Source organism: Anabas testudineus, chromosome 1 (genome assembly GCF_900324465.2).
Source record: "Anabas testudineus chromosome 1, fAnaTes1.2, whole genome shotgun sequence".
Classification (NCBI taxonomy): domain Eukaryota; kingdom Metazoa; phylum Chordata; class Actinopteri; order Anabantiformes; family Anabantidae; genus Anabas; species Anabas testudineus.
Genome location: NC_046610.1, coordinates 23483726 through 23555078, shown reverse-complemented (window position 1 = coordinate 23555078; position 71353 = coordinate 23483726). Strand labels below are relative to the sequence as shown.

Here is a 71353-nt window from a genome sequence, read left to right as displayed (position 1 = left end):
ACTAACCAGAATAATCCAGGTTTTTAGTGTATTTTTTATTGCTACATGGCAAACAAGTTACCAGTTGGTGCAGTAGATTCTCAGAAAACAAACAAGACCCAGCATTCATGATATGTACACTCTTAAGGCTGTAAAATTGGGCAATTAGTTGAAAGGGAGGGTGGGGGAGGTGTTCAAAAAATAGCAGTGTGGCATTCAATCAGTGAGGTCATCAATTTTGTGAAAATCAGGGTGAATCAGGTGGTCCCTATTTAACAATGAAGCCAGCACTTGTTGAACATGCATTTAAAAGCCTGGAAAGTGGGTCTGTTCAGAAGAACAGTGTACTTTGATTAAAAAGTTGATTGTAGAGGGGAAAACCTATAAAGAGGTGCAAAAAAATCATATGTTATGCTAAAATGATCTCCAATGCCTTAAAATGGAGCGCAAAACCGTGGAAGACGTGGAAGAAAACGGAAGACAACAATCAAAATGGATTGAAGAATAACCAGAATGGCAAAGGCTCAGCCAAAGATCAGATCCAGGATGATCAAAGACAGTCTGGAGTTACCTGTAAGTACTGTGACAGTTAGAAGACGTCTGTGTGAAGCTAATCTATTTTCAAGAACCCCCATAAAGTCCCTGTGTTAAAAAAAAGGCATATGCAGAAGAGGTTCCAATTTGCCAAAGAACACATCAACTGGCCTAAAGAGAAATGGAGGAACATTTTGTGGACTGATGAGAGTAAAATTGTTCTTTTTGTGTCAAATAGCCACAGAGAGTTTGTGAGACGACCCCCAAACTCTGAATTCAAGCCACAGTGAAGACAGTGAAGCATGGTGGTGCAAGCATCATGATATGGCCATGTTTCAACACTATGGTGTTGGGTCTATTTATCGCATACCAGGGATCATGGATCTTGGATCATGGAGAACTTAATATTTTTATCTCATAATTACAAAAACCAGATCTCATGTTATGACAGTATGAGATGTGAGTTATATTTTTATTTTATTACATTTAATTACTGGAAACTATGTATAAAAACATGAATGACATACAAAAAGAAAAATTGTAAAGCACACAATTTAGCTGCCAACTGATTTTCCATTTGGAGTTCCTGGACAGATGTGTTCTTAAATAACCCAAGTAATCGTCAAAGTACAGTTTCAAGGCGATGACACATGGATTGCTAGAAGACCTTTGGACATGCTCACAACATGCTGGGGTAATTACAGAACTCATCAGATCCCACCTAAAAGCCCCTGTGCAGAGTGGGAGATCATTGCAGCAGTCAGAGCAGAACAAAATCTGGACTATTAGCCTGCTGCTGCTGTGACTCCGGTCAGCACTGGAAAAAAGGCAGATTGATCAAAACGCCGGATTCCAAGTTGTTGTCTTTTAAATCTCACACAATGTATGAGGCACGCTGATGATGTCATTATTTTATGGAAGGAGATTGTAGTATTTTGAAGTTTGTGTTAATGTCAGAAACTATTGTGTTAACTTAGTTACATTTATTTTAGATAGCATACATCATTGCAGGTAAACTTAAAATGCTTTCCAACCACAATCCCTCCAAAAGGTGTTAACAACATGAATTATTTATAAGTGGTGTGAGAATGACATAGGTAGACAAGACTCCACCTTCACATCAGAAAGATTATTTAGCTCAGTTGTTGGAAGCCACTGAACAAAGCATGCTGTAAGTAAGCACAGTAAGGTAAGACCCTTGAGTTCTTCTCTTTTTAACAGTTTCAGCTTTATTCTAATTCTCACTCATCCTTATTAATCATTCAATTCAGGCAGAAATAAACATTGAATATTTGCTTTGTTTAACAGATTCTTCATGCTATTCTATCTTTACAGTTTAACTAGGACTGCTTCACATTAGCAATAGTCTGCACAATTATGTCAATTAAAGAAAAGATTTTTTTATGATGACCTACTCATCAGCCAATTAGTTTATTTGCTTGCTGCCCTATGTTTCATGTTTAACAGCCACGGGTTTAGGTAAAGTATACTTTTTAGGGCAGTTGTTTTGTTTTTGTTGTTTTTGCACCTTACCGCCAGTCTATATGCTGAGATGTTATTGTTATTAAAACCTTGAAACTTACATTACTGTTTTCACCTCTGACTTTCGTTACAAACTTTTAACTGGTTTTATAGAGCCAGTTATAGAGCTTTCATTACACTTCATTATAAATCAGTTAAGGGAAATAATTTACATATTTACAATCAATTTTGTAAGAGTGAAAAGTCCAAACGCATTACAAACATGATTAAGCCTGACTGAAAAACACAGCTGCTTGAAGTTTCTATACTAAGAAAGACTTATAACATGCTTATTTTAGGCCTCAAAGACTGTGCATGTCACACTACAAGCGTCTATATAGCTTTGTCTCTTTCCATTCTGCATAGGTTATTTATTAATCCCAAGGAGAAATTATTTTGTCTTGTTACAGCTGTTCTCAACTCAGACAAAAAGAAAATGAACCACAACCAATAAAAGATGCACACCAACACAAATATCAATACAGAAAACTCAGAATATATACACAATATTTAAAGATGGATGAAAATAGGTCAATAATTATAAAGATTGATGACCACAGGTAGAAAGGATCTCCTGTGACGTTCTGTAGAGCACTTAATTTTCGTTAAATGTTTATTACTTTTGTATTTTTGCACACCCTTTCATTCTTTTTGCACATTACTGTTGTTCTGTTGTTCTTTTTGCACTGACCTGCTGTAGCAATTGAATTTCCCCAATGTGGGATCAATAAAGAATATCTTATCTTATCTTATCTTATCTTATGTTAATCCGTCTCTGGCTGAACGTGCTCCTCTGTCCACAAGCACACTGTGTAGTGGGTGGGAAGGATTGTACAGGATTGAGAGGTGTTTGGACAGCATCCTCCTCTCTGGCTACAGTACTGCCCCCTGTGGAGCACCTGTGCTACAGACCACAGTGTCAGACTTTGGGCCGTTAGTGAGGTAGTCCATGATCCAGGAAATCAGGGGAGTGTCAACTGTCATGTTTTTAAATTTCTCTCTCCGTAGCGCAGGCCGGATGGTGTTGAATGCACTGAAAAAAATCCAAAAACATGATCCTCACTATGCCCCCACACTTTGATTGGGTTAGGTGTAGGTGCAATGGAGTAGATGTATGATGGCGTCATCCACTGGAAAATGGGGTTGATAAGCAAACTGGGGGATCATTCCATCTGGCCCTGCAGCCTTTGTGGGGTAAAGCCTGTTCAGCTATCTACTCGACTGATCTGCTGAGATGGACATTATGTGGTTAGTGGCTGAGTCGTGTGAGGGAGGGATTGAGAAGCCTGTAGTGAACTGCAGGGGGCTCAGAGGATCCGCCTGGAATATATAGAAAAAAATATTAAATTCGTTGGTCTGGGCCATAGTTCCCTCAGTCGCCTGGCTGCTGGACTTGTAGCCAGTGATGGCCATCATGCCCCTCTACACCTCCCTTGTGTTATGTGAAGGCTTTGTTCCAGTTTCCTCCTGTAAGCCTCCTTCCCCTCCCTGAGCAGTCTCTGGACCATCCTCGCTGCCTCCCTGTCTCCTGAAATGATAGAATTGAACGCATTTTGTGTTGTGGACTGATAACAACAATTTCTGTTTTGTTAGAATTCAGCTGCAAGAAATTTTGAGCCAACCAATTTTTTTTAAACTCATTTAGAAATCAGGAAGGGACAGTTGAGCAGTCTGAGAGTCATCAGCATAGCAACTGTCCTCCTTCTGATCTCAGGCCGTCGTCAGTTATATCAGCTGATACTGAGTGTAAACAAATGGTGCCACAGTGATGGACCAGCTGCTGCGCTCCTTTCGAATGAGTGAAAGTATCAATCCAAAGACAAAAACTCTTTCAAACGACATGATCTGAGAGGGTATAACTTAATTTTCAAAACTAGTTACTTATCCAATACTAAATAAAATAAAAGGAAGACATCACAAGGAAGAGAACAACTACAACCAGCTGCTGCACAGTTCGCAGCTGCGCACTTAACCTATTTAGGTTAAATCTTATCTCAACTGGGTTTGAAGGAAGTACAAATGTCACACATTTCTAATGCATGTCTAAAATACTGATTTAATGCACACGGTTGATTATAAAATGTGTGAAAATTTGCTAATAAGACCCCAGCTCCTACCATAAGTGAACACTGCTCACATGTTGTAAGCAGCTGATCAGACCTGGCTGTTGACAGTCACAGTGTGGTAAGACCCTAAGTCTGATCTTAATAATCTAGTTCTTTCTAATCCTTTCTAATTTTCTTAATTTCATCCATTTGATATTGAAATTAAACATTCAATATTTGCTTTGTTTTCTCACTGTTTCTCATACAGATGATTAAGCTGTGGCAACTGATGCTCCTGTGGTGGGCATGGAGTCCTCTGTGCCTGTCCTCCAATGTAAGCTTAACTGGTACACCACAGGAGTGTGAAAATGCTCACTTTGTCCCTGGTTACAATCTGGGTGGAGAAGGTTTCGACATCGTCACAATGGAGCGGAAAGGCGCCTATGTCATCGACACTGAAACATGGAATCTTGGCAACGGCACTTGCAAAATGTACAGAAACAGTTACATGAACAGGGAAAACCAGAAAGTCCCCGTTGGTGTGGTAGACTGGAGAACCCTCCCCAAGTGCAGCTTAAAGGTCTCCAGTACAGTCTATGATTCTGTTGAATCTCTTGTCAATGACTCCACATCATCTGTGTCAAATGATTGGAAAGTCGGCCTTGAAATTCCTGTAGATCCCAGTGTCACTGTTGGGGTTGGTTTTGGAGGGTCCCACTCCAGAGATGCTACCTTTGGCATGCAAAAGTCAAAACAAGACCGCTACAACTTCTTTCGTCACGCTGTTTTCTGCAGCTTCTACAGGTGAGTATGAGGAAAGATACTAGTCTTCTGATCATTAACTATGAACTTCCACTATTTGTAATACAATATTTAAACTGTAATATGTTTTAATTCTTTTAGAAGTACTCTAAATTCTCTCAAAAACTCTTAAATTATTTTGAGTTTTTGGCAGTGATCAACAGAAAAATACTCCTTCATGTCAAAGTGAATGGATCTCTACAAAGTTATTAACCATTACTCTCTGTGCTTCACAGCTATAGACTGGCAACAAATCCTCCACTGAGTCATGAATTTAAATCAGCCATCAACTCTCTTCCTACTTATTCAAGTAAAACTGAAGAATTCTATCGTAATCTGATCGACACATATGGTACACATTACATCATACAAGTGTCTCTTGGAGGGGAAATAAAAGCCATCACTTCTGTCAGGACCTGTCAGGCTACAATGAACGGACTGTCAGCAACAGCGATCAGTGACTGTTTGTCAGTGGAAGCCTCAGCTAGTTTTGCTAATTCTGCCAGTATTAACGCCATGTACAAACACTGTCAAGCAGAGAAGAAGAAGTTGGGCTCTCACCAAAGTTTTAGCAGCACATATAATGAGCGTAACACAGAGGTCATTGGTGGACACATAAACGGTGCTGATATCTTGTTTCAAGGCCAATCAGACCCGTCTGTGTATGGCAGCTGGCTCAGCTCACTGAAACACACACCTGATGTGGTGCAATACAGCATAAAGCCCCTGCACACCATACTGCCAAGAGGTCATCCTGCCAGTGCTGGACTGAAGCAAGAGGTGGAAAAGTACATCAAGAAAAATGCAGTGTTGAAGAAATGTTCTGAATCTTGTCAAATTGGGCACAGATCCAGCAAAAGGGATCCTTGTGATTGTGTTTGCAACAGTAATCAGAACATCAAGTCAAACTGCTGTCCTGCTGGGAAAGGTCTTGCAACATTAAAGGTATTCAACCTTTATGCTCAAGGTCTGTATGGTGATGTGGGGTCAGATACAGATGGTTCAGTGGAGGTTAGTTATGGTGAGCAGAATAAGCGTACTATCATTATAAGTAACAATGATAATCCTAAATGGCCAGAGACCTTTGAATTTGGACCAATCAGCATCAACATGAAAGACAGACTTAAATTTAGAGTTTATGATGAGGATACTTACTGGAACAGTGATCTGCTTGGTGAATGTTCAATTGAACTGCATCAGGGAGAAGTGTCAGACAGCTGCATGTTAAATCATGGCACCTTGTTCTTCTCCTACATAGTAGAGTGTGCACCAAGTCTTAGTGGGGACCAGTGTCAAGAGTACACACCCTCCCCCATGAGTCCCTCTCTGGCCAAGGTGTTCTACACCAGAAATGGGGTCCTGCTTGGAGAGTCAGAGGAGCAGGTTGCTAAATCAGTCATACAGTCAGACTGAGGTCAGCTGCTGAGAAGATGTTGATGAGAGAATAAGCATTTGGTTTATAACCAGTGTCTTGCGAGTAGTTAATAATACTGTTACATTTGTTGCTTTTCTTTAGTGCTGAACTATTACATATATTCTCCGTCTTTATGCTTTTTTCTTGTTACAAAATCTGCCAATAAAGCATCACTTAAGAATAAACATGTCTGCCTGATACATCTTAATAAATACTTTGCAATTTTGTGGTTAATGTGTTTCATTGAAATCGCTATTCCTAATTACTTTTTACTTATTATTTCTAATTATTAAAAGGTGAAGTGCAGTATCTTAAAAAGCGCACCTGGGCTGAGACAGAGGCAGACTGCTCAGAAGCCTTGCTAACAGTTTACCTTTAAACATTAGCTGATGTTTGTCCATATATTAACACGAGTTACCATGTTTTTTTCCATGTTGTACAATTGTTCATATGGCATGGAATTCATTTTTGGTATAGAGCTTGAATATATATATATATATATATATATGAATATATATATATATATGAATATATATATATATATATATATATATACACACATATACACACACACACAAGCTCCCAAACCGGGAGAGTGGCTCCAGCAGATCTCAGGAACAACATCCGAGATCTCTGTCCAGAAGAGTGCAGTCCTATGAACAGTTACCGTGCAGGATCCTTAAGCTCCCAGGCCCCTGGTAGAGGACCCGAGCTTGAAGGAATAAGACCGCTCCAAGGAAGGGGCGAGTGGGGAATTATTTTATATACAAATTTGTGTGTGTGATGAATGAAGCTGGCCTGGACTAAAATGATGGCACAGTTAACTTAATATTTTGTTGAACGGCTTTTCACTGCATTCAAGCTATTTGTCAAGCTCTATCCACAGATGTTCAATATGATTTATATCAGGACTCATAGAAGGACACTTCAGAATTCTCCTTGGAGTCTAGTCGGGATGGGATGTAAGAGACATGTTGATGGTTCAGAGGAATTAATTACTAAAATTAATTCAGAATGATCTACGGGGAGGAAGCAGTCTAAGTACGAGCGAGATCTTGCAGATGAATCTAGAGTTGTTGTACAGTCCATGCTGCATGCAGGGAGGATCTGATACATTTTTTCTCTAATAGTTATGATTTTATTTGTAAAGAAATTCATGAAATCATTGCTGCTGAGAGTTGAGGGAATACTAGGCTCAACAGAGCTATGACTCTTTGTCAACCTGGCTACAGTGCTGAAAAGAAACCTAGGGTTGTTCTTATTTGCCTCTATTAAACACCTTTATTTGTCATTTGTCACATTTACATGTTACAGATGAAATTTGTCCTCTTCTTTTAACATTTAAGCAGTGGGCAGCTACCCGAGGAGCTAGCGTGGAGTGGAGTGTCTTGCTCAAGGACACACCTGGTGTCTGTGACGGGCTTTCAACCCTGAACCTTCTGTATCTCAGGCCAATGATCTACTCATTGAGCCACCAGGCCGCCTATAATAAGGAGTAATATAAAGTTCTAACTTTACGGAGAGCTTTTTTATATATTATTAAACTATCTTTCCAGACTAGGCAATATTCATCTAAATTGGTGGAACACCACCTCCTTTCCAGCTTGCGTGATTTCTGCTTTAAGCTACGGATTTGTGAATTGTACCATGGAGCTAACTTCCTCTGACTCACTAGTTTCTTTTTCAGAGGAGCAACAGTATCAGGTATTGTCCTGATTGAAGCACCAGTACTATTAACAAGATAGTCCACTTGTGCTGGAGTAACGTTGAAATAACTGCCTTCCTCTGTGTTGGTACATGGCTCTGAAATAAAAGATGGAATCAGTTCCTTAAATTTGTCAACAGCATTTTCACATAAACATCTTCTCTAGTGAATCTTATCAGTAGGTGTATTAAAGTCTGGTACTGTAAATTCAAATGTAATTAAGAAATAGTCAGATAAAAGAGGGTTTTGGAGAAAAACTATTAACTGATCAACTGATGTATGGGATGTATGTCAGAATAAGATCAAGGGTGTGATTAAAACAGTGAGTGGGTTTATTTACATTTTGGGTAAAACCAATGGAGTCTAATAGTGAATTAAATGCAGTGTTGAGGCAGTTATCATCAACATCTACATGGATATTAAAGTCACCCACTATAATGACTTTATCTGCACTAAGAACTAATTCAGTTAAAAACTCAGAGTAAGGGACAGGAGGACGGTACACAATAACAAACAGGACTGGTTTTTGATTTTTCCAGTTAGGATCAGAGAGGCTAAGAGTGAGGCTCTCAAATGAATTAAAACTATGTTTAGGTCTGGGGTTGATTAACAAACTTGAGTGGAAGATTGCTGCTACTCCTCCACCCCGACCTGTGTTTCTAGGAACATGATAATTAACATGACTTCAGGGGGTCGACTCATTCAGAGAGACACATTCATCCTGCTGCAGCCAGGTTTCAGTAAGACAGAATAAGTCTATTTGATGGTCAATTATCAAATCATTTACTAACAGGGATTTAGACGAGAGAGATCTGATATTTAAAAGTCCACATTTGATTGCTCCCAGTCAACATATGCTTCACTCTACTGTCGGCCATTTTGGAATCTACAACTCTTCAGTCTTCTCTCTGGTTCACTCCCCCCTGCTTCTCAGCCACAGCTCATCAGGACTTCAGTGAGTACTCAAAGATTCACATTACCCAGGATCCAGCCAGACTCAATTTAACTCTGTTTCCTCTCTTAGACCACCATACTCACCTGACGACAGCTCTGTTTGGCCGCAAGTTTCCGACTTTCATCCACTGCATTATTATTGTCAATAAAACATTTCTTATCTCAGATCTCTGGTCCTGTGTGATCTCTGGCTATGGAGTCGGATCCTAGGCGCATGACAAATTGTCTATGTAGCCCACATTGTTAGCGGGACACCACTTAGACAGCCAGCGGTTTAATGACGACATGTGGCAAAACATGTCATCACTGGTCAGATTGGGAAGGGGCCCAGAGAAAACTACGGAGTCCGACATCGTTTTAGCAAAGTTACACACCGATTCCACAATAATTTTGGTGACTTCTTTGGTGACTTTGGCGTAATCGGGCATCATTAACTCCTGTGTGAATTATAATTTTACTATATTTACGTTTACCCTTAGACAGGAGTTTAATAGTTAGCAAAACAAACAGAGCAACTGAATAGCGAGTCAGCGTCAACAACAGGAAGTGATACGATACGCCTACCATAGGAGGAGCAGCAGTTCTTAAGCTCTTAAGCAGTCGGATGAAGGTTTTGTCCTGGAAAACCCATAGTATACAGATACAAGGTGAAGAGTTCTGAATGGTCCACTCAAGAAGAGGATTCTACAAAACAGGAAGATGTAAAAAAAAAGGAGTGCACTTACACTAACATACTTGGTGTGTGTCTACATGCAGCCCGGAGCCAAAGATGTGTTGTGGCAGAAATGTGGCAGGGGCAGCAAAGGGAGACTAAGATAATATTAGACAGGGGGTCATAATGTTATGCCTGATCAGTGTACATACATACAAACACATTATTTGCATTTTCCGTGCATTTTGAATTTGTAGGAGACATTTTATGATTCAATTCTCTTGACAGCAGAAGTCTAGATATACCGTTGGGAAGACAAGCAGAAGGTTAACAATACTGGTTGCTGACTGGTTATTCACTCACATGAATTGTTATGTGAAACAAAAGTGTAAATGGCAGTTGCACGAATAAGTATGTGAACCCTTTGGGATTACGTGGGGTTTTGCATGAATTGGTCATAAAATGTGCTCTGATCTTCATCTAAGTCACAACAATAGAAAAACACAGTCTGCTAAAAATAATAGTACACAAACATTATATGTTTTAAAGTTTTTTTATTGAACATGACATGTAAACATTCACAGTGCAGGGTGGAAAAATTATGTGAACCTTTGGACTTAATAACTGGTTGACCCTTCTTTGGCAGCAATAACCTCAACTAAACGTTTCCTGTAGTTGCAGATCAGACCTGCACAACGATCTGGAGTAATTTTGGACCACTCCTCTTCACAAAACTGTTTCAGTGTAGCAATATTCTTGGGATGTCTGGTGTGAATGACTCTCTTAAGGTCGTGCCAAAGCATTTAGGGTTGAGGTCAGGACTCTGACTGGGCCACTCCAGAAGGTGTATTTTGTTCTGTTGAAGCTACTGTATTCTTTTGTTGAATTACTTGTGTGCTTTGGATCATTGTCCTGTTGCATCACCCATCCTCTGCGGAGCTTCAGTTGGTGACAGGTGATCTTACATTTTCCTGCAAAATGTCTTGACAAACTCTGGAATTCATTTTTCCATCTATGACAACAATCCAATCCGTCCAGGACCATGATGCTCCCTCTGCCATGTTTTACAGTGGGGATGAGGTTTTAAAGTTGGTGTGCTGTGCCTTTTCTTCTCCACACATAATGTTGTGTGTGTTATCCAAACAACTCCATTTTGGTTTCATCTGTCCACAGAATATTTTGCCAGTAGTGCTGTGGAACATCCAGGTGCACTTTTGCAAACTTCAAACGTGCTGCAATATTTTTTTTTTTGGACAGCAATGGCTTCCTCCGTGGTGTCCTCCCATGTACTCCATTCTTGTTTAATGTTTCCTTATTGTAGATGTGTCAACAAAAATGTTAGCATGTGCCAGATATTTCTGTAAGTCTTTAGCTGACACTCTAGGATGCTTCTTTACCTCATTCAGCATTCTGCACTGTGCTCTTGCAGTCATCTTTACAGTACGACCAGGCCTAGGGAGAGTAGCAACAGTGCTGCAACAGTAAACCCAAAACTGGTGTGTGTTTTTAAAGGGCAGGACAGCTTTCAGCAACACATCCAATATCATCACACTAATTGGACTCAAGGTTGGCTCACTCCTGGCTCCAATTAGCTCTTTGAGCTAATTGCCACCCTGCCCTGTGAATGTTTACATGTTATGTTCAATAAAACATGAAAACATATAAATGTTTGTGGACTATTATTTTAAGCAGACTGTGTTTTTCTATTGTTGTGACTTGGATGAAGCTCAGAGTACATTTTATGGCCAATTCATGCAAAACTCCACATAATCCCAAAAGGTTTACATAATTTTTCTTGCAACTGTACATTTGTGGATTGTTTATTTCCTGGCCACGAGAAAAAAAAGAAAAAACATCAGTTTGTGAAAGAGTGGTCAAATCTGCAAGATAACACTGACATTTGCACAAATAAACATCTGAACTCATGAGGTTTTGTGAGTCAAACAAAGCAATATGAATTTGAGAACAGATTGCTTTTCTCACACATGGGAATTGTGAAAGACATGCTTTAGGAAAAGAACAAAAAAAAAAAAAAAACACACACACACACAGCAGCCACGTTACCAGCTACCTTGTTTTATTTGTTTTCTTGTTACTGTACCAAATTCAGTCGTGTAAGCTAAGGTTTATTTAAGTTATCTCTGTTGCCTACCTTGAGCCGGGGTCATAACACCTAAGTTAAGATTTTGCATTAGTTGTAAAGTTTTGATTTCACACATTTCTGGATCACTTAGATCAGAAAAAATATATAAATACATTCACAATGGCACAATTTTGGGAAATCAGAAGAAGCCCAAGCCTGTCCCAAGCATTTCCAATTTTGTGCTAGTCATCTCATTACAATCAACACAGTTTTTTCACAGTTCAGAATTTGTGGGCCCATGTTCCATGTTCTGGTGATACATGGAACACACAGTCCGAGAAGTTTCATGTTAAGATATTACCACAAACCTCCAGTTTGCAAAAGTGACCATTTAAGTTTCATCATATCTCACATTTAAACAGGGTGTGAAGGAAGTACAAATATCACACATTTATATTGCAGGGCTAAGAAACCAAAATCTGTTAAATGCAGATGGTTGCTTAAAAAACATAATTAAGACTCCACCCCAAAATCAAGACTATAACATATCTCACATATTGTAACCACTCAACAAACCTGGCTGTGAACAGACACAGTATGGTAAGAGCTCTGATTTGGATTTGAGTAATCTATCACATGTATTGAATTCTAACCCTTACTCATTAGAGGTTGTGTTGATATTTAAACAGGTGCCATTTTATATGTTTTTCACTGTTGAACTTTCTTGTACAGATGGTTAAGCTGTGGCAACTGATGCTGCTGTGGTGGGCATGGAGTCCTCTGTGCCTGTCCTCCAGGGTAAGCTTAACTGGTACACCTGAGGAGTGTAAAGATGCTCAGTTTGTCCCTGGTTACAATCTCGGTGGAGAAGGCTTCAACATCGTCACAATGGAACGAAAAGGCGCCTATGTAATCGATACTGAAACATGGAATCTTGGCAATGGAACTTGCAGAATGTACAGAAACAGCTACATGAACAATGAAAACCAGAAAGTCCCAGTTGCTGTGGTGGACTGGAGAGTCATCCCTAAGTGCAGTTTAACGCTCTCCAGTATAGCCTATGATTCTGTTGAATCTCTTGTCAATGACTCCACATCATCTGTGTCGAATGACTGGAAAGTTGGCCTTAAAGTTCCTGTAGATCCCAGTGTTACTGTTGGGGTTGGTTTTGGAGGGTCCCACTCCAGAGATGCTACCTTTGGCATGCAAAAGTCAAAAAAGGACCGCTACAACTTCTTTCGTCATTCTGTCCACTCTAAATTGTACAGGTGAGTATAAGGAAAGATACTAATATTTAGAGGCTCAATAACTCTGACCTTTTCATATTTGTTCAATTACCTGATACAGTGATTATACAGTTAAATGTATTGAGTCCCTTTGGAATGTTTTACCTTTTTTTCCACCATTAGGTGTTAGACATGATACTTAAAAACCTACAAGTGACTATGTACTATTTCCAACTTTTGCCTGATGGAAGCTACATTTTGGTCTCACCAAACCATGGAAACTTATTCCAGTTGACATCAGATTATTTCTCCCTCTTTGTAAAGTTTTTACTGGTGATGAACAAAGGTATCTTGGAGATCTACTTCATTAATCCTCTTCCTAAATTGTATCTTAGTTTTGAGGCTGACCTGCTCTAGGCACATTGAATGTACTGTATGTGCCATATTTCTTTCTTTTTTAATCAATGGACTTAACTGTACTCAAGGGTATTAGATGACTTAGAAGTTTACTTGAATCTATCCCGTGACTTGTGCTTTTCAACAACCTTTTCACTGATTGCATGGCATGTTATTTTGTCTTCATGGTGTAGTTCTCAGACAGGATTTACCAGTGTGTAGACCTTCCAGACACAGGTGTGCCTATAACACCAAGCATTACTTGAAAACACTCCCTTCACAGAGAAATCTATTTAACAGATTTTGCTATTGTTGTCATGGTTTCGGCCTGGCCCCGGCCGGCCTTGGTTTTCCTCCCTCACTCTCCCTTTGGACTCCGCCCACCAGCCCCTTCTGTCCCTCTGCTCACAGCAATCAGCTGAACATTGGACTCACCTGTGTTCCCCTCTGGCTACAAAACCTCTCCTCAGTCCTTTTTTTCCCTGTCAGATCGTCTTCATGTCTCAACCTGTTCCTAGCTGTCGTTCCCCCACCTGTGTCCAGCCTGTTTGTTTCCCATGCCTGCTCAACCCTTGCCTGCTCCTGCTCGTCCTCCTCAGCCCTGTCTGCTTCCCCCCCTGCACTCTGGATTTCATTCTCCCCCCTCTGAACTTTTGGACTTTGTTACCTGTTTCCCCTGTGAGTGTTTTCCTGCCATCGTGCAGTAGTTTTTGTTTTGTACTTTGATTCCTGATTTGTTACTTTGTTCTCTGCCATTTTGGGTAGTTTTACGTTGTTACTTTGTCCTTGTGTTTTGGCCTGTTTTTTGTAGTGTCTGTTGACACCCCCCCTTAGTTTCCCTTGTTTTTGTACTTCTCCGTAATCTTCTCCGTAAAGTCCTGTTTCAGTTCATTTTCTGCCTCGTCCCCCTCCTTACTCATGACAATTGTGTGAACACTGCTGATTCAATACTAATTCAATCTTGGGGGGAAAAAAAAAGGTGGAAACTTCTAAGAGGATGAATAATTTTGATAGGAAGTATACTGTCCTGTAAATAATAGCAGAGAGTTTGTGAATAATAACTTGTGAATGAAAATGGTTCATTGACCTACTCTGAATATATGTATTTACTTTCTCTGCTTCACAGTTATAGACTGGCAACAAATCCTCCACTGAGTCAAGAATTTCAATCAGCCATCAACTCCCTTCCTGCCTATTCAGGTAACACTGAGGAAATCTATCGTAATCTGATCGACACATATGGTACACATTACATCATACAAGTGTCTCTTGGAGGGGAAATAAAAGCCATCACTTCTGTCAGGACCTGTGAGGCTACGATGAACGGACTGTCAGCAACAGCGATCAGTGACTGTTTGTCAGTCGAGGCCTCGGTTAACGTTTTAAATACTGCCAGTATTAACGCCATGTACAAAAACTGTCAGGCAAAAAAGAAGAAGTTGGACTCTCACCAAAGTTTCAGCAGCACATTTAATGAGCGAAACACAGAGGTAATTGGTGGACACATTGAGGGTTCTGATATCTTGTTTCAAGGCCAATCAGACCCGTCTGTGTATGGCAGCTGGCTCAGCTCACTGAAACACACACCTGATGTGGTCCAATACAGCATAAAGCCCCTGCACACCATACTGCCAAGAGGTCATCCTGCCAGTGCTGGACTGAAGCAAGAGGTGGAAAAGTACATCAAGAAAAATGCAGTGTTGAAGAAATGTTCTGAATCTTGTCAAATTGGGCACAGATCCAGCAAAAGGGATCCTTGTGACTGTGTTTGCAACAGTAATCAGAACATCAAGTCAAACTGCTGTCCTGCTGGGAAAGGTCTTGCAACATTAAAGGTATTCAAGCTTTATGCAAAGCGTCTGTATGGTGATGTGGGGTCAGAGACAGACGGTTCAGTGGAGGTTAGTTATGGTGAGCAGAATAAGCGTACTATCATTATAAGTAACAATGATGATCCTAAATGGCCAGAGACCTTTGAATTTGGACCAATCAGCATCAACATGAAAGACAGACTTAAATTGAGTGTTTATGATGAGGATACTTACTGGAACAGTGATCTGCTTGGTGAGTGTTCAATTGAACTGCATGAAGGTAAAGTGTCAGACAGCTGCATGTTAAATCATGGCACCTTGTTCTTCTCCTACATAGTAAAGTGTGCGCCAAGTCTTAGTGGGGACCAGTGTCAAGAGTACACACCCTCCCCGATGAGTCCCTCTCTGGCCAAGGTGTTCTACACCAGAAATGGGGTCCTGCTTGGAGAGTCAGAGGAGCAGTTTGCTAAATCAGTCATACAGTCAGACTGAAGTCAGCTGCTGAGAAGATGTTGATGAGAGAATAAGCATTTGGTTTATAACCAGTGTCTTGTCAGTAGTTAATAATACTGTTACATTTGTTGCTTTTCTTTAGTGCTGAACTATTACATATATTCTCCGTCTTTATGCTTTTTTCTTGTTACAAAATCTGCCAATAAAGCATCACTTAAGAATAAACATGTCTGCCTGATACTTCTTAATAATAAAAAAAAGGTTAATGTGTTTCATTGAAATCGCTATTCCTAATTACTTTTTACTTATTGTTTCTAATTATTAAAGGTGAAGTGCAGTATCTTAAAAAGCGCACCTGGGCCTTGCTATCAGTTTACCTTTAAACTGTGGAACTGGTGAAATCTACAGAAATACATGAAAGTTCAAATGGGTTTCTGATATACGATTTATCAGTAGTACATTATTACTAATGTGTAAGTCTAAAATTCATATATATAATTTTATATATAAAATGCATACTGTACATATATATATATATATATAAAAATTCCCCTTTCGCTCCTTCCTTGGAGCAGTCTTATTCCTTCAAGCTTGGGAGGGAGTTTGAGGGTCCTGCGCAGTATCTTTTCTGTTCCTAGGACTGCACTCTTCTGGACAGAGATCTCAGATGTTGTTCCTGGGATCTGCTGGATCCACTCTCCCAGTTTGGGAGTTACAGCCCCCAGTGTTCCTATCACCACCAGTACCACTTGGGCCTTTACCTTCCACATCTTTTCTGTCTCTTCTTTCAGCCCTTGGTACTTCTCGATCTTCTCGTGCTCCTTCTTCCTGATGTTGCTATCACTTGGGATTGCTCCATCTATCACTACAGCCTTGTTCTCCTTTTTGTCCACCACTATTATGTCAGGTTGGTTGGCCATTACCAGTTTGTCAGTCTGTATCTGGAAGTCCCACAGGATCTTAGCTTCGTCATTCTCAACCACCTTTGGAGGTGTGTCCCATTTTTGACTTTGGGACTTCCAGCCTGTACTCAGCACAGATGTTCCTGTACACAATGCTGGCCACTTGGTTATGGCGTTCCATGTATGCCCTGCCTGCTAGCATCTTGCATCCCGCTGTTATGTGCTGGATTGTTTCAGGGGCATCTTTGCACAGCCTGCACCTGGGGTCCTCCCTGGTATGGTAGATCCCAGCCTCTATCGATCTTGTACTCAGAGCCTGCTCCTGTGCTGCTAGGATTAGTGCTTCCGTGCTGTCTTTCAGTCCAGCTTTGTCCAGCCACTGGTAGGATTTGTCGACATCAGCCACTTCTTCTATCTGCCGTTGGTACATACCGTGCAGGGGCTTGTCCTTCCATGATGGTTCTCATGTTCTCATTCGCTCTTGGCATACAGCTTGATGTCATCCATGTAGAGGAGGTGGCTGATCGTTGTGGCATTTCGTAGTCGGTATCCGTAGACAGTCTTGGTGATGATCTGGCTGAGGGGGTTCAGGTTGACTTAGGCAATCGGCTTGAAGTTGGCCTCTAGAGTTGTTTTCCACTTTCCCGTTGAGTTCTGGATGAAGGCTCTTAGAGTCCTGTTGATCTTGTGTAGTTCCAAGCATTCCATGATCCATGTGTGAGGCATTGAGTCATAGGCTTTCTGTCACCGTTTCGGCCTGGCATCAGGCCAAGCTGAGAATTCCCTCACTTTTACACCTCACTCTCTCTCTGGACTCCGCCCACCAGCCCCTTCTCTCCCTCTGCTCACAGCAATCAGCTGAACATTGAACTCACCTGTGCCCCTTTTCCCTACAAAACTCTCCTCAGCCCTTTTCCCTCTGTCAGTTTGTTGTCCGTTCCCAACCCGTGTTCCATGCCTGTTGCTCAACCCTGCGTGCTCCTGCTCGTCCTCCTCGGTCCTGTCTGCTTCCCCCCTGGATTCCCTGGACTTGGTTTCCCCCTCTGAACTTTTGGACATTGTTACCTGTTTTCTGCTGTGAGTGTTTTCCTGCTATTGAGTAGCGGTTTTCTTTGGTACTTTGGTTTCTTGTTTTGTTACTTTGTTCCACCCCATGTTGGTAGTTTTCTGTTGTCACTTTGTATTCGTGTTTCCCTGCCAGTTTTTATAGTGTCAGTGGACACCCCCCTTAGTTCCCTGTTTTGTAGTTTTACCCAATAAATCCTGTTTTCATTTCATTCCTGCCTCATCCCCCTCCTTAACTGTGACACTTTCTTGTAGTCAATCCAGGCAGTGCACAGGTTGTTATGTCTGGTCTTACAGTCTCGGGTGACTGCTTTGTCTACCAGTAGCTGGTGCTTTGCTCCCCTGGTGTCACTACCAATTCCTTTCTGGGTACTGCTCATGTATTAATCCATGTGCCTGCTCATCTTGGCTGCTATGACGCTGACAGGAGCTTCCATGTTGTGCAGAGGCAGGTTATTGGGTGGTAGTTGGATGGGACTGCTCCCTTCTGGGGGTCCTTCAGGATCAGGACTGTCCGGCCTTCCATTAGCCATTCAGGGTGGGTTCCATCTGCTAGTAGGTTGTTCATTTGTGCCGCCAGGCGCTCATGGAGCAAGGTTAGCTTCTTAAGCTAGTAGGCATGGATCATGTCAGGACCTGGTGCTGTCCAGTTCTTCATACCCGAGACCCTCTCTTGTATGTCTGCCATTGTGATGGTTACTGGATCTTGGTCAGGGAGGTTGCTGTGGTCTGCTCTCAAGTCCACCAGCCACTGGGCATTGCTTTTATGTGATACCTCCTTCTCCCATATGCTTTCCAGTATTGTTCAGTCTCCAGCCTTGGTGGGTCTGCTCTCATGTTATTACCCTGCCACTGTGAGTACACCTTGGATGGCTCAGTGGAGAACATCCTGTAAATTCTCCTGGTCTCAACCTCTCTGGTGTATCTCTTCAGCTCGGAAGCCAGGGCTGTGAGCCTTTGCTTGGCAGTCTCCAAGGCCTGAGGTATGGTCATCTCCATGGAGGATACTGCACCTTATGGCTTGCATTGATCTTACAGCCAAGTACCTCAAGGATCACGTTTGATGCGCTGTAGATCAGCTGATTGGTCTCAGTGATGGTCAGAGTTGGTATTGTCTGTAGTACTGCATTCACATCTTCTAGCTACTTCACTAATTCTTGGTAACCGGACTCGGGGGTTCCAGGTGTCCATCTTAGCCATGATCTTCAATCTTAGGTCAGCTGCTCTTGCATTAAGCTCTGTTACTGGAACCCAATCTCTGATTGTGGGGAGGATCTCTTGTCCATGAAAGTCTTATCCCTGTTCCAGCAGCCCACTTCTTGTCAGGTTGCCCTGATTCCCCAACACCTGACGTGGACCTTGTTGAAACCTTTATACAAAGTCCGTGCATAAATTACTAACTGCTAGAAAAAATATAGTACTGATAACTCAAGGATTCACTGAAACCATAATAGTAAAGAGCTTGAGACTAAAAGAGTTGGTGAAACTAAACTCTAAATTTCAAATAAAGCATAGAATAAAGGTTTCTCAGGTTTCCTGGATTTCCTAGGTAGCTTAGGTTAAGTTCTGTGCTGCTGGCGCCTCCCTGGATGTTGGAGGTGTGGTTTGTGGATTCACAGCAAGCTAAATCATCCCACTGGACCAGGAAGCTAGGGTGGTGATGACCTTGTGCTCATCATCCACAGACGCACAGATGGTCATACTTACACTGCTGTAGTGCTGCTGAACTCGATCATTTGAAAAGGTGATTCTTTTCAGCTTCCCTGAGAATTGATTTAATTCAATTAAATTCAGTTTTATTTGTATAGCACCAATTCACAACAGAAGTCATCTCAAGGCATTTTTCCAGTGTTTAAGGTTTAAGACCTTACAGAGTATAATTATACAAAAAATTATATGGAAAGCCCAACAATCCCATTTGAGCAAACTTTAGGCAACAGTGGAGAGGAAAAACTCCCTTTAGAGGAAGAAACCTCCAGCAGAACCAGGCTCATAGTTGGTGGCCATCTGCCTTGAGTGGAAAGAGGGGAGAGAGAAAAGAACAGCAGGCAACAACAATAAGCAGCAAGAACATTGTGCAGGTCAATTGGTTTCTGGAGATAATAGCTCCAGGCCAAGGATACCTGCAGAAAAGTACAGAGAGAGGGAGAGAGAGAGGAGGAAACACAACTACAGGAGAGATAAGACACAAAGTTAATGACATGCAATGTTGGCATTTGAATTGATAGAGGAGAAAGGAGAGATGAGAGTAGCTCAGTGTATCAGTAGAGGTCCCCCAGCAGACTGACCTATAGCAGCATAACTAAGAGATGGTTCAGAGTCACCTGATGCATCTCTAACTATAAGCTTTATAAAAAAGGAAAGTTTTAAGTCTAGTCTTGAATGTGGAGAGGATGTCTGCATCCAGAACCTGAACTGGGAGCTGGCTTCACAGGAAAGGGGCTTGGTAGCTAAAGGCTCTGCCTCCCATTCTACATTTGGCAACTCTAGGAACCACAAGTAAACCTGCAGCCTGAGAATAGAGAGTTCTGCTTGGAAAATATGGAACTATGAGGTCCTTAAGATAAGATGGAGCCTGATTATTACGTGATTTTAAGTGAGGAGAAGAATTTTAAATTAAATTCTGGATTTAACAGGGAGCCAGTGGAGAGAAACTAACGTAGTAGAAATATGATCTCTCTTGCTAATTCCAGTCAGAACTCTGGCTGCAGCATTTTTAAGGAGTTATTGAGACATCCTATTAATGATGAATTACAATAGTCCAGTCTGGAAGTAACAAATGCATTGACTAGTTTTTTAGCATCACTTTGGGACTTTAAAATCCCATAAATGTAGTATTTTAAATGATTTCTTTAGGACATCCTGACTGTTTTTCTCTTCCTGCAGAGTATAAGAGAAGAAAAATTTGTCAAAGTAACTGTGTAGTTTCACTGTGCAAACGTCTGCCTGATATGTTTTGTGGTCAATATGTACCACTGACATCTCAATCTATTTGTCTGGCTACAGTCGACAAGCAAACCAAGTCAACAAGACAAAACTGTTTTAAATAGTGTAACTCTTACGGTTTCATATGAGTGAAATTCTGATTTAGTTAACAGACAGTCAGAATGAGTCCATCTTTGAGTGAATCCAGCAGCTTTGAACCAGTCAGAACTTTACATACATGTGCATGTACTGGACCTCTCTGTGAAAATCAAATAAATCCAAAGTTTGTTCAAATCTTGAGAGATTGGTAGGAAGAAGAGAAGACTTCTGTGTTTGTTTATATATTCAAAAGGTTAGCTGTGTCCGTGTGAACCACTGTGCTGCTGCCATTGTGCAGTTTGCAGAGTGAGTCTATTGTAGCAAAACTCAAAACTGTTGAGTGTTTGGCTGAAGCTGTTGTGGGCAGTGTTTGGACCGAGCCTCAGGCTTGACTGTGTGTGACATCAACCCTAGTATACAGATACAAGGTGAAGAGTTCTGAATGGTCTACTCAAGAAGAGGATTCTAAAGGTGGCAGGGTCAGCAAAGGGAGACTAAGACAATATTAGACAGGGGGTCATAATGTTATGCCTGATCAGTGTACATACATATAAGCACATTATTTGCATTCTCTGTGCATTTTGAATTCGTAGGAGACATTTTATGATTCAGTTCTCTTGACAGCAGAAGTCTAGATATACCGTTGGGAAGACAAGCAGAAGGTTAACTATACTGGTTGCTGACTGGTTATTCACTTACATGAATTGTTATGTGAAACAAAGATGTGAATGGATTTGTTGATTGTTTATTTGCTGACCACAGCCCATCACAGGCATTATTAAACCTGACTGAAGCAGAATGTTACTTGAGCTTTCAAATTTTGTGCTAGTCATCTCATTACAATCAACACAGTTTTTTCACAGTTCAGAATTTGTGGGCCCATGGTCTTTTATGTTCTGGTGATACATGGAACACACAGTCCGAGAAGTTTCATGTTAAGATATTACCACAAACCTCCAGTTTGCAAAAGTGACCATTTAAGTTTCATCATATCTCACATTTAAACAGGGTGTGAAGGAAGTACAAATATCACACATTTTTATTGCAGGGCTAAGAAACCAAAATCTGTTAAATGCAGATGGTTGCTTAAAAACATAATTAAGACTCCACCCCAAAATCAAGACTATAACATATCTCACATATTGTAACCACTCAACAAACCTGGCTGTGAACAGACACAGTATGGTAAGAGCTCTGATTAGGATTTGAGTAATCTATCATGTTTATTGAATTCTAACCCTTACTCATTAGAGGTTGTGTTGAAATTAAACAGGTGTTCTTTCTTTGACACATTTTTTCCAAGCCATTTTATATGTTTTTCACAGTTTAACCTCCTCATACAGATGGCAAGGCTGTCAACTGATGCTGCTGTGGTGCTGAGTCGGATCTTAATAATCTTTCATATCTACTTCTTTATAATCCTTACTCATTTTCTTAGATTATCAATTTGATATTGAAATTAAACATTGAATATTTGCTTTGTTTTCTCACTGTTGAACTTTCTCGTACAGATGGTTAAGCTGTGGCAACTGATGCTGCTGTGGTGGGCATGGAGTCCTCTGTGCCTGTCCTCCAGGGTAAGCTTAACTGGTACACCTGAGGAGTGTAAAGATGCTCACTTTGTCCCTGGTTACAATCTCGGTGGAGAAGGCTTCAACATCGTCACAATGGAGCGAAAAGGCGCCTATGTAATCGACACTGAAACATGGAATCTTGGCAATGGAACTTGCAGAATGTACAGAAACAGCTACATGAACAATGAAAACCAGAAAGTCCCCATTGCTGTGGTGGACTGGAGAGTCATCCCTAAGTGCAGTTTAAAGCTCTCCAGTATAGCCTATGATTCTGTTGAATCTCTTGTCAATGACTCCACATCATCTGTAAAAAATGATTGGAGAGTCGGCCTTAATATTTCTGGAATTCCCAACATCACTGTTGGGGTTGGTTTTGGAGGGTCCCACTCCAGAGATGCTACCTTTGGCATTCAGAAGTCAAAAAAGGACCGCTACAACTTCTTTCATCATTCTATCCACTCTAAGTTGTACAGGTGAGTATAAGGAAAGATATTAGTATTCTTAATAACTCTTTTCAAAATTTTTCAAATAGTTTCAGTTACCTGATACAGGGATTATACAGTTAAATGTATGGAGCCTCTTTGGAATGTTTTAGCTTTTAATTTTTTACAAGCATGAAGCTTGGAAGCTTTGCTTTTAGCTTTGTTTGCTTGTTTGACATTGTCTTACTAGAAAACAGCTCTACTCCCAAGACCCAGTTGCAGATTGCATCAAGGATTTGTAGGATTTGGTTGCATTCATTTTACTTTCTACTTTCAAGCCAGTACCATCAGCTGATACCATCAAATAGTGTCTAGTCTGATGGTCACTAAGCTAAGCTAAGCAAAGTTTGGTCCCACTAAACCATAGAAACATCTTCCTGTTGACGTGACACTTGTCAAAACATTGAACACCTAACTGTGAACAGTTAATGGGGAACAGGTGGCGTTCTAAGCCTTTTAATAAGAAAGTATATTTCTGTAGTGTGTCCTGTAAATAATGGCAGAAAGATTGTAATAATTAACTTGTCAATGAAAATAGTTCATTGACACACTCTGAATATATGTATTTACTTTCTCTGCTTCACAGTTATAGACTGGCAACAAATCCTCCACTGAGTCACGAATTTGAATCAGCCGTCAACTCCCTTCCTGCCTATTCAGGTAACACTGAGGAAATCTATCGTAATCTGATTGACACATATGGTACACATTACATCATACAAGTGTCTCTTGGAGGGGACATAAAAGCCATCACTTCTGTCAGGACCTGTGAGGCTACGATGAACGGACTGTCAGCAACAGAGATCAATGACTGTTTGTCAGTTGAGGCCTCGGTTAACGTTTTAAATACTGCCAGTATCAATGCCACGTACAAACACTGTCAGGAAAAAAAGAAGAAGTTGGGCTCTGACCAAAGTTTCAGCAGCATTTTTAATGAGCGAAACACAGAGGTAATTGGTGGACACATTGAGGGTTCTGATATCTTGTTTCAAGGCCAATCAAACCCGTCTGTGTATGACAGCTGGCTCAGCTCACTAAAAGACACACCTGATGTGGTCGAATACAGCATAAAGCCCCTGCACACCATACTGCCAAGAGGTCATCCTGCCAGTGCTGGACTGAAGCAAGAGGTGGAGAAGTACATCAAGAAAAATGCAGTGTTGAAGAAATGTTCTGAATCTTGTCAAATTGGGCACAGATCCAGCAAAAGGGATCCTTGTGACTGTGTTTGCAACAGTAATCAGAACATCAAGTCAAACTGTTGTCCTGCTGGGAAAGGTCTTGCAACATTAAAGGTATACAACCTTTATGCGGAAGGTCTGTATGGTGATGTGGTGACACAGACAGATGGTTCAGTGGAGGTTAGTTATGGTGAGCAGAAGAAGCGTACTATCATTATAGCTAACAATGATAATCCTAAATGGCCAGAGACCTTTGAATTTGGACCAATCAGCATCAACATGAAAGACAGACTTAAATTGAGTGTTTATGATGAGGATACTTACTGGAACAGTGATCTGCTTGGTGAGTGTTCAATTGAACTGCATGAAGGTAAAGTGTCAGACAGCTGCATGTTAAATCACGGCACCTTGTTCTTCTCCTACATAGTAGAGTGTGCGCCAAGTCTTAGTGGGGACCAGTGTCAAGAGTACACACCCTCCCCCATGAGTCCCTCTCTGGCCAAGGTGTTCTACACCAGAAATGGGGTCCTGCTTGGAGAGACAGGGAAGCAGGTTGCTAAATCAGTCATACAGTCAGACTGAAGTCAGCTGCTGATGTGAGAGGGAATGATGAAAATAAGTATTTTGTTTTATTATCAATATCTTGCTTGTAGTCAATAACACTGTTGCGCTTACATATCTTTCTTTGTTTAACATTACATATGTTCCTAGCATTTAATCAAAATGTATGTTGGATAATGCACATTTATGCTAGTTTCTTGTTATTTACAAATCTGCCAATAAAGCATTTGCAAAGACAAAACAGGTGTTTGTCTGATGTCATGTACTTATAGATATTGTGCAATTTTGTGATTTATGTGTGACACTGCATATTTTTTTTTATTTAATTAAGCATTTGATGACCTATGAAGATGAAGTTCAGGTTTGGCAAAAATATATGAACAAATTAAAATAAGATGTAATACTTCATAGTACCTGCACATTAATCGTAACTAATGGTGGTAATTGGCTCCTCCTGAACGAGAACTGCTTTGGCTTTGTCATATTCCTTGGACGTCTCATGTGTGGCTCTCTTAAAGTCTTTCTATAGCATCTTTTTTGGGTTGAGGTCTGGCCATCTGACATTTTTTGATACACTTGGGATTTCATCTTCCTCTCAATCACTGCCAGCTGGCCAGGCCCTAATGCATCAAAGCAGGCCCAAATCATGATGTTTCCTCTACCATACTGTACCATTGGGATCATGTTTTCGATTCAATTCAATTTTTTTTTGTATAGCGCTTTTAACAATTACCATTGTAGCAAAGCAGCTTTACACAAGCAAAGAAACTATGGAAGTTTGAATGAACAGTGAATGTGTAATAATCATAATAATCAATCAATTGTCCCTGATGAGCAAGCCGAGGGTGATGGTGGCAAGGAAAACCCCCCTGAGAAGGTAACAGAAAGAAACCTTGAGCGGAACCAAACTAAACAGGGAACCCCTCCTCATATGGGTGATTACATACTATGTGTTAGGCAGCAGGCAGTTCAGTATAACCGTACTTCTTTAAGTTAATTTATATTCCAGTTAGTTATTGGATGCTCTGGAAGACTTGTAGGAAACTCCAGAGAGAAAGAGAGAGATAAAAGTTAGGGAGGGTCACATACAAAGACATGAGACAATTAGAACTAACAACCTACTAGGGGCTACACTAATATCTGACTCTATTTAACTTTTTTGAGGTCATTGTTGGTTGTTCTCAATAAAGACACAAAAGTTAAAAAAAAATTTTTGTTCATTTATGCACATTCTATTTGTTAATGCACTTGACTTAGATAAAGATCAGATTACATTTTATGACAAATTAATACAGAAAACAATTAAGTTTTAAAAGGTTGATATGATGATGATGTGTGATATGATCGATATGTGAAGAAACTAGCCACAATCCTAAGCTGCAGAATCTCTTCATCCCTATCTCTGTTTGCTTTGAAAAGTCACCAAAGTTACTCATCTCCTAGGTAAATATAGAAACCCAAAATTAATTTCTTTAACTGTGATAAAAATAAAAAAAAATTGGCCATTTAAAATGGAAATCCATTATCTATATATAATCTTATAGAACACAGTTTAAGATTCTCAGCCAAGTGATTTCAAATGAAGTTCATATAGCTACATCTATATGAAACTACATTCTGCAGTAGTTTTGTGGGACTTTTTCTTTACTTTTATATTTTTATTTTATTTCTATTTTGTGATATTTTAGATTTTACTAAGCATTATGTTTGACTAGTGACTTGAGTTTGAGAAGTCTCAGACCAAAGTGGTTTCACCAGCATTAACTTCTTTCTATTCAGGTGATTTTCAGTGCACATGCTCTCTCTGTACACTAACATGCTGCAGTGTGGTCAGTGACTACAGATTGGTTGCTCTGACTTCACATAGCGTGAAGGCTTTGCATAGACATAGTCAGGAATCTTCTGTATGATTTCTCATGGTGGTCTGGGAGTCTCAACATGCAGATTCAGATTCACACTCCCATGATTTCTTGGACTATGACCTACCTCACTGACTTCCCACCAGTATGTCTGTCTGTAGCTCTGTGTTGATACTGTTGTCTACAGCACAGGGGACAGTTAATAAATTATAATAATAAGTTTATTTATAGAGCACTTTTCTAAACATATGTTACAAAGTGACACATTTCTGTGTCCATTCCTTTTCACCCTGTATACCTCAGACGTCTGGTACAACCCTGCTATCTGCCACCTTTTCTGATAACGTTGCTGTTGTATTAAGTACTCATGTTGGAGACATCACAGAGTACAGAACAGTGGACAGCTTTGTTGACAGATTTGGGACCTTCAGGTCAACATCAATAAAACAAGAGAACTGCCCTTAATTTTTTCTACTATTTGTTATGTTACAGCCTCATTCCAAAATGGATTTAGTTCACTGTATTTCACTGTATTGACTGTATATCACGATATGTATGTTGCTTAATACTTTGTTGAAATGCTGAATCTGCATGTTGAGACTCCCAGACCACCATGAGAAATCATACAGAAGATTCCTCACTATGTACCTTTAGCACCAATTAGAGTCTTAAGTCTTTTTTAGTATGATGCTACAATCTTTGGACACATATTTTTGGGCAGTTATTCCCATTCTCCCCTTGCAGTGCATTGATGCACAGCTATTTTCTCTCTCAAGAGATGTTCAATTGCGATTAAGTCTTGGCTTTGGCTGGACCACTGAAGGACATTCACAGCATTGTCCTGTATGTAAATGTGCACATGATACAGTTCCTCCCTTTGTCTCCATTTCATTGGTTTTGTTTTTGTTGGTTTCACCTCACTCTCCATCCACTTCCTGCATACTCATATTTGGACTTCCTCTCCCTCCAGTCGCCGGCTCACTAATTACTAATTTGTTTCACCTGTCTGTCCCTGTTCCTTTATAAGCTCCCTTTAACCCACCCTTAGGAAAGGGCAGGAGAGGTGAAATTATTTAAACAAAAATAGGAAAGGTAAGAAAACAAGAGACATTATAAACCTGAGAGAGAGCTCAGTTAAAGTAATGAACTTAACATACTGTGACAGACTTGAAAGAAAACAACGTTTATTCTGTAGGCCTACATACACAAACTGTACTGTGCTTTCCTTGGTATATATGTTGTATGAAAATCTAATGGCATTTCACTTTACCTGCTTACTGAAGTCTAATTACACCCATCACCAAAACATAGCAGCAAAAGGAAAAGTCAGGGCTTGTCTTGTTTTTTTTTTATATAGATAACAACCACAAATATGCTCACTGAAACATTAAAAATTTCCATTTTAGCTCTGCAACTCTTCAAAAGAGTCCCCAGTATAGGGCAGTTGGTTTTGTCCATTATAAACGGTAGCCTGACTTCAGGTGTTGTCCCGACAAATTTCAAACATGCAGTGATACAACCCCTGCTTAAGAAACCAGGTCTCGACCACACTGAGTTGGCTAATTTCCCATCTCCAAGCTGCCTTTTATCTCTAAAATCCTAGAGAAAATTGTTTATGCGCAGTTGAAATCTTTTTTTAGTTTTTAGAGGTTTTTAAATCTGGTTTTAAAACCCTGCATAGCACAGAGTCAGCATTGCTAAGGGTTTTTAATGAGGCAAGTGATGCTGGTGATTTTGTGATCCTTGTTTTGCTGGATCTAACTGCTGTTTTTGATACTGTGGACCATAATATTTTATTATCTCGGCTGCAGCATCTGGTGGGTATTCATGGTACTGCCTTGAAATGGTTTAGGTCCTATTTGGCGGACAGAACCATAAGTGTGAACCTTGCTGGTTCTGAATCATCTTTAGCTCCCCTGTTATATGGAGTTCCTCAAGGGTCAATTTTAGGGCCTCTCCTTTCTTCCCTTTACCTACTTCCTTTGGGTTCTATCCTAAGGAAGCATGGTATTTCCTTTCATCCTTATGCTGATGACAGTCAAATCTACATGCCACTCAAGAAAAGTGATGACTTCTGCATAAAATCACTTCTGTCTTGCATTGATGATATTAAGGAGTGGATGGCCCAAGTTTAACGATAAAAAAACCGAGGTGATGTTGATCGGTCCAAATGGCTTTGGTAAACCCTCCCTGGTTGACCTGGGCCCTTTGGCACAGTTTGAGAAGCAGATTGTGTCAAACTTAGGTTTTAAGATGGACTGTGATCTTAAATTGGATCGTCAAATTAGTGCAGTTGTAAAGTCTGTTTTTTTCCACCTTAGGCAGCTGGCTAAGGTAAAGCCTTTTGTTACACGGCAGCACTTTGAAACAGTAATCCATGCCTTTATTATTACATCTCTGCACATTAGGCAGGCACCTTCTTTGTCCATTTTTAAAACTTGAAGACTTATTTTTATTCCCTGGCTTTTAATTCAGCATGAAGACTCTGCGTTTGTTCCTTTGTTTTATTCTTTTGTTTTTGTTGTCATCTTATTTATTATTAATTGTTTTAAGTATCATCCTAATTGCTTGTTTTTCTTTTGACTAGCTGTGTACAGCACTTTGGTCAGCCAAGGCTGTTTTTAAAGTGCTTTATAAATAAAGTTGAGTTGAGTTGAGTTGAGTTGAGTTGAGTTGAGTTGAGTTGAGTTGAGTCTCCACGACATATAATTTATTTTTCAACTTTCTCATACAGATGATAGGGATGTGGCAGCTGATGCTCCTGTGAATCCAAAAGTAAAACACAGAGATTAAAAACTCTAATCTAATACTAAGATAAGAAAAGTAAATAGAAGAAAGACATCACAAGGAAGAGAACAACTACAACCGGCTGCTGCACGGCTTGCGCCTGCCCACTTACCCCATTTAGGTTAGATCTTATCACCTCAACTGAGTTTGAAGGAAGTACAAATGTCACACATTTTTAATGCATGTCTAAAATACTGCTTCAGTGCACACGGTTAATTATAAAATGTGTGACAATCAAAAAAGCTAATAAGACCCTAGTTCCTACCATAAGTGAACACTGCACACATGTTGTAAGAAACTGATCAGACCTGGCTGTTAACAGACAAAGTGTGGTAAGACCTCTGAGTTTGATCTTAATAATCTTTCATATCTACTTTTTTATAATCCTTTCAAATTTTCTTAGTTTGATCAATTTTATATTGAAATTTAACATTCAAAGTTTGCTTTGTTTAACATATTTTTTTTTTCTCACCGTTTCTCAACTTTCTCATACAGATGATTAAGCTGTGGCAACTGATGCTCCTGTGGTGGGCATGGAGTCCTCTGTGCCTGTCCTCCAGGGTAAGCTTAACTGGTACACCACAGGAGTGTGAAAATGCTCACTTTGTCCCTGGTTACAATCTGGGTGGAGAAGGTTTCGACATTGTCACAATGGAGCGGAAAGGCGCCTATGTCATCGACACTGAAACATGGAATCTTGGCAACGGCACTTGCAAAATGTACAGAAACAGCTACATGAACAGGGAAAAACAGAAAGTCCCCGTTGGTGTGGTGGACTGGAGAACCCTCCCCAAGTGCAGCTTAAAGGTCTCCAGTACAGTCTATGATTCTGTTGAATCTCTTGTCAATGACTCCACATCATCTGTGTCAAATGATTGGAAAGTCGGCCTTGAAATTCCTGTAGATCCCAGTGTCACTGTTGGGGTTGGTTTTGGAGGGTCCCACTCCAGAGATGCTACCTTTGGCATGCAAAAGTCAAAACAAGACCGCTACAACTTCTTTCGTCACGCTGTTTTCTGCAGATTCTACAGGTGAGTATGAGGAAAGATACTAGTCTTCTGATCATTAACTACGAACTTCCACTATTTGTAATACAATATTTAAACTGTAAAATGTATTAATTCCTTTTATAAGTACTCGTTATTTATTTTTAATTTATTTAGATTTTTTGACAGTGATCAGGAGAAAAATACTCCTTCATGTCAAAGTGAATGGATCTCTACAAAGTTATTAACCATTACTCTCTGTGCTTCACAGCTATAGACTGGCAACAAATCCTCCACTGAGTCAAGAATTTAAATCAGCCGTCAACTCTCTTCCTGCTTATTCACGTAAAACTGAGGAATTCTATCGTAATCTGATCGACACATATGGTACACATTACATCATAAAAGTGTCTCTTGGAGGGGAAATAAAAGCCATCACTTCTGTCAGGACCTGTGAGGCTACCATGAACGGATTGTCAGCAACAGAGATCAGTGACTGTTTGTCAGTGGAAGCCTCAGCTAGTTTTGCTAAGTCTGCCAGTATTAACGCCATGTACAAACACTGTCAAGCTAAAAAGAAGACGTTGGGCTCTCACCAAAGTTTCAGCAGCACATATAATGAGCGTAACACAGAGGTCATTGGTGGACACATCGACAGTGCTGATATCTTGTTTCAAAGCCAATCAGACCCGTCTGTGTATGGCAGCTGGCTCAGCTCACTGAAACACACACCTGATGTGGTCCAATACAGCATAAAGCCCCTGCACACCATACTGCCAAGAGGTCATCCTGCCAGTGCTGGACTGAAGCAAGAGGTGGAAAAGTACATCAAGAAAAATGCAGTGTTGAAGAAATGTTCTGAATCTTGTCAAATTGGGCACAGATCCAGCAAAAGGGATCCTTGTGACTGTGTTTGCAACAGTAATCAGAACATCAAGTCAAACTGTTGTCCTGCTGGGAAAGGTCTTGCAACATTAAAGGTATTCAAGCTTTATGCACAGGGTCTGTATGGTGATAAATGGACGCAGACAGATGGTTCAGTGGAGGTTAGTTATGGTGAGCAGAAGAAGCGTACTATCATTATAAGTAACAATGATAATCCTAAATGGCCAGAGACCTTTGAATTTGGATCCATCAGCATCAACATGAAAGACAGACTTAAATTTAGAGTTTATGATGAGGATACTTACTGGAACAGTGATCTGCTTGGTGAATGTTCAATTGAACTGCATGAAGGAAAAGTGTCAGACAGCTGCATGTTAAAACATGGCACCTTGTTCTTCTCCTACATAGTAGAGTGTGCACCAAGTCTTAGTGGGGACCAGTGTCAAGAGTACACACCCTCCCCGATGAGTCCCTCTCTGGCCAAGATGTTCTACACCAGAAATGGGGTCCTGCTTGGAGAGTCAGAGGAGCAGGTTGCTATATCAGTCATACAGTCAGACTGAGGTCAGCTGCTGATGTAAGAGGGAATGATGAAAATAAGTATTTTGTTTTATTATTAATATCTTGCTTGTAGTCAATAACACTGCTGTGCTTACATATCTTTTTCTGTTTAACAATAATTACACATGTTGCCCGTTTTGTTTTTATTTTAATCTATATATGTTGGATAATGCACATTTATGCCAGTTTCTTGTTATTTAGAAAATCTGCCAATAAAGCATTTGCAAAGACAAAACAGGTGTTTGTCTGATGTCATGTGTTAATAAATACTTTGCAATCTTGTGATTTTTGTGTACCACTGCTATAATAATAGTAAAATTATAAATAATTTCATGGATTTCTGCATTAATTTGTCATAAAACTTAAAAATCTAAGTCAAGATTATTAACAAATATAAAGTGCATAAAATAATAACACCTATTTGAGAACAACCATTAAAACCTCTGTGCTAGTGGAAAAAGTATGTGGAATTATTTACTTTGTAATATTATTTAGACATTCAATGTGTGGTGCTTTTTTAAAGTCAATACGTAGCATTTCTTTTGGGTTGAGGTCTGTGCTCCAACTTGGCCACTCCAAAAGGAGGATTTTGTTTGTTTTTCTCCATCTGTTTTGGACTTGCTTTGGAGAGGATCATTGTCCTGTAGCATCAGCCAACTTCTACAGAGTTTCAGCTGACAGTCTCACATTATCTTTAAGATTTTTTTGATACACTTGGGAATTCTTTTTCCCTTCAATCCCTATAAGCTGGCCAGGCCCTGATGCATTTACGCAAGCCCAAATTTCGATGTTTCTTCTCGATGGTAGAAAAAAGTTAAGCCTAACTCCACAGATTTGAAAGATACACCAGGCCGTAAAAGAAAGACAGAGGCAAACAATGTACCCCTAAGTTGTAATTTATTAAACCTAAAATTCAACAATTTTTATTTCACTAAGGTCAATAAGGTACATGTCTAAAAATATAAAGATGTGACAATAGAACTCACAATTTCAGTGACTATGGCAGGTAATGAGCGGGACTGTCACTGTTTCAGCCTGGCACCCAGCCAGCTTTGGATTTTCCCTAGTTCTTCCTCTCCCTCTCCCCCTGGCCTCCACCCACCAGCCACTTGTCTACCTGTTCTCCCAGTCATTGATGGCACATTGACTCCACCTGTGTTCCCCTCTCCCTACAAAAACGCTCCTTAATTCTCTCCTCACTGCCAGATCATCATTGTTTCCCAACCTGCTACCAGCCCTGCTCCTGCTACTGGCCTGCTATCAGTCCTGCCCCTACTCCTGCTCCTAGCCATCCTCCTCAGTCTTGTTGTTTGCCTGCCATTGAGCAGTGATTTTTTGTTGTACTTTGGGTTCTTGTTTTGTCACTTTGTTTTCAGCCATAATGGTAGTTTTATGTTGTTACTTTGTCTTTATGTTTTTTGTCAGCTTGTTGTAGTGTCAGTTGACACCCCCCTCAGTTCCCCATTTTATGTAATGTTCTGTAAATAAATCTAGTTCTCGTTCATCCCTGCCTCGTCCCTTCCCCTTAATTGTGACAGGGACATTTAGATGAAGTACACTGATTCTCGCACACACTCTTTAAGCACTGCAATTAGATAATAAACCATAGAAAACACTAACTTAGGATATGCAAAACATCAATTAGAAATAACACTAAGGTGAGACACAGAAAAATCTCATGTCTCTGCTTAATCTGGCAACATTCACCTCCACACTGACAATATTGACAACACTAGAATAATTATTTCCACTGTAAAACAGGGTAAAACTTCACGAGCCGTACTTTAGATATTGAGAGAGGGCAGGCTAATCCACCTCAGAGAACAACAAAAATGACCAAAAGAAAACAAAGAAACAAAATGCTGCCAACGATTGTCTCGTGACTCTAAAACTAACTTTCAACTAAGCCTCCACTCTGTAATTTAATGTTCCCAAAAGCAAGTCAAGTGTCCTCGATGTATAAAAAGATTTAGGTCCCCAAAACATGAGTAACACAAAACATGGAGCACAAGTCTGACATTCCAAGTGTTTTCGGAATCCGGTTAAGTGTAAAAGATAGACCTATAAACAGGTAAACTGTGCTAAAATCAAACTACATACAATTAATTACAACACAGGCCTCAAAAATTATTTTCCTTGTCCACTTAGTGGCGTTTTTTCTCTCCCATTTTTCAGCTCAGTTCACCCCTCCCCCTATTCCCTAGTATACTCAGCAAGTAAAGCAGTGTCATATGACAAAAACTTATGAAAATAATCAGAAAAATGCAATGCCACCTTCATTCAATCTTGTGCGTGCCTCGCTGTGTGTGCTTTTGCTTGGTCCATCACCATCAAACAAAAACTAGGAAAGAGCTGGCACTTTCTACAGAAATTGGCTGCAATGATTTACATCACTTGTATTTATGCTACGTCCTAGACTCCAAAAGGATAACAAAGTGGAAACTTTGAACAGACCTGACTGTAGACATACACAGTACGTAAGTCTAAGGGTTAGTTTAATTTCAGTACTAATTTGCATCTACTTCTTCCTAATCCTATTTCATTACCTTTAAATTTATGCTCACATTCAACAGATTCTTGTCTCCACGACATAATTTATTTTTCAGCTTTTTCAACTGGAAACAAACAAGGAAGTAAAAATGTCACACATTTTTAATGCATGTCAAGGAAACTGCTTCAATGCACATGGTTAGCTATAAAATGTGTGACAGTCGCAAAAGCTAATCAGACCCCAGCTTCTAACATAAGTGAACACTGCTCACATGTTGTAAGCAACTGATCAGACATGGCTGTTAACAATCACAGTGTGGTAAGACCCGTGAGTTTGATTTTAATAATCTTTCACGTCTACTTCTTTCTCTGCCTTACTAATTTTCCCGGTTTCCTCCATTTTATATTGAAATTAAACATTCAATATTTGCTTTGTTTTCTCACTGTTGAACTTTCTCATACAGATGGTTAAGCTGTGGCAACTGATGCTCCTGTGGTGGGCATGGAGTCCTCTGTGCCTGTCCTCCACTGTAAGCTTCATTGGTACACCTCAGGAGTGTAAAGATGCTCACTTTGTCCCTGGTTACAATCTGGGTGGAGAAGGTTTCGACATTGTCACAATGGAGCGGAAAGGCGCCTATGTCATCGACACTGAAACATGGAATCTTGGCAACGGCACTTGCAAAATGTACAGAAACAGTTACATGAACAGGGAAAAACAGAAAGTCCCCGTTGGTGTGGTGGACTGGAGAACCCTCCCCAAGTGCAGCTTAAAGGTCTCCAGTACAGTCTATGATTCTGTTGAATCCCTTGTCAATGACTCCACATCGTCTGTGTCAAATGATTGGAAAGTCGGCCTCAGTATTCCTGTACATGCCAGTGTCACTGTTGGGGTTGGTTTTGGAGGGTCCCACTCCAGAGATGCTACCTTTGGCATGCAAAAGTCAAAACAAGACCGCTACAACTTCTTTCGTCACGCTGTTTTCTGCAGATTCTACAGGTGAGTATGAGGAAAGATACTAGTCTTCTGATCATTAACTATGAACTTCCACTATTTGTAATACAATATTTAAACTGTAAAATGTATTAATTTCTGTATTAATTACTCATTATTTATTTTTAATTTATTTAGATTTTTTGACAGTGATCAGGAGAAAAATACTCCTTCATGTCAAAGTGAATGGATCTCTACAAAGATATTAACCATTACTCTCTGTGCTTCACAGCTATAGACTGGCAACAAAACCTCCACTGAGTCAAGAATTTAAATCAGCCGTCAACTCTCTTCCTGCTTATTCACGTAAAACTGAGGAATTCTATCGTAATCTGATCGACACATATGGTACACATTACATCATAAAAGTGTCTCTTGGAGGGGAAATAAAAGCCATCACTTCTGTCAGGACCTGTCAGGCTACCATGAACGGACTGTCAGCAACAGAGATCAGTGACTGTTTGTCAGTGGAAGCCTCAGCTAGTTTTGCTAATTCTGCCAGTATTAACGCCATGTACAAACACTGTCAAGCTAAAAAGAAGACGTTGGGCTCTCACCAAAGTTTCAGCAGCACATATAATGAGCGTAACACAGAGGTCATTGGTGGACACATCGACAGTGCTGATATCTTGTTTCAAAGCCAATCAAACCCGTCTGTGTATGGCAGCTGGCTCAGCTCACTGAAACACACACCTGATGTGGTCCAATACAGCATAAAGCCCCTGCACACCATACTGCCAAGAGGTCATCCTGCCAGTGCTGGACTGAAGCAAGAGGTGGAAAAGTACATCAAGAAAAATGCAGTGTTGAAGAAATGTTCTGAATCTTGTCAAATTGGGCACAGATCCAGCAAAAGGGATCCTTGTGATTGTGTTTGCAACAGTAATCAGAACGTCAAGTCAAACTGCTGTCCTGCTGGGAAAGGTCTTGCAACATTAAAGGTATTCAAGCTTTATGCACAGGGTCTGTATGGTGATAAATGGACGCAGACAGATGGTTCAGTGGAGGTTAGTTATGGTGACAGGAAGAAGCGTACTATCATTATAAGTAACAATGATAATCCCAAATGGCCAGAGACCTTTGAATTTGGACCAATCAGCATCAACATGAAAGACAGACTTAAATTTAGAGTTTATGATGAGGATACTTACTGGAACAGTGATCTGCTTGGTGAGTGTTCAATTGAACTGCATGAAGGAAAAGTGTCAGACAGCTGCATGTTAAAACATGGCACCTTGTTCTTCTCCTACATAGTAGAGTGTGCACCAAGTCTTAGTGGGGACCAGTGTCAAGAGTACACACCCTCCCCCATGAGTCCCTCTCTGGCCAAGGTGTTCTACACCAGAAATGGGGTCCTGCTTGGAGAGTCAGAGGAGCAGTTTGCTAAATCAGTCATACAGTCAGACTGAGGTCAGCTGCTGATGTGAGTGGGAATGATGAAAATAAGTATTTTGTTTTATTATTAATATCTTGCTTGAAGTCAATAACACTGTTGCGCTTACATATCTTTCTTTGTTTAACAATAATTACACATGTTGCCAGTTTTCTATATATGTTGGATAATGCACATTTATGCCAGTTTCTTGTTATTTAGAAAATCTGCCAATAAAGCATTTGCAAAGACAAAACAGGTGTTTGTCTGATGTCATGTGTTAATAAATACTTTGCAATCTTGTGATTTATGTGTACCACTGCATATTTACAATAATAATATGATTGGAGCTAATAATATTGATTATTAATATTAAAATAAATAATAATGGTTTTCTGCATTAATTTATCATAAAACAAAAATGTACTTTATTGAGAACAACCATAAATGTTCCCATTCTTCCAGGCAGAACTGCTTTAGCTCTGTAATATTCTTTAGACATTTAATGTGTGGTGCTTTCTTGACGTCGTTCCATAGTATCTTTTTTGGGTTGAGGTCTGTGCTCCAACTTCACTCCAAGAGGATTTTGTTTTTCTAAAGCCATTCTGTTGTGGCCTTGCTTTGGTGTAGATCATTGTCCTGTAGAATCAGCCAACTACAGAGTTTCAGCTGATGTAACGACAGTCTCACATTATCTTGAAGAATTCTTTGATTGGGAATTCATCTTTCCTTTAATCCCTAAAAGCTGGCCAGGTCCTGATACATCAAAGCAGGCCCAAATTATGATGTTTCCACCACCATACTTCATGTTCGGGAAGATGTTTTTATAATGATATGCTGTGTCCTTCTTACGCTAAATGTAATGCTGTGTGTCGACGTGCACTTTGCCAAACTTCAGGTGTGCAGCAATTATTTATTGCAATGCAACTTTTAGTAAGCAGCTGCTTCCTGTGTGGTGTCCTGCCATAGACACACTGCTAGTTCAGTGTTTTAGTGCCAGGCAAGGCTCACATAAGTCTTCTTGTGTGAAGCAAACTCAAAAGGTTTGAGCGTTTGTCAGTCAAAGTAGCTCTAGTCCACACCTCCAAACAAATTTTCTCATTATTATTACTTATGCTAACACTTGTCTCTAGTTAGCTTTTTTGAGTCTAGATGTCTAAAGGATATTACAGAGGTAAAGCAGTTCTGCCTGGAAAAATGGGAACCAGTAAATAATTCCACTAGCACTGTAGGTTTTATATATAAAAACAATATATCTGCTTTAAATAAAACATGGAAAACGTTCTTAAATGATGTTATTATAAGACGTCTGGGGGCGGAAGCTGCACACTTTTCACACATGTTCCCACAAATCCCTAAAAATTTTATTACCTTCATTCCCAATTTTTTCTCTTTCTCCTTTCTCTTGTTATCATTGGCCATCTAGCCAACAACATTATTACTGTTGTTGTTATAGCTGTTGCTATTGTTGTTCTTGACGTTTACTACGGGAGGTACACTTTAGACCGTTGAGTGGATGATTGATAAGAACCAAAGGAGAGGCCTGGAGTAGAAGAATGCCTGGCTCATCCCTTCTTCTGGTGCAAGAAAAGGAGAGTAGAGTATTTGACAAGGACTGGAAGGAGGAAGGAAACTATCCAAACGCTGACCAGGAACTGATTGATAGAGATACAGTGGAAAAATAAGGTTCCACATGGCCCATACATGTAAGATCAATGACCTGACCCCTTCCTAATTAAACAGAGACTGATCAGCTACAAGATTAACTTCACCTGGGCACGTTGAACAGTTTACAGACTGTCTATTCTGTTGTGGATTTTGCCTGCTGGACTTCCCTTTGAACCTTCTCACTGTGTATGACCTGGATTGCCCCTGACCAAGAATTATAGCCTGCTGGATTCATTGTTGTTCTGCCCTGTACCTATACAGTTATGTTATAAATAATAGCAGTACAATGTGACTAACCAAAATAATCCAGGTTTTTAGTATATTTATTATTGCTACATGGCAAACAAGTTACCAGTAGGTGCAGTAGATTCTCAGAAAATGAATAAGACCCAGTATTCATGATATGCACATGCTTAAGGCTGTGAAATTAGGCAATTAGTTCAAAGGGGTGTGTTAAAAAAAAACAGTAGTGTCAAAACTATTTTGTACACGCTTTTGTTTCTACGATTTAGCAATCCTGTGAATCACTAAACTAATATTTAGTTGTGTGACCACAGTTTTTTATAAATGCTTCACATCTGTGTGGCATGGAGTCAATCGACTTGTGGCACCTTTCAGCTGTTATTCCACTTCATGATTCTTCAACAAGGTTCCCCGCTCCAATCAACTTTTTAATCAAACTACACTGTTCTTCTGAACAATGCAAGATTTGATTCTTTCACTATGTAATTCCCATACAGCTGCATGGCCTTTTCCCCAGCTATTTATCCCAGCTTTTACAGGATTATGAGCCTGCATGTAGGCTGAGATCCTCTGGTAGAAATCTTCTGTATGTCCCTGATGTCAGAATGACAACTAGAGGTGACAGAGCCTTTTCAGTTAGAGCCCCTAAACTCTGGAACAGCTTACCCGAGGAAATAAGATTAACTGACTCAGTAACATCTGTTAAATCTCACCTTAAAACGTACCTCTACCGGCGAGCCTTTTGCAATCTTCTGTAAACTAAAACAAATCTGTCCTTGGGAAGACTCTCCATTAGATTACAATGTCTTTATGTTGGAACTGGTCTTCCCAAGGACTGATGCGGTAGGTGTTGTGAGTTGTGTTTGTATTATTGTTCTGTTTGTATTACTGTTTCCTGCACCCCAGCCGGTCGAGGCAGATGGCCATTTAACTTGAGCCTGGTTCTGCTGGAGGTTTCTTCACCTAGGGGGAGTTTTTCCTCTCCACTGTTTGCCTAGTGCTTGCTCAAGTTGATCTTGTTGGGCTACTTGTGTTTTTTGTCTCTCTTGTGAAGCACTTTGTAACATATCTTTAGAAAAGTGCTCTATAAATAAATCTATTATTATTATTATTTATTATAGTAAATACTTGCTGTGCTGGTACTTTCGCATTTGGTTACCAACTGAAGCTAGTGCTGCACTTGCAAAGGGAGCATCAGTCTTGCCCAATGTCCTGTGCATGTTAACCACCTAAAAAACTAAGTGTTGTTATAAAAAAGCTGTAAGTAGGGAGTAAGTATGCATATTCACACTTTTTTTTTTCTTGTATGCCAGTCAATGTCTGCACAATAATTCTATACAAATTAGAATAGCAGTATTTTTGTCCATTCTGGGATTCTGTTTTTATGATGACCACTTATGCTCAGAGTTGTTGGCTCATTAATATGTTTTAAATTATAATCCTGGACACAATTTGACTCAAATCACATTGTTTTTTACATTTTATCATCAGTTAAAACAGAAGCAAAAACACATTTACAATGTGATAAATGCCAGCACCACAAAGCACTACAATCTGTGAATTACAACAGATGCATTGCAATGGCTAATCACTTGTGCAACACATTTATATAGCAACAGAGCCAGCCACACAGCCACAATCCGTGTTTGCTTGATCTTTGACAGACGTGTGATGTGCTTTTGTAAAATATTGCTCTGTGCTTGTTGTAAACCTCTAAACACAGAGTTAAACTAAAGATTTTGATTCTAATGATGGGTGTCATATGAATTCTGACTGATTGAATGCAAGAAACTCATCCTTCAGCGGCTACTTCTCATTAGGCATACATACAGTTCATCCATTTTCAGTATTTATCTTGGCCATGATCAGGTGCAACCTATTGCTGCAAGCAATACATGAGAGGCAGTTCAAGCTCTGAACATATTACCAATCTATTATATTACAGAGCTAACCCAGTAAGACATTTTCCCATCTACAAGTAGAAGATTAGCTAACATTCATTGCATCTCTACATTGCAAAAAAAGAATTCATGTAAAAAACCAGCCTAAGAAAAACAAAGAAACAAGCTGATGTCCGAATTGGAGTTATGACTGGTTTTCTTTAAATACAGTTCTTTTCTATATTTCTAGATAGAAAATTTTTCTCACAATCTCATTCCATTCTGTGAGTTTTGCTGACACTTGTGAGCATGAAAGTGAATAATCGGGTTAGCATCAATGGTGTTTTATTAATTATTATTATATTATTAATAGTTCTATACCTAAAAAGATTTTGTGCGAGCCTATAGTCTGTTGACATTTAGTTACGATTTTTTCTTTTACCTTTTTGGCCTCGCTATTTTTGCTGCTAACTGCCTACCCATAGCTGGACCTGTTTCGGCCCGATCCAGGGCTTTTCAACTAGAGGAATCGAGTAAACCATAACTCCGCTTTCAGGTTCTGCTTTTGGTGCCACTGCCCTCTGCCTACTCTAGGGACACATTCTGGGAGCTTTTCTGGGAGCACCAGCGTCAACACTCCTCAGGAGGTAGTCATAAATCATATTCTAGGAACTTACCAGATAAAGGGGTAGCTCCTTGTGGGGCTATCACCTGCAAACTGTTACAGTAGGTAGGACGACTTTTGTCCCCCATAACAGTGCACATAGTGAAAACATATGGGTGTAAATAGCAATGAACACAAGAAGGAAAACAAAGTGGTAAAGCAAACAAGAACTCAACAACTTTACCCAGCAAGTTTAGTTAAAGGGAAGTTCCAGGAAGTTCAATGTTGTGTGTAGCCCATTTACTTACATCTGGTTAGTTCATCTCGTGCAGTCGAAATGAGGAGCATAAAGATATTATTCCTACGTTCATAAGTGTAAATGAGTGAAACACACAAGCCAAACATATGAGTTGTAAAAATAATAGCAGAAGAGTGCAATCAAAACAAACAAACATAATATCTTCTTATTAAGACAAGAGAAAGAGGGCAATGCAACACGAGGTAAAAGTGTCCAAAGACAATAGTCACAGTTGGTCTCAGTTATGGTTCAAGTAGTGGGAGTGGTCATCTCACTCCACAAAGACACAAAGCAGTGGGAAAGTAGGAAGAGTATATACAGTATATGTAGCAGACTTTGTGCATGAGCTCCAAATAGAATAGAATTTTTATATTCCATGAATTCTTCTGCATGGTTGAAATCTGGCAACTACTCAACCAACAATTCCATTTGACCGCAAACTTAAGAATCTGACTTCAATCGGTAGGAAACTCTGATGTTTGGTGCTAGAAGCAGCTAATGTGACTAGGAGCAGAAAACCTTGAGCAGATGAGGCACGAGTCAGAAAAACCTGTTAATCTCACTTCCCTCTAACTTATCGCCTCTAGGCTGTAGCGTTCAGATGCAACTGATACTCAAGTTACACTCTCACGCTCGCTTTCTCTCCTTCTCAAGTCCCAGCCCACATGATATTAAGTTTACCCATAAGTTTTCAAAAATGTATCCACTGTACTTCTTTAATAAGCTACTGATGAGTGACATGCTATGGACTTGGACCTGGCGCCTCACAACACACTCCTATCTTTAAATACCCTGTACATCCTTCCCATCTCTACAGCTTTACCTCGCCAAGCTGTACAAATCCACCTCTCCCTCATTAGTGTCCAACTAAGTTCTCATATGGCCTTTGTTTGCCCTTCTCCACCTCTACCTTCACCTTACACTGCATCTCCCTGTACTCCTGTCCACTCTCTACAGTCCTCTCAGTGTCCTACTTCTTTTTAGCTAACCTTTTTCTCTGTATACACACTGGACTTCCTCACTCTACCACCAAGTCTCCTTGTCCTCCTTCTGCTTCCCTAATGACACAACACCCTCCTACCTGTCTCCCTGAATACATTAGCTGTGGTTGTCCAGTCATCTGAAAACACCTTCTGACCACCCAGAGCCTGTCTCACCTCCTCCCCAAAAACTACACACCATTCTTCCATCCTTCATCCTCTGCTCTGCCTTAGTCCTCTCCATCTTTCTCACCACCATACTCATTTTACACACAACAACCCTGTGGTGTCTGGCTGCACTGTCCCCTACCAATACTTTGCTGATCTCTTTTAAATCACAAAGACGTAGTCCACCTGAGTACCTCTTCCTCTGATATCCAACAAAAATTTTATATATGTTGCCCTATATTCCTGCCTCTTCTGGAAGAAAGTATTCACTACAGGCATTTCCAGACATTTCAAGACATAATTGTTATCACAAAACTCCAGTTTACTCTAGTAACTATTCAAGTTTCCTCTTAACATCTTCATGGGTGTGGGGGAAGTAATAGGTCACACATTTGTATGTGTGACATTTATAGATGTGGTTAAATGCAGATGGTTAATTACAAAACTTAGAATCACAAAGGCTAATAAGATTCCACCTACACTATACAGTAACATAGCTTACACACTGTAAACCACCGAACAGACCTGCTGCCAACACACAGTGTGGTAAGCCCTCTGAGTTTGATCTGACTAGTCTTTTACATCTACTTCTTCCTATTTCTTGCTCATTACAATTTTGTATTCAAATCAAACATTAAATATTTGCTTTGTTTTCTCACTGTTTAACTTTCTCATACAGATGGTTAAGCTGTGGCAACTGATGCTCCTGTGGTGGGCATGGAGTCCTCTGTGCCTGTCCTCCAGGGTAAGCTTAACTGGTACACCTGAGGAGTGTAAAGATGCTCACTTTGTCCCTGTTTACAATCTGGGTGGAGAAGGTTTCGACATTGTCACAATGGAGCGGAAAGGCGCCTATGTCATCGACACTGAAACATGGAATCTTGGCAACGGCACTTGCAGAATGTACAGAAACAGCTACATGAACAAGGAAAAACAGAAAGTCCCCGTTGGTGTGGTGGACTGGAGAGTCATCCCCAAGTGCAGGTTAAAGGTCTCCAGTACAGTCTATGATTCTGTTGAATCTCTTGTCCGTGACTCTACATCATCTGTGTCAAATGATTGGAAAGTCGGCCTCAGTATTCCTGTACATGCCAGTGTCACTGTTGGGGTTGGTTTTGGAGGGTCCCACTCCAGAGATGCTACCTTTGGCATTCAGAAGTCAAAAAAGGACCGCTACACCTTCTTTCGTCATGCTGTTTTCTGCAGATTCTACAGGTGAGTGAGAGGAATATGCTAACAGTTTGGTCAATTAATCCGATTTAGTATTTGTTCAAATACTTAATTAAACATTTATCATGTAAAAATAATTCACTTTTTTTTGAGAATGCTTAGCAGCAGAAGATTCTTCTGCGTCAAGTAAACAGTAAAGTAAAAGTAAACACAAATTACTAAAAATATATTACAGAAAAGAGGTGATTATGTAAGTATTTAAGTTAATCTAAATACAGTAGATGCATTAAGTTCAACCACAACTACTAAGTTGGACTGAGGTCTGGCCTGCGTGTTGCTTTATGTGTGGCTTTGGCTGTATACCTGGGGTCATAAAGTCTCAACTGGTGAAGAACTCAGGAAACACTTGTTGTGACTATAGCCTCTCTCATCTCTGGCAAAGGCCTGTAACTCCTTCAAAGGAATCATAGGTGTCTCTCAGTTTTTCAGAATGCACCATATTACTTACATTACTTGATGATCTATTTAACTATACTATATGGGATATTTAATGACTTGGAAATGATCTACTGGCATTTTCTTGTACCATTCTTGAACCATTGAGAGCCGCTTGCAGTGTTCTTTGGCTTTCATGGTGCACTAACAACAGGATACTGATTTACCTGCATAGTTGGATCCTAGATTTCATTGTACTAAAACAGCTTAAAACATCTTTGCTGCACACAAGTAATCTCAATTGCATTAATTATGTAACGTCTCAAACTAATGGGTTACACCGGTGATGATTTAGGTGAGTTAATTTGAAGTGACCCTTAGACACTGAAAAATGAAAACTTCCAGAAGGGTAAATTATTTTTATAGACACTGTAAATGCTTAATTCGGCAGTGTTCTGGGTAGTTGACATTCATTTCAAACAAAATAATAAATAATGTACATAAAATTACTCTGTGATAAAGTGAAAATAATGTATTTATTTCCTGTGCTTCACAGCTATAGACTGGCAACAAAACCTCCACTGAGTCAAGAATTTAAATCAGCCGTCAACTCTCTTCCTGCTTATTCAAGTAAAACTGAGGAATTCTATCATAATCTGATCGACACATATGGTACACATTACATCATACAAGTGTCTCTTGGAGGGGAAATAAAAGCCATCACTTCTGTCAGGACCTGTGAGGCTACAATGAACGGACTGTCAGCAACAGCGATCAGTGACTGTTTGTCAGTGGAAGCCTCAGCTAGTTTTGCTAAGTCTGCCAGTATTAACGCCATGTACAAACACTGTCAAGCAGAGAAGAAGAAGTTGGGCTCTCACCAAAGTTTCAGCAGCACATATAATGAGCGTAACACAGAGGTCATTGGTGGACACATCGACAGTGCTGATATCTTGTTTCAAGGCCAATCAGACCCGTCTGTGTATGGCAGCTGGCTCAGCTCACTGAAACACACACCTGATGTGGTGCAATACAGCATAAAGCCCCTGCACACCATACTGCCAAGAGGTCATCCTGCCAGTGCTGGACTGAAGCAAGAGGTGGAAAAGTACATCAAGAAAAATGCAGTGTTGAAGAAATGTTCTGAATCTTGTCAAATTGGGCACAGATCCAGCAAAAGGGATCCTTGTGACTGTGTTTGCAACAGTAATCAGAACATCAAGTCAAACTGCTGTCCTGCTGGGAAAGGTCTTGCAACATTAAAGGTATTCAAGCTTTATGCACAGGGTCTGTATGGTGATAAATGGACGCAGACAGATGGTTCAGTGGAGGTTAGTTATGGTGACAGGAAGAAGCGTACTATCATTATAAGTAACAATGATAATCCTAACTGGCCAGAGACCTTTGAATTTGGACCAATCAGCATCAACATGAAAGACAGACTTAAATTTAGAGTTTATGATAAGGATACTTACTGGAACAGTGATCTGCTTGGTAAGTGTTTATTTGAACTGCATCAAGGAGAAGTGTCAGACAGCTGCATGTTAAAACATGGCACCTTGTTCTTCTCCTACATAGTAGAGTGTGCACCAAATCTTAGTGGGGACCAGTGTCAAGAGTACACACCCTCCCCGATGAGTCCATCTCTGGCCAAGGTGTTCTACACCAGAAATGGGGTCCTGCTTGGAGAGTCAGAGGAGCAGTTTGCTAAATCAGTCATACAGTCAGACTGAAGTCAGCTGCTGATGTGAGAGAATGTTGAGAGAATAGACAGCTTTATGATGAATATTTTGCTTGTTGTTATACCAATGTATCCAATTTAGTCACATTATGTTTTTGACAATCTACTGTTTATGCACCTACTTGTTTAGTTATCTGCTAATAAAGCATCACCAAAGACAAAACTGATTTCTGTCCAATTAAGCATATTAACAAATACTATTCAATTCAGTTTTACTTCTATAGCGCCAATTCACAACATAAGTTATCTCAAGGCACTTTGCAGTGTTTAAGGTTTAGGACTTTATAGAGAACAATTATACAAAAAAATGATACAGAAAACCCAACAATCCAATTTGGGCAAGCTTTAGGCAACAGTGGAGAGGAAAAACTCCCTTTAGCCAGCAGAACCAGGCTCGCAGTGGGCGGCCATCTGCCTCGACCGGCTGGGGTAGGTGGAAAGAGGAGAGAGAAAAGAACAGCAGGCAACAAAAACAACAAGCAGCAAGAACATCGGGCAGGTCAACTGGAGATATACAGCTCCAGGCCGAGGATATCTGCAGAACTACAGGAGAGAGAAGACATGAAGTTAATTACAAGCAATGGTGGCATGTGAATGGATATAGGAGAAAGGATTTAGCAATTTTTGTACCTCCGCAATGCATATTGATAATTCTTTAAGCATTTAATTTAAGCATTAGATTACCTTCTACATTTCGGGGGATAATGATTAACTTAATGTGACATATAGTTTTACTACCACTGGAATGATTGCCTACGTCTTCACACAGAGCTATGTGTAATGTCACCATATCATGATCAGTGGTCAACTGATTTGATCAGAGCACAGCTCTGAGTTTGCTGTGAGATGAGACTGTCTCATCTCACAGCAAACTCATTGTATGCCATTATTACCAGTTATGTAGGACGCATATGATTATATAAGTACGTTACTAAGTACGTCATTACTGAATCCGTCACATGTGATGTGTGTTGTATGATTTTTACCTTTTTATATTTCCCTGTCTTTGTCTTCAATCTGCACATAGGTCTTTCTATTCCCTTTTTCAGATGATGTTTCACCTCTGGCCTAGTGGTAGTCATAGATCATTCAATTATTACACAAGATCGTTTGAAGTTTGGTGCTTTCACTGTTGTGCTGAACAGCGCGGTCTTAAAAGAGGTAGGATTTCAGCTGGGTTGTTCATCAGAACTAGAAAGCATTTGGGTAAACCTGTGAAATACCCGTGTATTTATCATGATCCCTGACCCTGTTAGTCTATTTCCCTCTTTCTGTTCCTGTTTCTGTTCCTGCTGTCTCAGTCTCTCTACTCTCCTCAGCACCAATCATCGTGATCAGCCTCACCTGTGCGCCCTTCGTCTTCTTCTCTGGGGTTTTAAGGCAGCTGGCATCCAAAAATGTTGCATTGCTGCCATCTGCAGGTATCAATGGTTATTGGGTCACCTTATTCAAATCTCTTCATAAGTTCTTAAGAAGTGATATACACTTCGTCTGTCTTAGCCTTTAGTATTCAAAATATCGTTTAAGTCGCTTTCCTTTAAGCCTAGAACCTGAGCTGTCTTAATTTTCCCTATCCACTCCAACGATAATACAACTGCATACATTTCCATTGAATATACACTCAAATCATTTGAATAAATGACTGTAGAAAAAGTCAAAGTTCGATTCAAATTAAATTCTGAGAGGCAGAAAAATGATTAACTCCAATCATTTTAACATCTGACAGACAAGTGGGCAGTTAACTTATCACATAATTTTTAAAACTTTTCTTCCTTAAATATATGAGTTACAGTTAGTAGCAACAGCTGCAATGTATTGTAGAGCATGTAATGCAGAGCTTCGCTGTAGGCAGGAAGCTGGAAGGAGGCAGCTACAGAAGACAGCTGACAATGCGACCCCAGAGACAATACTTTCAGCCCAAAAAGAGATCATCTCCACACAGGCAAAAAGGTCCAAACTTCCAACTGTGCACTTTAGTTTGCGTTATATGACAGACACGCTTCTTCATCTTTGACAAAGTATTGACAACGTTTATTACGTTTATTACACTGAACAAAACTGCTACACTGATTTCGCTGTGCATTTTAGAATAGATCTAATTTCAGAATAGACTTGCCTGTCACGTGATGTAGATGCAGTGTTTTCATCCATCCTGGGATCCCTTTGTTATGGTGGCTATTGTTGCTTAGAGTTGATGGTAGTAGCATGTGGTTCATTTCATGTTTTCCTAGGAAAAAAATGACATTTTCCACTTTTGTGATCAGCTGAAACTGATGACAAGCTCGAAAGGTATCCATTCATCCATCTTTTATTTTTGTTTATCTTTTTTGCACTTTGCATCTTAGCCATGGTCAAAGAAAGCTCATGTTAGTATGTACTAGATGAGAGAGATTCTCCATAATCTGAACTGCGCAACTGTGCACAACTATTAGGCAAGTTTTTGAGGATTAATTTCAATGTTGACCAACTGCAGAGTTTCTGTGTGCAATTATTGTGCTGAATTATTATGCAACTAAGTGAAAAAGGACAGTTTTCCCATTTGATTTATTTAGTTTTATCTGTTAGTGACCAAAATAGCCACCATACCTTTCCCAGAACTCTCCATGCATCTGACCACTTCCTGTTTACGGACATAACTTGCTGTGCACTTCCTCTCAAAGTAAGTAGCCGCCTTCCCATGTACCACCGCAATGCTCTGATCTAATCATTCAGCTGCTTCTCCTCCGTAGATCCCTATCGCTAGCTTTTCAACCCGAGGCTCTACTGTCATTACCGCCACCATTTGCTAGTTTTATTTAAAAGTGATTTGTGTACATGCAGTTTGATATTCTTTGACTTGACATGGTGCAGTGGAGAAATGACTGAATCTGTGTACTTCTGTGATGCTGTAAGAAACAAACTGTGACCCATTGAAATGAGCTGCAGCTTCTCTCCCAATATACTGTAAAATGTAATGTAGTAGTGAGCATGGTTCCTATGTGTGCAGCATATTTAGCATATGATTTTTTTTTCAAATTCATAATAAGGTGAACAAATCCAAAGCTTTCCACCTTGCTTTTGCAGCAGTAAAAGAAAAGCAGAAAGGCAGGGTGTACCTGTATAAAAAACTTCACAGCCAACCCCAAACATCCTCCCTGATCAGTCTCCCACAGTGACTCAGTCCTTCATAAGTAGATGTGTGTTGGATGTGGATGCAATTGTGCTGACATTAGCCACACATACATTAGATTTATGGGTTGGGGTAATGCAGCTGAAATCATTTTATGTGCCTTGATACTTGGGTAACAACTTAAAGAAGAATTTTCTTAAGAGGCCATAGTAGCTGAATTCTCAATCATTTCTATTTATTATTAATATGTAACTGTGAAAACCCTCTTTCCTCAATAGTGCCACTATGGTTTGACACTGTGAAGTTATCAAGGAAGTAGAAGATGTGCAAATGTGCAAAATATTTTAGAATTTGACAGATTGTATGTGTTAAACCATGATGTAAAGGTCACTTTGGCACCTGCTAAACAGAGGGTAACAGTCAGCATTAGGTAAGTCATCTGAGTCATCCTGTTGCTGGTACTAACAACTCGTTAAAGTTTTATGTCATGTTGTAGTTGTCTGTTTCCCACCATTTGAGAGTAAACAAGAGCAATTCCTTTAGTCAATTGCACCATCTTCTGGAGAAAATGGAGAGTGCACTGACATTAAATATAATGACAATGATAAAAAACTACTGTAAACTGGTAATACACAAGAAAACAATTTTATTAAATAATCGCTTTTCAAGTCATTCTGTTTCATCAGTCATTCAAAGTAAAACATAGAAAAATAATGGAGACAATATGATTTTTAAAAAGGAGGACAACAAGTCCCTCCAATCCCAAATGTATATCATCCCTTAGTTTTCATTGTCCATAGGGATGAGTGGTGAATTGGTCTGAGTTCGCTTCAGGGTCTGCGTTGTCAGTGCATTGTGAACACAAAGTGCTCCATTTGGCATTCAAAGTGAAAACTATTCTATCATCTATATTATCTAAAGCAGGACTGACACAGGAACATGTTTGCAGTACGTGGTCTCTCCGAGATACAGTATGTGTGGTGTTGTGGTTCACAAGGGTGAATAATTAACAGAATTATAAAATTATACCATATTAATATTTGGTCTTGTTTTCTTGTGCTGTATTTGACATTTAATCTATGTACTGTGACAGAAAAGATGTTTTCTTCAAATTCAGCCCAGTGTCTCTCACTACATATGCTTATCACAGCCACACATCTACATGTATTTTAAATATGCTTGTGAAGACCTGACAACATTTTGAAAAGAGAATGATGCACAGACCCACAAGCGAAAAAAAAGTAAAAAAAAAAGATCTAAAACATATTTGAGCTTTTCTGTGGTTGCTTTACAACAATCTGGCACAGCGTTCATCTAGCAGATCATCTGTGAGTAATTGTGGCTGTGGCAATGGTCCACAACATCAATCCAGTTACAGCCTATAGACAGAGGAGATACAGGACCTGCCACCTTAATGATGATTGGGATACAGTGTTTGTGTGTAGGTTGGTTATTATTGTGAAATGAAAAAGATAAAGTAACAGGTCTTGCTTACTGTGGATTGAATAACCACAGTAAGCAAGACCTGTTCAGTGGCGCACAGCTGCGTTCTGCGACGTGCGCTGTCACCAGCACATGCACAGACCCTTTGATTCCACTTAAACATATAAGAAAACACTTATTTGACAGGATAGAATTCACCAGGCAGCGTAAACACTAGTATGAATTCTGTATAAATGCATGTGTGGATGTAGGTTCATTCTTCTAGATAGACCTCCCTATAGTTAGTACATTGATACTTAAAGTGGAAATATACTGGTTATTTTATATTATTTTTAATTAATTACATCTCACCATTTATGTTTTGTTGCTCCTCACAATGGGCAGGATAGTGAAGAAGAAAACCAGTATCCAGTCACAAGCTACATCTCACAGAGCTGCAGCTGCTATAGCACAAATGAAGTATGGTGTCAAGTGCCCATTGTGAACACAAAAAGAACTGAGTTCCTTTATTGTTAATCCACTTTTCGGTCCACTGTACTTAGTTCAGCTCTATTAAGTAGGACTATGTGAAAACATGCTGTAGTTTTGCGTTGAAAAAATAAAAATTATTTACTAACTGTCTTAGTATTACTGTACAACCTCTGATGAACAGGCTTTTTTTCACTGTGCCATTAATAATTCAACGTAAATGAAGCCAGAAAGAGAAAATACTAAACTAAGGTGCTGCTAATGGTCAGCCTCTGATTACCTGATCATCAGCACATGTGCAGACCTCTGTAAAAGCAGACGTTTTGGCAGATTGATGATCTACATTCAGGAGAATGATAGTGGAGTGGTGGAGAAACAGAACCACTGAATCAGTAAGAAGCAATTGTGTCGTAAGTGTTGAAACATGGTGACATCTGCTGGCGAAATCCTTGATATTAGATCTGAAACTGAGACCAAACTGACAATACTAGTATAAAAACAATACTAATATAAAAAAAAAGACTCTCCTAGTCTAAACAAGCCCAATGATGATTTGGGCTTTTTTGCAACCACAGGACTCGGGCATCTCAAGTCACTGAGCGCATTTACATGCACTCAAGTAACCAGGTTACAGTTAGCTTTCTGTTACTGTCTCTCTCACAGCGCTGTCAGTCATCTCCCGACACACATCTTTAAAAAAAAGAAGAAAGGAAGCAACTCCTCTCTGTTTCTGTACAGTTAAGATCTGTGATCCATGCTTCCAAACTCAGCCCAAAGCAGAGACGAAACAGAGACAGATTACTCACCTGCTGCATGTATACTCCAATTACCGGTAACCAGGGACGGATAAATGCTGTTTCAGGCACCTGTAGAGATATCAAGAAACAATATGAACAAATTATCGAGCAAGTCCACTCAACCTCACTACCAGTGACATAACTTTCAGGTCTTTGTACCTTTCTACACACCTAGACCGGTGACATGGGCACAAACGGTCAAAGCTTCCTCTGAGGTTGTGCCATTGCACGTTGAGTCTCACCAGTTGTAGATGCAACTAACCACAATAAAACAAGTCAAGATTTTCCACCACTGATTCTTTTGAAAGGGTATTTTGCTGAGGTGTCTGTGTAAACCACAGTGGGTTGTTGTTCTGTCTCTAAAGGCCTCACTTTAGCACTACCCACCTGCCTCGTCTCACCCGCTGTGATCTCAGATCTCAGTGGGTGAGATCTCTCGTTCTGTTCATTTGTTGAGTGCTGTAGATCACGATGAGTGAACTGACGCTCAGAGAATCTGTTTGTGGGTATAAATCTGCAGTAGCCTCAAGGGACAATCTTGTGCAGAGCATGTTGGGTCCCTTTCATTTGATAACGCTGTTTAAGTTGCTTAAGTTCAACTCAAATAAACAGTGTTTGGATGTTTGTGTGGGTGCCAGCAGCAAGCTGTAACTCTTTTATTGCAGATGTGTGTACAGTGTGTTGGTATGCATGTTTTCACAGAGCAGATGCACATGGTGTGTTCAGTTTGTGTGTGTGTGTGTGTGTGTGTGTGTGTGTATTTACACAAGCACAAAGAGTCCTCTGCGGATCCCAGCCAATCACTTTGCCTCTGTGTATGAGCACACCTGCTCTCTGTTATAAATAGACGGTGGATACATCAATTCCCTTGTGTCACAAAGCTCAAGCTCAAAAACTTCTGTTTTGACAGAAGGGAAAAGACACACTCCACAAAAGAACAGATCACGGCTTCTAAACAGTGGTAGTCTGCTGTTACACACTCATGGCTGTGTGGTGTGTATTGTGTGTATTTATTTCCAAACTGGCTCATGAAAAATTGAACATATCTCTATCAGTTTAGGGTTAAGACTAAGTTCCATCTTGTTGTGAAAGGTCACCCTAACAGAACTAAGGATAATGCAATTTCTCTGGAAATGGTTAATTACAATTTAGGTTTATCCTTAAATCATTTCTCCGAGGCAATTAAAAAGTATGCATCTTGCAATCATTTAGTAATATCTGCTCAGAGAAATGCTAAATGTTTGTGACTCTGTGCTTTTTAAGGGATTGCTGATGTAAAACAGCTGTTGTGAATGTTTGGCATGTAGAATTATTATTATGCAGCCAACTATAGTGCCCCCTGTGGTGAATATGGCGCAAGTTTAAATCTGCGTTCAACAGGACGAAAGCTGAGTTATTGTGTGAGAAAGTGACTCGAGAGGGAAGACACCAAGACGAGTGACAAGCTTCAGCGAGCGGCATCCATCCAACCTTAGCAATCTAACCTGTGTATCTTAAAAACCTATTTCAGGAGTTGCATAGAGTGTTCTTACTGTATGTCTTCATGTGTGGCTTTTGACCAAGCTACATAAACAAAGCAATATCAATAAAAATAATAATAATGAGCTGGGAGTGAAGCTCAGTTACAACCAGTCTATTGCAAACCAAGTGTGCTTGTGTTGTGGAAGCTCGAGCTGTTCCTGATGTGTAGTATTTGTTTATTAAAATGAGGAATTTTAATGGGGCGCTATGGTTTTGATTAATCCAGCAAATCTATAGGGAATAAAAAACAGAACAGAACTTTACAGCATATTGCAAAACATCATAATACTTACTTTACTGTCTCTAATTCAAAACTGCTATTTTCACTGTGGTGTATGTTTACTGTGTGCTACAAATGCTGTCATTCAGTGTGACAGTTGTTAAACCTCTGGGTATTTAGTATACCTGCTATAGGTATCTGGTGCTATTGGTTTACACTGAATCCCACTGGAGGTAATTACTGTATATTCTCCGAACACACTGTGAATGAGAGTAAAAAGAAAACTACAAAATAATCTGAATCAGTTCAAATAGAAAACATAAAAGTCATCAAAGTCATTTGTATGACAAGTGGTCTGGAGAGACCAACGTCTAGGTTTGACAGTTCCCACACCACAGTGATTTATGATTGAAATTTTAATGAAATAAAGTTGAGCTGAGGTTGAATGGAAATGAACAAGGATATCGCTGGTCTGAGCTGGTTGGCTGGAGCAAAAAAGTACTGGAGCTTTTCAAATCAACCTGCAGCAAGATTACTGAAAATAAATAGAGGACAGATCAGAGGGAAGATAAAGAAAATTGAATGTCAAATTTACTATGATCTAAGTCTGGATTGGATTAATGGTGCTGTTTAATCATGGTCCCCTACAACAGACAAAGTAAAATAGGAGGAAATCTGCTGGGGCAGGATGTGCAACACTCACAAACATTAGATACATTCACACACCAACATCTGCAACTGCTGTGAAACCTCTAACATCTAAATCTTTGCTTCAAGAAGGTGAAAACCTTCGTAATTAACTTGGATTTATTTGTAGAAATCTGCTTTCACTGATTGATTTTAGAATTTGTTTTGTTGAAATAAACATTATTCTTAAAAAAAAAAAAAAAGAAAGAAAGAAATCTCTCTGACATTCAGTGAACTGCAATGTCATCAACTAAGACTAACAGTCCAAGTAGCACTTTTATATTCCAGTGTATCAGGACTGCTTGTGAAATAACTTGTCATTTCAGTTCTGAAGTCTGAAGCATCACAATAACACTTATATTCTAATAATAAACAGCACCGCCCTGATGATTATGATGATTAACAGGACTCACTCTCATTAGATTATTGTGTACAATCTCCTCTAAATAAACTGGGACGAGGTTGTCTTTGCACAGACCGTGTTTGCAGTGCAAACGGTGCAGCATGTTCTCACTGACGGCGCAAATTTGAAGAAATCCAATACTCAGCTTGATCTTCTCAGCAGATTTAGATCTACGTATTTGATCTGTTTTCCATTCATTTTCTTTATGCGTTTCTTCTGTAGAAGGATGCTGGAGCCTAACCCTGCATGTGTTGGTGGAGAAAAAAGGGTTCCTTATAATTAAACAATTGTTTCCCATTATGTAGGCCATCTGATAAATAACAGCTGTTTCTCCTAGTGGTGTTAGTTCGACTTTCCGGTCTGTGCTGAGATCTCTATATTGTTGTAAGTTCATTCTTACATGTACCCTTCACAGGTTTTTTACCGGTCCCAGTGTTTTATTTTTTATACATAGAATATTAATATGTCTGCAACAGCCCTTCTCCTCTGTTTTCTTATCTCAGTAGGGTTAGATGTAAGAAAAATACAGGCGTGCCCGTTGGTTAAATATTAAACTTCTTAGGATCTAATAAAGCTCTTTGGCAGTTTAAGTACAGTATATTCTAAAACGTATCTTATTGTTATTATTATTACACTGTGTTGAAAACAGTTTGAATCTTCTTTGTAATAGTTTAAAACTCATGGCCGCTGTGCACTAAAGCTGTACATTTAACAGTTGACACTCATGGTAAGGTACAACAAGATTGTGCCAATTTTGTGTCTTTTTATCATCACATATGAATTTATTTACTCACTTAATAGTGAACTCTAATTTCAATTAACTGGCACAGCAATGAACCTTAATGTGCTATAATCTCTCCCATGTTTCACCAGAAATGATGTTCCTTTGACAGTGAAGTATTTCTCAGTATCTGCAGCTAACCTCTTTTTTGCAGTAAATTTTTAGTCATTATTTTTCTTATCTCTGCAAAGTTATTCACAAAAATGTTTTAGTCACATTGTTTCTAACACTTCTCTCTTTGTAACATGTCTGTTAAAAGAATCAGGGATTTAAAACACAACACATACTCTTAGTTTATACATATACACTAAGTCTACTGTCCTAATGTTTGGGTGCAAATGATCACCATGGCCTACATGTTCTGACATCTATAGACACTTAAATATACTGTATTACACCTTACAGAACATGCTACAACTGCTGATTTATAAATGTTACTTTTACACACACTGTTTAAATCTGTACATAGGGTATATCACAGTACATTGCAGGTAACTACTGTACACTGCATGATACTGTATTATTTCATAGAAATATATTACTAGTTAAATAACATGAGTAGCGTAAGATACTATTGATAGATAGATAGATAGATAGATAGATAGATAGATAGATAGATAGATAGATAGATAGATAGATAGATAGATAGATAGATAGATAGATAGATAGATAGATAGATAGACTCACCCTTTCTCCAAAATCGGGTCATCTTAGTCCTTCAACTTGACAATCTCCTGCTGGTCTGGCTTATCCACACCCCATTCCTTTCTCCTTCCCTTGCTCCTAGAAGAAAAGAGACAGAGACGAGGGGATTTGCCTCACGGTAGGTAGCTGTTTTATGTGAGGCATATGAGAAAAGAGAGAAGAAAGGAGCGAGGTTTTTTGGCAAGGCTTGGCAAAGAGAGCCAGGAGCCCACTTGAGGAGCTGTGGGTCTTAGAGCTGGATGATTTGTTTGGAGAAGCCCTCTCCAGCCAAAAGGAGGATTAGCTGCACACAGGTTCCCATGGAACCAAGGAGAGGTGGAGAGGGCTTTTGGAGGTTACCACACCCCTGCATGATTGCACATGCATTGCACATGTAGACACACATGCAGACAAATATGTACACAAAGTCCAGACATAAACACTAAGGCATGCTTCCAAGAATATGCACCTGTCCTCAAAGCACATTCCAGTGTGTACAGAAACAACACAGAAGATGGGCCTAGCTTTGGCTGGGTTACAATTTAAGTGGTCATGGAGTACTGTATTTTACCAGTGATGTTTTCCACAGCATTACACAAACTATACAACAGATGGATAAAAATAAATCAGATTACAATGAAAAGATGAAAAAAGTTTCCAGTGTTTTCAAAATCACAAATCACAAAGTGATGATAGGGCGGCATAGATTTGTAGGAAAAATCCTCCTGAGCCAACTTCTTCAGCCTATGTTGTGAAGAATTAAAAAGCTAAACACATTAAAACTATTGATTTAGTGCAAATGTGTGAGGGAGTTTCAGCATTACTTTGTATTGCAGTCCGGGTTCATTCAGCCTATGACGGCTGATGTTTTTACCTTACTTGAGATGCTTTCTGAATACAGTTAATCAAGTGCAGAAACTGCTCTAGAGTTGAGAAAATTACCAAGAGCAATAAGCTCCACACATTTGCCATGACTTTCTGTGACTCTGAATAGAAAAGAGACACCTTTGTCCTCTTGCCTAAACTTCTCAAACCTGAATAGTTAATGGTGACTTAGTTTTCTTCTGTACTAAATTGTGATATCTTAAGGTTCTGAACTGTTATTTGGACAAAACTAATTATTTAAAAAAAACAAATTATTTAGAGATTTTTTTTAAACCCTATATATTACATCAAAAGGGGAATGTACTGTATGTTAAATGACATAAAAATGTATTCACTCATCTTTCTTATCTTAGATAACGTCTAACTTAGAACAAGCAGCTTAACTTGTAGAAGAACTCACAATTAAGTAGGAAATGATAACTAAAATCTAAATGATTTATTTAGACAATCACTTCCTTCAGAAAGTTTGAGGTCTGCGGAGCACTATGGGAAATGTCACATCAACAACCAGGCCTTTTCCAATATTTCACATAGATTTCCCATTAATAGAGCTGTAGGATGACAAGGACAGTAATAGTTTGAGAGCTGTGACTGCTGCCATCTTCTGGTCCAGTAGAAGAATTGTATTTTGATTAGTAGCATCGACCTTAAAAAAAAAAGAAGCAAACTAATCCTGTTAAGTCAAAAACAAGGATAACATGTGGTAGAAAGTTTAACTGAATTTGACAATAAAAGTAAAGGTTTCTCAAAATGTCAACAGTGTTTTCTCTAATCACAACTTTTGTTGAACATGTTATTTTCCATAATTTAAGAATCGTTCCAGCTGTTGGTCTCTAGTTTCTCTGTGATGAAAATAAAAAAGTTAACTTTGCTCCCTCTTCCTTGAGCCCCAGTCGGTCTTGGCATAGATTTTGTGCATGCTTAGAGTGATTACGCTGCTGGAAAACAAATTCTCCTCCACACTACACCCCACACTTTAGGCTAGAATGAATAACATGCCTTTGATTTTTGAGAAGCTGATCGTGTCCAAGTCATCAAATCAGAAATCGGTGAAGCATTCCCACATTCCCATTTCCATCTTCAGAAAATTTAATTTGGCTCATTTAAGGCTAAATCTTAGATTCAAACTTCTTCTGCAGAGAGGCTTGTTGGTGTTTGTTTGGCCCACACTAAACATTTAAAATGTGCTCTGTTCACACCATTAAAGCTACTCTGTGTTAACCAGCTGCTGTACTGAGCACACTCAGTATCTTTGAGATGTGCTGGAGAAGACTTTACGCAGAGATTTGATTCCCTCATAAATACCAGAAATTAATGCAGCTCGGGACAGAAATAAATGTGGTGACACTGCATAAGCTGACTGAAATGATGCCATGGCAAAGGGACCTGAAGAAATATGAGAGAGTGTCACGTTTCTTTTGGCCAGGCAGTGTATTACACTGTTTCTCAGGACCTGGCTTTATATTGGTTATTTATAGGGGAGCACTGTTCTTTTGAAAACGTTAGCATTTCTTTGTTATTTTATCTGCGGTTTAGTGATGGAGGTAAATTCCATCACCTCTTTCATGAGCCTCTCCATCTTACTGACAGCTAATGTGTGAGTGAACTTTATTCAAGTGTTGGTGGTGCTAGTTGTGTGACACACACCCTCATATTCTGAAACACTGTGCATGTGGGTGTAGGACTGTATTAGTGTTGCTTCCATGGCCTATGCCGGTGGACCCCCATGATGCTATCGCCATCGGCAGCTGCCATCACTACCTCACTTCCCACTAATGACTCACCCAGTTGCCGTGGCTGTCCATGGCAACCTGGGAAATCTCTGGTCCCTTTCATCTCCAAGTACCACCCCAGTGGAGGGCTGAACAACTGGTAGCTCTACTGTCAACAACTCACTCTACATGCCATGGACAGCTCAGCTTAGCCTTGCAGCAAACATAGCGCAGATTAGCATGCCAGCAGTTCTCTTCCCAAACATCCCTGACAGCATTAGCACATGCTAAGTCAAGGGCGTACGTGAGAGCCAGCTGTCAAGTGGAGGGAATTCCTAGTGCTTCACTCAAGGTCGCTCCCACCATTGAAACCAATGGTGCTCTGTCATGGCTCCCACGCTAGGTGTTAACTCGGTATCACTAACAGTTTAGCTTGGATGTCCTGGTATGTTTGAAAGAGGATCTTAACTGGTGCTTTACATTCACACAGCAGGGCTGCAGCATGTGATCGTCACCTGTCACGAAACACAGTGTGTTCGATGAGGAGGTCCGAGCGATGGCAAACTAGCAGAGAACTGAACTATACAGCTGCAGATATAGAGAGAGTGGTGAATCGCTTAAACATGCAGTATGTAACTCTTTAAACTAAACTGTATTTTTACTTTTTTCATATGAAACACAATATTATGATAATTATGGTAACCTTTAAATTAATGATAAGCAATGTTTATGAACAAAAAGTTCAACTAGATGGTTGAGAATGATGGTCGTTGTGAAATAGTCAGTTCGCCATGTTTTAATTATGTTAATTGTCAGCACACAAGTTTTCTCATTTATTGTTTTCTCACAATGACAACTACCTGTAACAATGGGTGATTTCAAGTCTTGTGCTTGCACTAGCTGAAGTCGCATATTGTAGCTTTAATGGATCCAGCTGGTTAAATTCTCAGTATATAAAGTATTTTTTGCCATTAAACAACAACAACAACAAAACCAACAATAAACTGATCCTGCTAAAAAGTACTTATTGCATAGCCTGATATATCTTATTCCACTGGCGTCCAAAAAAATTGCATCAGAGACTCGCATCATTGCACTGGGTGAAATGTTTGTTACCATTAAAATGAGCACAGTAGTTTATTCTGAGTCAAGCCTACATACATGAGAAGCAAATGCATATCAATCTGCAGCTGGAAATAGTAAATGAACTGTTTCATCCTGCTGGAGACATTTTTACAACTAAACACATTTTAAAAAATAAAATTACATATCTGTAATGTGCTCTTAAAAATGTTCATCTTCAGTTAGCTATGGGGCCACAGAGACTACATAGACAGGGTTTGGTGAAATGAAATGCACTAATAGAATCACATATTGTTAGTTTCTGTCTTTTCGGGGGAATATTTGTGAACAATAAGAAAATCTAATCCTTCAAACATCACTGGTTTCATTTTATACTCTTAAGCCAAACCCACAAAACACTAAAATTAACTTAAATTGTAGTGGCAATAACACATTTTTCTAGAAAGATTGAAATATGTATTTTTTAAGAGTTATATACAAGATGACCATCTATTTGTAATTGACAAAATGATTCAGCCATTTTAACTGGGAAAGCTTAAATTATACATATGTACTGTACATAAGAATCTGTAAAATTATTAAAGATTATCAAAGCTATTTAAAAGGAGAAAATTGCATGTTAGAGGGCAACGATTTGATCATTTGAAACTGTAGAGTAAATGTTATGTACTACAGGCGTGGTCACATATTCATGCTTACACACAAAGTCACACACGAAGAGGTACTGTCTCAGGCCCATTACATTCTTTTCAAGAGGAGGTTCTCATCTGGATTTGATCCCCTCTCTGTCTCACCCTTTTCAAAATCCTCATCTTTAACCCCGTGCTTTTGTATTTGCACGACCATCACGTGATTCATAACTTAAGGTGTTTAAAGGGCTGGATTCTGCATCTGCAAAGGTGACATTCATCACTCGGCATGCAAGTCCAAACACAAAGCTTGTGCAGTAAGTAGAGCCAGAATGAAACGCACTGGCTTTAGACAAATTCAACAATTCATGCTGATTTTAATTACAGCCAACAGGGTAGTGTATGAAACATTAAAGGCACAAAACACACAGGGCTGCGTTTCAGACAAGTCGTCCTCTCTCTGTTTTCCTCCTTTGTCACTCTTTCTAGTCCTCCCACCCTGGGTTGCCCCCTCCTTCACTTAATCCAGTGGCGGAATTTCACTCGACAAGTGATCAAAGACCAGTCGCACGATGCCAGGTGCGGCTGCAGCTTCAACTGTTGACAACCACCTAACAATTTTTTCCCCCTTGCTTTTCTCTCCTCTGAAAAAAAGAGGAAACCTAAACAAAGCTGGGCGAACTGCTGTGTGTGTTTGAGTCTGTGAAAAATAAAACAGACTTTATTCTTTTATCCAGAAGGGGAAGTAGGGATGTTTTTTCCTTCTTTTTGACGGTGATCTGTGTTACCTAGTCTCCCATCCCCCTCAGCGCACTGTGTGGTGGCCGGTTTGAGGAGTTCTGTGACAGTAAATTACGGCACTCTTGAGACAGACGACCAGCAGGAGTTGTAGAACAGAGAGAGGATGCACGGCAGGGATTAGGCTTTATTAAGACTCAGCCACCACGGATAGGCACAACAACACAGCGTGCGGGTGTATGTGAGTGAATAAGTGAAGGATATGGCACAAAGTATCTTTCTCAACCTATGGGCGGTCCCCCAGTGAAGTAAGATACACATCAGCTCTAATAGGTATCTCACGTCAAAAAGTGTCGCTCTACTTGTTTAGAGAATGTCACCACACTATACCATTATCTGCAGCACTTGCTGTACCATGTTCTATATGCTGGGTTTGATGCGGTGTATAAATATGTAAAGGACATGCCATCAATTAGACATGATGCTCTCTTTTCATATAATTTGTCTTCTAGATTTTTTACAGGTGCAATGCTCTAAAAGCTTTATGCTCAATAGACCAGAGTAAATGTCTTCAATTCAATTAAAAACACTTAGTTTGAATTGAATTGAATTAAAATGAACTGAACTGAACTGAACTGAATATTCAGAACGCCGAATATTAGAGAATGCTGTACAAATAAAAGCTGTGATATTATTACATTTGAGCTGCAGACAAAGCTGCTCTCTCATTTGACATTTGCCCTGTGTAATCAACACATCAGTGTATGACTGAATCTTTGCATATACCTTTATATCAAACTTGTAGGTTGTTCATGTGTGTGTATAGGATGGTGGAGGGGGGGGCGGGGTTACTGACAGGTGGGAATGCTTTGCAAAAAGTAGTCAAATTCCAGCTGTCGCAAACCCCCCCCCCCCCTCGCCCAAACTCTTTAATACACCCACGTCAAGTCCACCATCCTCAGCCCCCTCCTCATACCTTAACTATCCTCTCTCATCTAACCATTGCTGTGTCCAGCTTGAAGCTGTGAATAACAAAGACATGAGTTTAAGAGAACTGACCTACTGATGGGTCCAAAAAAAATCTTTTTAAGCCATTTTCCTTCATCCCATGAATGAGCAAGAGTGGAATTAGCTCCATTTATCCCTGCAGCTGATTTAACATATTGTCTAGAAAGGAGACGTGTACTGACCCGTTGAGGTCTGCTGCTCTGTCTTAAAAAGACATCTATCAACAGTGTTCCATACTGCAACATTAGGAATACCACTGTCCTCAGCATGTCTCTCTTTATTACACTGTAACATTCTCCCATTCAGTCACCACCACAGTCATCTGTACCTGTGTGATGTGTCCACCGATGTGCAGTCTCTGGTCCGGAGGCTTGTGTTTGCGTCTCATCTTAAATTAAAATATTACAATCAGCATTAAGAATAGCATTGTCCACAGCATGTTCCACTTAAAACAGCTTTTTAATATCTTCACTCCCTCTCATAACACTTCTGTTATTTTCTTTGGCCGACCTGCTCTAAATATTTTGCTCAATACACCAGAGGTTTCTTACTTTTTTCAGGACATTCCACATTTTTGTTCTGGCTATGTCCAGTGTTTGTGCAATAACATTATAATTACATTATCTGCTGGCACTGGACTCTCGTGTGAAAGCGATGGCGTATGGATGTGCAGCTCAAAGCTGCAAAATTCTCACCTTGCTGCAAAATTTGTGTGTGAAAACTACTGCACCTGTGTGATTTGTGTAGATCTGACACAGGACACTGCTTAATCTAAAGCTAAAGTTTGTGATGCAGTGTTGTGTTGATACTTGAAACAGGCTCATGAGTTCAGAGCAGGTGAAAAGGACCTGTGAACAAATGAAAGAAAAAGTGAAATGTGCCAGTTTAAAGCGAAAGAGAAGGCGACACGCAAGGACTGAGGGTATTGTTGTCCTTTTGAGAAATCACTTGTTTTCCACCTTTGAGGACTTGGTTTTGAGAGTAAATCTGACAGAAAATTACCTGACTAAAAGAATATAACTCCAACATGAAGTGACTGAGACTGCGATGATCACATTAAAGAAAATCAAGCAAAAATATTCAGCCAATTCCTTTCAAGTCGATATGAAAATGGATTGTTGCGAAAAAGAAAAAAAAAAGAAAGGGGGCAAAGAAGTCTTTTCTGGCTGTTAAATTGGATGTGCATATGACAAATTTCAAAGGCTGTCAAAATAAAAAAAAAAGTGGGGGAGAAGAAGAAAGGGTTGGAAAAAAAATACATTTACATCATAAATGCACAGGTTCCCTTTCAATAGGCCTCTTCAAAACTCTGTCAGGCTTTTAATGGTAGGCAAGTTCAAAGTGGCACTAGACTCCCACTGCTTCCAGAGATAGAAGTAGAACAGTGTGTGTGAGAGACCGCATCCGAATGTGGTTAAACACACACACACACACACACACACACACATGCAGTGAACTACTGCTTTCTCCTTCTGTCCCGGATGCTCACACCAAACCCCATCTCAGCACTTGTGCTATTGTGTGTGTGAGCGCACGAGGGTCTATCTGATTGACAGGTGTATACTGGGAAGTGATAGCAGGCTCTTCTTTGTCCTTCTCATTGTCGCCCTCCTCTACCTCTGTGATCACTCTTTTTTTTAAAGCCTCTCTTTATCTTTATCCACTCTGTGCCATTTTCTCTGCTTCCATCCACTTTTCTTTCACTCGGTGATTTCTCCGCTTCTGCTCGTCTTCTGCTTCGCTCCCTTCTTTCCTCACAGTTTGTCCTGGACTGTTGGCGAGGGATTGCTCGAAATGGTGTCTTAGGGAACGTTGCAAATGTTCTGAAAGCACTCCGGATCTGAGTACCAACTAGCACCAGCCAACCAGCCATGCCCCACGGTGATACCCCTGCATCAAAGCCACAAATCTTCCCCCTTTTCTTTGCTCCCCTCCTCTTTCTCTGTCTCTTTTTTCACGGTGGCACTTCCAGCGGCTCCAAATGTTTAAACTTCATATATCAGCCTCATTACGAAGCCTCAAAGCCTTCCATCGATTCTAAAGGCGCTCATTTGAATTTTTAATCACACGTATGTACGAGTGCTGTGCTCAGCAACTATCCGACGCGAGCGTGCACAAACACACCCTCGTGCTCTCGTCTCCGCTCCTTCAGCTCTTTCAAAGTGCTCTGCATCTGAAGTTTTGGAGTTCAAACTTCCACGTAGAAAAAGTCTCAGCTAATGTTGCCCCGATGAGTTTGAATTGGGAGTGATAAGTGCGGGCACATAGTTCAGTGTCTCATTGTGAGCACAGTGGCTTTTGCTTGTGGGCGGCAGAGTGCTTGACTGGAGTTAACAGTAGCATTTGACTGCCTAGCCGGGGTGTTACTTTAGTGTTACTGTTCTCTTTGATGTCAAATATGTAGTTTGAGCGTAAAAAATATTATATATAAAATATACAGTTGTACATCACTCAATCCCCTTGGTGGATATACTGTAGCTATGTAGGGCTTACTCACGCTCAGTTACCATGTGCATACAAAGTCCTGGCTAAGCTACAGAGAGACTTTGTCACTCAAGCAATAACAGGGAGAGGGAGAAAGAATCCTTTAGATCTTCCTGCAAGAAGTACACCTTTGAATCTGGATTTCCTTGCAGAAAAAAAGTGCTTTGAAAATCTAATGCATAAACATTATCTTCTTTCCCCCACCCTTCTACTTCTTGCTCCCTCCATTCCCTCCCTTCACCTAAAGCGCACAAGCTTCTGAGCGACACTGGGAGAACTTCCCTTTTTTAGAGTCCTCAGTAACTTAAATAAGAGGCGGTTGGGGATTTGGATATTGTTATGTCTCATCAAAGGCAGAGATCTTCAGCTATCCCCCCTTGCCTGTTCCCTTGCTGTCTGTCAACGCCCAGTCTTCAAGAAAGATGCTTCTCCTCAACACTGATGTACTGTAATTTGATATATCCCCCACTTCATCTCCCCTACTCGTGGGTTTTTGAAAAATCTTTGTTAGGGCACAAGCTAGCTCAGGGGAGTGCAGGTGGAGATGTTAGTACTGGTTCAGTCAGTTAGTTTTCCTGGTTGATAAAAGACACAGCAACCAATAAAAAAGGTTACCCTTGGTTACTTTAGCTGGTGCCTCTTCACATGAAGAAACAAAAGACAAGAACAATCTTGTCTAATATTTAGAGTTTTCTCATGATTTCAACGATTTAAGGCCAGATTTTCTCCATAATTACAGAATTTCATGTTTGCACAAATGGGTGTCGCACCCCCGACCTGCAGAAAGGGGACTGCTCTGACCACATGGATGTATTTCAGGTAGCATGAATGAATTATAACATGCACTCGCACTCTTCAACCCGGTCAAGAAGCATCTATTGATTGTGTATTTGCAATTGACAGCCTATCTCTGCTGCCTCTCTCCACGCTGCGGGCAGCAGACAGTTAAGTGTGAGCCTTCTTGTTGTTGTCAGTGCTTACTTCCTCTCGCAGCCATCAGATCACAGACGTATGATGGATCATAATGAAAAGTCTCATAGTTTGCAGTTTGAGTTTGGTTCAATAACACCCCTCCCCCCCATCCCACCCCCACACACAAACACACACACACTCGCTTCACATGCTCTTTTTTGCCTTTCCACAAAACCCCTCATACCCCCTGCTCCTGCCCCTTCTGCATCACTCCCCCTCCTCTCCCTTGCACCTGCTGCTGTGAACAGCAGGATCCCAGTGTGTGTTTCTGTTCATCCCTCGCTTTTTCCCTGCTCTCACTACTCCATCCCTTTCTTTCATGTGTGCTCTGCTGTCAAGCCCAGCTGGATCAGGCCTGCCAGTCTAGTCACATGCAGTCTTTGTTGGTGTGGAAACTAGCAGTGCTAAACCGCTCATGGTAAATCGGCAAAACTTTGTTTTTTGCCTTTTGTCTTTTGCAAAATCTTTTATGGCTAAGACATTAGTATTTATGTTAAAAGAATGATCAAATGATGGAAAACTGCATGCTGACTTAAATAGTGTATTGTTATTTATTGTCATTGTTGTTGTTGTTGTTTGCGGTTAGGGTTAGGGTTAGGTTAATAGAGCTAATGTTAGTCTCTCTTTCCTGTAGTGCATATGACTCAATGCATAGCAGACGTCCATCTGCCAGACCTTTGTAGAAAAAGCTGAGCAGGATTATAAGAATATTATGTACAGTACAGTACAGAGGGAGTTTCCACCTTCCGGCTTGTTTCTGTGTCTGTTCGTAAGATGAGAATTCTTAAAGCTACCATATGTAGCTTTTGGGAATCAAGCTGGCACTAGTATGACACTTATAATAAATAATGTGAAAATATATGTGAACAGTATTTTCCTCTTTTTTGTCCAATGGGAGTAACCACAGTGAATCATGGTTTTTACGCCAAATGCCATTCCTGACTTCCCTGTTTTCATTGGGCTTGAGACTGGCACCCAAAGAGTGATGACTCGTGCAACCTTAGTGGCTGGGTTTTTTGTTTTGCTCATCTTAGGGGTTCAGTGTCTTAGACAGGAGGAGTCAGATGGCGAACCGCCAATGTCTTAATAACAGAGGTCGATTGATATGTCTAATTCAGACATAATGCGCACTAACACACATTCTTCATCAAACTCCAACTTCATCTGAATTCCTTGCAAAACATCCGCCACTTTCTTGATGTTTCATTTACATGCGCAGGAGAAAAAAAAAAACATCAAAGATGCACACTTCAACAATCAGCTGTCATTCAATTAGCGCTCAACAATTTCTCTGTCATGCACCCGAGAAGGAACGAGTGGAGGGTGTTGAAGAGGAGTGGCAAAGTCTTTGAAAAATCATACTTTTCCCTTTATCACTTCATCTCATAGCAAAACAATTTCTTCCTATTATCCTCCCAGCAGGGAGTCTACTGTCCTGTAAAGATGTATCGTAATGCTTTATAGAAGACTCTTTTATTCTTTGCACCTTGTACCCCGGGTACATTAAACAGAATCAAAGACGACATTTACATACCATTTGCGTTTCATGTTTGAGGAGTTGAGACAGACAGTGTTCATCGTGTGTGAAAGTAGGGATGCTTTGACTGTCTGAACTTTTCCAGAAAGAAAGACAGGAGTGAGGGATGATTGAAGGATGGAGAGTAAGGCAGAGAGAATAGGACTGAAATTTAGTTTGAAAGTTTTCCTGTGCAATTTTTCTCTGTTGTCTGTTGTCTCTGAACATGATGAGATGACATTAGTTAGTGACAAAGCCTTTGAATGACAATTCCTCCTCTTTCTGTAAATCACTGCCTGTAATCCAACAGTGCTAAATGCTCTTCACGTCTGAAGCCCTTCGTCGTTTGTTGTGTCATCAGTTATCGTTGCCTGACTAATGTATGAGGTGTTTTTAAATAGCAACCGACTTATTTCATAAGCATCTCCATTTCATACCTATGCATCACCTCTCCATCTGTTTTTTAATTACGGCATCTGTCTGTAGTAAAATGTGTGAAAGGGCTCACTGCTATTACCACTTCATATCAATACCACAATAACAGGGTTTGCTTGCTCATGAAGAACTTTCTAGGATTACACATGATCAAACACAGCTACTCATCTTAACAGCAGGACGTCTCCTCATAGACTCATCTCTTGTGATACAATCATGCTACATCCTACATAGTTCCCCAGCCGTTACTCTATTATTAATGTTATCAATCTAAATGACTTTTATCAGTATGCACTACCAGTAGGCCAGAGAGGTATGCTATGCTTCAGTGATGTAGAAAGAGACAAAGTCTGACCACAGGGAGGAGGATGGGGTGGAATGACAAACTTCAGGACAGACATTTTAATTTCATTCATTTAGTGAGACATGATTATATTTAAAGCAGGCTTCCTAGGGGGCCTTCAAGGGAATCTGGTTGCAGACAAAGATGGCAGAACTCCAACCTTAACAGGAAGTAGTACATATTAACTGGAAGTTGTTAATCATGGCACAAGGTGGACCTTCAAACAAAGAACAGTTAGCATTAGGCAGTGGGGTTGGGTGGTTCTGGTTAGGGAAAGCCATTGCCAAAATACCTTAATGTAGAGATGTTTGAATTTTTGCAAGTTTGAAACTTGCAAAAATGTATTTAAATCCCATGTCATAATTAGTATATTTTAATGCATTTTACTAACCCGCCAGAGACTTGGAAACTGCTGTATTGGGAATGGCAATATTTTCGTTTTCTTAATGACAAAGGCACAGTATGTTATCAGCAGCCCAGACAATGCGTTAGCATGTTATCATTTCATATTGTGTCTCTAAAAATATTGATTTCTGATGGTATGAAGCCGAACAAGTTAAGTCGCCACTTGGAGATTTCGCCTGTTTGTCTGGTTGATTGTTTACTGTCTCTCGGGGAATCACCTTTCTCTGAGAGAGAACTGGGGAAATCAGGTTTCTTTAACCCCCTCCCCCGATTATGGTAACCAGGCTTCTTGTTTGCATTACAGTTAAGAAATCAGCTTTCTGGAGAAAACCAGTTGTAACCGGGTTACTTAAAGGTCGACTTGTTTCCTGTGGTTCCAGTCTGGGAGTAAGTGTATATATATCAGTGCTTTGAAACTCCCCACTGCCTTCCCTGGTAAAGTAAAATAGTACCTCGCTTCTTCTAGCTGAAAAACCCTCGTGGTTTCACCATCAAGAGTTCAGACTATTCTGCAGTAGTACAGGTTGACCACGGCTGCAATTTCTGTAGTATCTGATCTGAAATCATTTTAACTTAAAATCTGACTTTTTCAGCCAGAAACAGAGAAATATTTCAGTATAAGGAAAGAAGTAGGAGGATTCATACTGTTGATGAACCATACTCCCCAAACTAGAACCACAGGGAACAAACTGACCTTTAAGTAACCCAGTTATAACTGTCTTTGTCCAGTAAGTTGATTTCTTAACTGTCATGTAAACTAGATGCCTGGTTACCATATTCTGGGGAGGGGATTATAAAAACCTGATTTCCCCAGTTGTAGCTGAATTTTCACCTGGATGGTGTAAGTAGCTTAAAGGGTTTTAATATAACTGGACCAGTCCCTTTCTGCAAAGATCACAGTGTGGTCTGTCCCAATTTTAGGATCTGCATCTACTGTGTTCAGCCCAAAATCTGACTGTTGACATGCAGCAGACAAATTAAAGATGTTAATTTCTAACTATTTATTTTGAGGTGCTTGACACTTCTCTGTTCTTATTAACATAAAGTTACAAAAACAGTTGTTTTAGTTTTTATTACTTCTTCATTTTGTTCTACCAAATATGATAAATACAGCAGGTCCCATCACTGTTTGAGTATGTCTACATTCCACTGAGGTTGGTGTGATCACAATAACCCTCGTCCATTAAGTACTTTGGTTTAGCATTTGTCTGCGTGTATCTGTCAATGTAAATTAAACAGAAACTAAGCAATATCAGTTCCTAGTTCATAGATAGATAAAAAACAACCAGCACATCAGTTTGTCATGCTGCTTCTGTTGGTGACTCATGGAGCGGACTGGGCTAGGTCGGCTCCAACCATATGGCCGGTGCAAGCAAGACTGTGAAGGATGAGTGGAACAAGATTGATGCCTAGATGTCAGGTATGAGCCTGCTATCTGTGTTTTATTGCTCTACTATAATGTGCTAGACTATACTGTGCACTGTTAACTGAAAACCTTTTGATTAGGTAGGAACTCATCCTCTTTATTATTATTTATTTATTTCAAGCTGCTATAGGTTTCTTAACGTGTCTCATTCAATACTATTGTTCCACTGTTTATGAAAAACCTTTGCTACATTAACTTTTAAATGCTGTATTATCAGCCACCACGTGGTAAAAATGAATTAATGCAGATTTTAAAAAACTAAGTTTGTTGCCTGCAGCCTTATCTGAACAGCATCTGAAGTTTGGTCTTCATGTTAACATCCACACATGGTGTCATCACCTAATATTTGCCATCATGTTGTGAACGGGGAGCAGACATTCACAGTAACCTTGGCTCCTCTGTCCTTGTACCTTTACTTTAGTTTTCATTCCATTTTCAGCTCACCTTGAGACCCTAGCCCTCCACCCTCCGTTTCCACTTTCCTCAGCCGCCCCCACTCCTCCTGGTATTTAGCCCCGCTGTCTCTCCCTTCATGTCCCTCTCTCCACCTATCCCTCCCTCCACGTTCCTGCACCTTTTTTATCTCTCCCTCCCCCATCTATCCCTCCGGTGCCCCCCTCAGGTTTAATGAAGTCTGCTCTTGTGTAATCTTCCTGCGATCAGGCCCTCTCACCTCCCCTCTCTGACTCAGGTGTGTCAGAGAGCCATTGTTCTCCGAATCCTCTGCTGAAGCCTGCCTGGCACAAGCACACACCTGCAACCAACAATAATACCTTTATTCACCTTACACACACACACACACACACACACACAGACACAGAAAAACACAAAAACTCTCACACAACACGCCGGCATGCAGGGGAACGAGCTCTCAGGCAACGTCTAAGTACAGAGGGTTTGAAACCATCTCTCGTTATCAACAGTGGAGGAATGAAAAAAGGAGAAGCAGTGGGGTGAGGGAGGAAGGGGAGGGCTGGGGGGGGGGGGGGGGGGGGGTGCAGGTAATGTGGCCAAGTTGTTTGTACAAGCTGGTGCCATATTTGATTACACCGGACATAGGATCAGCTGGGTTGGTGCTTGGAGAGGGAAGGAGGGTGGAGTGGCGGTGCACTGTGGTGCTACCACACCACTGGCAATGCACGGTTGATGTTTAATATGTGTCACTGACACAGATAGAAGTTTGTTGCATTTCACATGCTTCCAGGCAATGTGTCTCAAAAATCAAAGGTGATCTGTGCTACACAAAAGCAAGACGAGGGAATTTCCAATACACCTGCTGCAGTTTATGTTTAGGGAAATGTCCAACTAATCCTCTCTTTCCTGTGTCTACCAGTGAAACTTGAAGTCCCTTCACTCCTTAGGGCAGAAACGAGGAGGGGATGATGAGAACAGGAGCAGAAGGGTAAAGAAAGGGATGCAGCCGGAGGGGAAAAAGACAAAATGGGAGGGGGGCAGAGAAGATAAGAAGAGAAAAGGGGAAAATAAGATGGGAGAGGAGCGCAAAAGGAAGGGACTCTGTCTCTTGTACAGTAGCTGAGGTGTCACAACAGCATCACCTGTTAACGGGTGCAGGCCTGCAGGCAGCCTTTCCAAGGTCTCAGATATCAGCATGTGTGCGTGTGTGTCTGTGCATGTGTGTAAGAGAAAGAGGGAGCCAGCTCTTGTTGTGATAGGATTTCACCTTACCGTGTACAGTAAACACTCTGTTTTGCCGGAGGATGACACCCAGACACCAGGTAGAGTCTCTCTCTACCCATCCCTTAGGTTAGATGGTGAGTGTGTGAGATGTACATTTCATCTCATGCCTGCGCCGGCATTCTCGTATTCACAATAGGAGTCTTGAAAGAGGGCGTTCAAGGGAAGACAATGTCCCTCAACACTGTTACCATGTGCAGAGTGTGTGTGGCACCGTGTAACTACAGTACACTGGGGTGTAACCATTTCCTGTAAGGGGGAATAACTGGGGTTAAATTAGGTTTGTGTGTAATGCTTTAGACCAAAAGAAGTTCATAACCTCCGCTTTTCAGTTCCAGGTCTTTGCCTGAACTCCAGCTGTCGGTGTTCCCACTGTAAAGTTATGAAGTATTTTGAGAATAATCTAAGTGGGTTATATGCCTCTC

The 71353-nt window shown here is 40.1% G+C and overlaps 6 protein-coding genes across 6 annotated transcripts; all 6 read left to right on the top strand.

Annotated features, from left to right (window-relative positions):
* Nucleotides 1-1673: 1673 nt before the first annotated feature.
* LOC113161233 (perforin-1-like) lies at nucleotides 1674-6493 on the top strand. Its single transcript, XM_026358705.1, has 3 exons — nucleotides 1674-1702; nucleotides 4348-4883; nucleotides 5117-6493. The coding sequence occupies exons 2-3, from the start codon at nucleotides 4348-4350 to the stop codon at nucleotides 6291-6293; spliced, it is 1713 nt and encodes a 570-aa protein (XP_026214490.1). The 5' UTR covers nucleotides 1674-1702; the 3' UTR covers nucleotides 6294-6493.
* Nucleotides 6494-12420: 5927 nt separating this feature from the next.
* LOC113161893 (perforin-1-like) lies at nucleotides 12421-15613 on the top strand. Its single transcript, XM_026359708.1, has 3 exons — nucleotides 12421-12956; nucleotides 14437-15374; nucleotides 15459-15613. Exons 1-3 carry the CDS (start codon nucleotides 12421-12423, stop codon nucleotides 15611-15613), a joined length of 1629 nt encoding a protein of 542 aa, XP_026215493.1.
* A 6460-nt stretch (nucleotides 15614-22073) lies between these two features.
* On the top strand, nucleotides 22074-24504 carry LOC113161234 (perforin-1-like). The gene is made up of 2 exons (XM_026358706.1): nucleotides 22074-22612; nucleotides 23208-24504. The coding sequence occupies exons 1-2, from the start codon at nucleotides 22077-22079 to the stop codon at nucleotides 24382-24384; spliced, it is 1713 nt and encodes a 570-aa protein (XP_026214491.1). The 5' UTR covers nucleotides 22074-22076; the 3' UTR covers nucleotides 24385-24504.
* Nucleotides 24505-29283: 4779 nt separating this feature from the next.
* LOC113161232 (perforin-1-like) lies at nucleotides 29284-31646 on the top strand. The gene is made up of 3 exons (XM_026358704.1): nucleotides 29284-29341; nucleotides 29505-30040; nucleotides 30267-31646. The coding sequence occupies exons 2-3, from the start codon at nucleotides 29505-29507 to the stop codon at nucleotides 31441-31443; spliced, it is 1713 nt and encodes a 570-aa protein (XP_026214489.1). The 5' UTR covers nucleotides 29284-29341; the 3' UTR covers nucleotides 31444-31646.
* A 2746-nt stretch (nucleotides 31647-34392) lies between these two features.
* LOC113162237 (perforin-1-like) lies at nucleotides 34393-36505 on the top strand. The gene is made up of 2 exons (XM_026360271.1): nucleotides 34393-34931; nucleotides 35158-36505. Exons 1-2 carry the CDS (start codon nucleotides 34396-34398, stop codon nucleotides 36332-36334), a joined length of 1713 nt encoding a protein of 570 aa, XP_026216056.1. The 5' UTR covers nucleotides 34393-34395; the 3' UTR covers nucleotides 36335-36505.
* Nucleotides 36506-42614: 6109 nt separating this feature from the next.
* On the top strand, nucleotides 42615-45590 carry LOC113162215 (perforin-1-like). The gene is made up of 3 exons (XM_026360248.1): nucleotides 42615-42684; nucleotides 42818-43353; nucleotides 44300-45590. The coding sequence occupies exons 2-3, from the start codon at nucleotides 42818-42820 to the stop codon at nucleotides 45474-45476; spliced, it is 1713 nt and encodes a 570-aa protein (XP_026216033.1). The 5' UTR covers nucleotides 42615-42684; the 3' UTR covers nucleotides 45477-45590.
* Nucleotides 45591-71353: the final 25763 nt, after the last annotated feature.

Bases quoted from the DNA above. Each gene is read 5' to 3' on its own strand.
- LOC113161233 (XM_026358705.1), top strand. From the start codon at position 4,348: ATGATTAAGCTGTGGCAACTGATGCTCCTGTGGTGGGCATGGAGTCCT. The intron at 4,884-5,116 runs GTGAGTATGAGG...TGTGCTTCACAG, and splicing joins GTTTTCTGCAGCTTCTACAG to CTATAGACTGGCAACAAATC.
- LOC113162237 (XM_026360271.1), top strand. From the start codon at position 34,396: ATGGTTAAGCTGTGGCAACTGATGCTCCTGTGGTGGGCATGGAGTCCT. The intron at 34,932-35,157 runs GTGAGTATGAGG...TGTGCTTCACAG, and splicing joins GTTTTCTGCAGATTCTACAG to CTATAGACTGGCAACAAAAC.
- LOC113161893 (XM_026359708.1), top strand. From the start codon at position 12,421: ATGGTTAAGCTGTGGCAACTGATGCTGCTGTGGTGGGCATGGAGTCCT. The intron at 12,957-14,436 runs GTGAGTATAAGG...TCTGCTTCACAG, and splicing joins GTCCACTCTAAATTGTACAG to TTATAGACTGGCAACAAATC. The intron at 15,375-15,458 runs GTGAGTGTTCAA...TCTCCTACATAG, and splicing joins CTGGAACAGTGATCTGCTTG to TAAAGTGTGCGCCAAGTCTT.
- LOC113162215 (XM_026360248.1), top strand. From the start codon at position 42,818: ATGGTTAAGCTGTGGCAACTGATGCTCCTGTGGTGGGCATGGAGTCCT. The intron at 43,354-44,299 runs GTGAGTGAGAGG...TGTGCTTCACAG, and splicing joins GTTTTCTGCAGATTCTACAG to CTATAGACTGGCAACAAAAC.
- LOC113161232 (XM_026358704.1), top strand. From the start codon at position 29,505: ATGATTAAGCTGTGGCAACTGATGCTCCTGTGGTGGGCATGGAGTCCT. The intron at 30,041-30,266 runs GTGAGTATGAGG...TGTGCTTCACAG, and splicing joins GTTTTCTGCAGATTCTACAG to CTATAGACTGGCAACAAATC.
- LOC113161234 (XM_026358706.1), top strand. From the start codon at position 22,077: ATGGTTAAGCTGTGGCAACTGATGCTGCTGTGGTGGGCATGGAGTCCT. The intron at 22,613-23,207 runs GTGAGTATAAGG...TCTGCTTCACAG, and splicing joins ATCCACTCTAAGTTGTACAG to TTATAGACTGGCAACAAATC.